This window comes from Gasterosteus aculeatus, chromosome 11 (assembly GCF_964276395.1).
Source record: "Gasterosteus aculeatus chromosome 11, fGasAcu3.hap1.1, whole genome shotgun sequence".
NCBI classification, from domain to species: Eukaryota; Metazoa; Chordata; class Actinopteri; order Perciformes; family Gasterosteidae; genus Gasterosteus; species Gasterosteus aculeatus.
In genome coordinates this window covers 4,518,487-4,588,092 of record NC_135699.1, presented here as the reverse complement: position 1 = coordinate 4,588,092, position 69,606 = coordinate 4,518,487, and the positions used below count along the sequence as shown (strand labels likewise).

Here is a 69,606-nt window from a genome sequence, read left to right as displayed (position 1 = left end):
ATTGGGATAAAACAACAAATCTGTTGACTATTTTAACATAAGAGTGTTGATTGTGTTGAATTAAAAACATTAAAAGTGCAGCGAGACCCACAACAACGGCTGAGTAACAAAAGAATGAACACCATAACACGAGTTAAGCCAGTAATCACGCTACGGATCACTGCATGTACTCGGGCCAGTCGGCGTGGTGACGATCTGTGTGAAGGAAAGAGGGCAACTGAATTTAGACCAAAGAACGGGCGTCACTACTCGATGTCATTGTGGTGGAGCTCCTCCAGCCGCTGAGGGAATCGGGATGTAAATGATGGAATCGGGCGGCCCGTTTCAATCCTTACGTTTTAGACGGGCCTACAAACGCTTATTTTGGCCACAAATAAAAAGAGAAGAAACGTTTCAAAAGTGACTCCAGAGGCAATAAAGCCTGCAGGGACACGGGAAAGGGCACTATGAGAGATTTAATGAATCTACTGCAACATGCTGCCCGCCCTCACCCACATAAATAAATAAATAATAAATACGCAGCCCCACTATCCCCCACCCCTTTTTTTATTTTTTGTATATAGCGAAGGAATAAAGCCTGTTGCTAGGCAGGCAGTGCGACAGTTGCCATGGCAACGCTTGCAGACATAGCTTGAAGGGGGTTGGGGTTGGGGGGGGGGGGGGGCGGCATGGAGTAGGGTGGGGATAAGGATGGGGTGCAAAAACAGAGAGGGAGTGATGCAGATACAACGTGAATGTGCGCGTGTGTGTCTAGATACGTGGGTGTGTGTTTAGTGTTTATAGGGCAGGGGCAGGGGGGGGGGGGGGGCGCAGGGTCACGGGCCGGCCCTGAAGGAGACGAGCGGAGCCGCTCGTCTCCTCCGGGGAAGGAAAGGAAACAAAGGAGCCGTGACGCGTGGAGCCGCAGCGTCCCGAGTTCGCCCCAATGGAGACGCAGCGTGACGGCATAACATAACATAATCAAATCGGGACTCATGTGTGGGGCTTTGATTGCACTCATCAGAGAAAGAATATATATATATATATATATATAACATAAAAGGAAGGCCACTTGGCATAATTGGTACGGTTGTACTTGAGCAAAGACGAGAACAGATAATTGCCCCATTACCAAAAAAGGGGGAAAAGGTCCTCAACTTCCTTCAAGGACACGAAACAATGCAATTAGATCAACTAATCGCTGCAAATTTAAAGACTGTTGCAAGAAGGAAACAAAGGACACGAGTTTCCCGGAGGATCACACGACTTTCCCGGCCATTAAACGCAAAGCCGGCCCTTCGATGTGGAAGAAGACCGTAAACACGTCGACGGCGGGAGTCATGGTGGGAATCTAAGCAAACTATTGCTGCTAGAAGCCGTCACTGTGCTGCGTGGCTCACGGTACCAACGCGCCCTCTGACCCCGGCGGTGTCAGCGTGACGGACAGACAGCCATTCAGACTGTTGTTCTGCCCTCCAATAACCCAAACACAAAGGGATTCGATCAGAGTGACATAACCCCACGCTGCCTTCCTGCCAACGCCACACGCATTCCTGCCGCTCCCCGGGTTACATAACAAACCCCCCCCCCACCCCCACCCCGCGCTGTGGCTGCAGAGCAGCTTACTCGGCTCAAACAGGGCATCAGACCCAGGAAATGTTCCGCTGCTGTGTGGGCTCACAATGACAGCAGTGTGTGTCGTTTCCTCCTGAAGGCGCATGTCACAGTGAGTTTGCATCGGGGACGAGGAAGCTGCGTATCCCTGATTTTCCCCTTAGAAATAAGGGTGATGTCCTCTATCTGTGTGTATGTCCTCTACAGGGAACCTGATGCTCAGAAACACCACAAACTGTCCAGTTGTGAGGCCGGAGGGCAACCAGGGACACGTGGAGGCCCTTAAAGCAGCACCTGCATGTGCTGCTTGCTTTCCTTAGAACATCTCAGTTACTCAGAAGCTCTCGGAAGACAAAGTCTGCTATCGGCACAAAAGACGAAAATAGTCCTGTTCCCAAAACACCGGCTGAGTTATTTTTATATTCCTGAGCTCACTGCGTGCTCCTGTGTGTGTGTGTGTGTGTGTGTGTGTGTGTGTGTGTGTGTGTGTGTGTGTGTTTCCACTCCTTTTTTTGGTGTGGAGGGGGGTGGGGGGGGGGGCTGGTTGGTAATGGCTAGTAACCTTCTCGTGGGCATCATAGGAGTTTATGGGTGAGCTGGCGTTGAGCCAAGTCTCCCCCCCCCCCCCCCCCCCCCCCCCCCCCCCCCCACGACATCTCCTCCCCTGCAACAGCATTTGGAGGCGAGAGGGAGGGAGCAGGGGGGGGGAACAAAAAACGTGACTAGGCACTCAAAGCGTCCCGTTATGCAACGACTGACCTACTAACATACATTCAGAGTCTCGCGGAGAGGAGGAGAGGGAGGAGGAAATAGAGGGAGGGAGAAAGAGAGGGAGAGGAACTGGAGCTAACGCGACACGAGGAGCGCACCGCAAACAAGCGCCACTGTGTTCCCACCCGCGCGTGTACCTGCGCCGATCCACGCGGCGACCGACAGACAGCGGACCGCTGGGACTGTTTCCTCCGCGGACTCTCCGGAGACTAAAAGGGGGAGAGAAAGGGTGAGCTGGCGTCGCTATTCATGCCGGGAGGAAATTCCTCAGCCAAGTTTTGCACCACGAGTGTTTGTTTTGGTGCTTTCGTGCATTTTGCATTTTACAACGAGGGGCTCTTGGGCGTGCGTGCGCGCGTGAGGGAGGCGGCGGGCGGGGGTCGCGGGTATGGATCGCTAATAGTTCCGGGATTCCTTCACAGGAAAAGAAGGCGCGGTGTTTTTGGCGTAAACGCGCGGATGTGGATGGTTTTTCGAAGGCACGGTAGTAATGAGGCACGGCCAACACATCCGCGCTGTGCATGCGTATTTAATACATACCCCGATTCTATTCAGCACGCGCATATTTAAATAGCTGCCCTGTCATTTCTTTTATGTTCTACTATTCGGGTGCCTTCTCCGCGTCAGCAACGTCCCGCGCTCACTTTTACACGTGGGACCTTTTTGATCCTGGTTTAGGTTAGTAGTTCACGCAGTCATCTGAGGGGAAAAGCTCCCGCGTTGGCAGCGAGGACGCGCTGCTCTCCGTCACGTGTGGCTGCTCTTTGTAAAGGTTAACGCGGCTGTGCAGCTCGGTTAACCCTTGGTTTGCTGTCTGCAATCCGAAGGACAAGTCGCCTGATCCACAGCGCAACGGATGCACTCGTCCTGGATGCTCGTGTCGATATTTTCCTCTTCTTTTTGTCTTTTCATTAACAACCTCGGCTCGGACTTAGAAGGGGGGGGGGGGAAAGGATGCAGCACGCCGTTGCCAGGTGAGGTGCCGATCGCCACATCTGGATCAAATGCGGGTCAGATGTGTGCCGTTTTAATGTGCTCAGGTGACACATACTATATATATAGGAGGGTTTATTTTTAACCGCCTGGCGAAAAAGAAAACCAGCTTCAATTGTGTTTATTTTGGGGGGGGGGAGTGAAATCGCACCACAGATGGATTCGTGACCGAGGATCCGATGGAACATGCGTGAATCTGTCAGACCGAGCAACAAAGAACGCACGCGGGTGGCAACATATTTCTCACAATTTGTTATGAACGATATTTGATGCGTAATCGGCGGAATTAAGCCACGCACGGTGGTCTCAACTCGCACGCCTATTTTAACCTCAATGTGCTCGCACTCCTGCATTGTGTCGGTGACGTGGACGCCGTCCCAATTTAAGACGCATGGACGATTATATACTTCTTTTAAACTGGCACATTGATTTGTTTTACCTCTGGCTTTGAAATAGAGCACAACAATGAATTAATTCCCCCCCACCGGCCTTGTGTCTTCCGCACAGCACGTGGGCACGGGAGACCTTGGGCGCATTGTAAAGTGTGCGCGTGTGCCGCATCCGTCCCTGCGCCCCGCGCCGGGTTCACCGAGGAGGTCCGTGCCGGGTTGCGTAACACCCGATTTAAATCATTTAAACGGATCAAGGTGCAGGGGGGGGGGGGGGGGGTTATGTAATCCGCAGGGAAAGACAATCACGCACACGGAGTCTGTAGCTGTGCGCTTCGACCGTATCCAACCGGGTGAATGTAGGTCACACTAGTCCTGTGTGTGGGGGGGGGTCACAGACCCTGCCTAAATAAACCCTCGCCCCGCTTTAACAAATAAATAAAAGAGGCAGTCATGCAGAAAGAGAAACACTTATCCAGACCTACTCAATAAAGGGAACCAAACACACCCTTTTTAAAATATCTTACAGCCTATTGCGTCACGGAACGTTTGCCCGGGCAACTGTTCTGCGGGCTTCACTCTTTATGCTTCGTGGAACCGTCCGGCTCTACCAAGTGAAACACAGCAGCCTCCTGACTTCCCCCGGGGGGGGGGGGGGGGGGGGGGCTTCTCGTGCCACATGTAAGGCAACCAGCCCGCGGGGTCGGCGTTCCTGCGCTGCGGTTTTTTTGGGGGGGGGGGCATGGCGCAGAGGCGATCCACAGAAACGAGTGGGCTAAAGGCGCACATGTGACTGCTGCGACGCATGGAGCCCCTCGGCTGCTCTTTTATTCATGTCCTCATTCTCCCCATTCTTGGGAGACTGATAGGGATCAAGGATCTAGCCTGGATGGGACTGGCTGGCGCGCTGCCCGATTCCCCCCCACTTCTCTTTTTTTGTAAAGATAAGACCCGGAATTAAAGTAGACTCCACCCATCGACCCCCCTAAAGCCCGCAGCACATGCCACACATTGCATTACCCATGAAAGGGGAAGCATCCCTATTTTATTTTAAGAAGGGGGGGACTCGGTCCACCGTTTCCAGTGCTCATCGCCACATTGAAACTCTTGCGGGGTCCTGCGTTTTTTTGGGGGTTATGCCAGCAGCAAGTCTTTTTTTTTTAACTGAGCCATCATTCCACAAGTGCCACGGAGAGCGACGACGACGACGCGTGACGAGCGCATGATGGATCGGACAGAGTGCACGCAGGTCACGGAACACAGAGCTCTTGAGGAGCGGCACTGTGTGTTCTGGCACTGTGTGTTTTGAAGGGGGGGGGGCGATTCACGCTCATTCACGCGGGAGATGGGGGGGGGGGGGGGGGCGCTTCATTAATCACGGGAGTTCATTCATGTGCCACATTTTGCGTAAGTGCCCGGTCTCGTCTGTCAGGTCTTCTTCTCCAGTGTTGTTTTCCTCGCCACCAATGGAAGAGAGAGAGAGTCGATGTGATTGGCTGCCCTTTCTGCCCCCTTTTTTTGTTGTTGCTATGGGTGACCCATCCCTTCTATTGATGCAATAGCAACATTGTCGCCACTGCCCCCCTCCACCCCCCACCCCTATCCAGCTGTAATACAATCTCTTCGGCGTCCTTCTCTTTGTTTTCACTCTCCTTCATTGATTCTCCGTCTTTGTCTCGGCCTTGCATGCTCTCCCTTCCCGTCTGTATTAAGACAATTCTCGAGTTCTCAGCGCCTCTTTGTCCCTTTTTGTCTTCTTTTTTTTCGTTATCTTTCCCTGGTCTCACCTCTGCTGACCCCCATGTTCCGGCGGGCCACGCAGCTCCGACTCGTCTGTACAGAGAGCAGACGGTCCCCGGTTTCTGGATCAGCAGGACACGATGCGGAAAAATAAAAATAAAATAATCTAATCCAAGTTGTCGAAGCGTTAAAACGGTTTTATTCCAAGAACGCGCTCGTACATCGCTACTCATTGCCAGGACACACCTGCAGTTACGTAATGGTGGAAGGCAGAGTACAACCAGTGCAAACGCTGTGCCAGATTACGGGATTCTGGATTCAGATGGTGTAACGGCGCTCGTGCACGTAGTTGTTGAGTTTTTGTCTGGATTTGCCATTCGGCATTTAAAAAAAGATCCTTCCATTCGAGTTTAGTAATGAGCGTAATGCCCCGATAATCCCCACATGGTTCTGGTTCTTATCCGACTCGTTACGGAAGCTTTCCGTGGTTATGAGACCTCAGAGCACCTCTCGTGTTCTACCCCCGAAATGTTAACGGGCCCTTTCATTCCCGCCCCCCGCCCCCCCGTGCCTCGCCTCTGCTTTCTTTCCAGGAGGTCCTTGACCTACATTCGTCGGTGCCCAACCTCCCAGCTGCTCCCAGCCCCTCCGAACCCCCCCTCCTCGTCCTTGACCTGCGGCGGCTCGCTGCCTTTGTCCCCCCCTTATCTGCTCACTCCGCATCATTGATTCGGCATTGCGAGTTGTTGTGGCGAGGAATGCCGCCACATTCCTCTGAGGACAAACGTATCGGGTGGTGGAGGGAGGTGGGCGCTTGAGTAGTGGGTCAGGGAAAAAAGCCCCCTTATGGAAGTAGTTTTTCCTTTTGTGTGTGAAATGTATCCAGGGAACCCTGGCAGCGTGTGACTCACCCTCTGAGCCCGAATAGTCCTCAGGCAAACAAAGAGAGCTGATCCCCCAACGGCGGAGTTCTGTGGTCTCAGCGTGTGTCAGACTGATGCAATTGCTGCGGCGTTACGTTATCATTAACTTCACGCGTGGACTCGCCTCTTTGGGATTTGTTTTGCTGCCTCAGAGAGAGTTCAGTTCTTTCCTACAGGTTTCGAACGTTGCACTAGAAGCCGGAGGATCAAACGGTATCATCCAACGAACTCAACGCTCTCACAAAAGTCAACATTTACACGCCGGGGTAAATGTCAGGGGTCATGGGCCGCAGACAGAGCGGATCAATAGGTCAGAAGGTCAGACGGGAAGGACGTTCATTGGTTGCCAGGGGCGACGCCGGCAAGGTTAAAGCCAAAACGGAAAACAAAAGCTGTTGGGGCGGAGGAATAGGTCTTTGATATCTGTAGCCTGAAATACCAACAACACAGAGAGGAAATTAAAAAAAAATAACTTTTGAGTGCATCATTTTAAGTCTGCTATGGAAATGCATACCGGTGCTCCAGAAGTCCGCATGGAGTAACGTGTGTTTTCCTCTTTTTTTTTGTTTTTCTTCTCTGCAGCCTTTCATCTGGCAGTCAACCGAACAGAGACAGACGGGCGGAGCAAGAACGAGGTTCCCCAAGAGGCTGACACTCTGAGGTAGACGGGCTGACCTACTTCCTGCCGTTCACGTCGGGATCCAGGACGCCGGCTCAGCTCTGACAAACCAACTGCTGCAAAGCTAGAGGGGAAAAAATACATTTGTAAAGTCTGATCTGAGTTGGTCGAGGAGTGGAGTCTAGACACTGAACCACAAAACCCCTTCATTTGAATCAATGAGGGCTACTAATGCTGAACTCCAGCTTTCCTACTTCTTTTCGGCTACTTTGGACACTTAGTGTTAAACTTTGTGAGAGCGCCGCCTCCGTTTGACCTGTGACCAGGTTCGTTCCTCAAAAAAAAAGCTTTTCAAACTGGCTCCCACGAGACAAAAATGGAAAATCTAGCCTCAGCCCTCAAAACGTTAAACAAAAGCTCAGAGAACAGCAACTGCGGCGAGACCTTCAGCAGCTATGAGGAGTCTCTTCCTTCTGCCGAAGGGAGTCCGAGTCGCATGGGCCGCCTCGCCAAGCCCAAACCTGGCATGAGCTGCAGGCGGAAGCGCGAGTTCATTTCGGACGAGAAGAAAGACGCCAGCTATTGGGAGAAACGCCGCAAGAACAACGAGGCGGCCAAGCGTTCCCGGGAGAAACGCCGTCTCAACGACATGGTGCTGGAGAACCGCGTCATGGCCCTGAATGACGAGAACGTGAGGCTCAAGACGGAGCTGCTGCAGCTGAAGCTGCGCTTCGGCCTCATAACCACTGCCTCCTACATCGAGAAGAGCCAGCAAATGAGCGGCAGCGGCAACGCGGAAAACGGGGGCTCGTCCTCCTCCTCCTCGGCCCCGTACTACTCCAGCGGTTACTCCAGCGGCTCCCAGGTGATGATGAACTCTGACTCTTCAGAAACGGAGCAGTCCGGACGTGGCGAGGGCCACAGGCAGATGGTGAAGTACTCCCCGCACGGCTCCCTGTCAGACATGTCCGACGGCTCCTCCAGGGACAGCCCCGAGCCGCTGCCGTTTGAGATCAAACAGGAAGGAGATCGGCTGGAGATGGACATTGCCAACGGCAACACCACCACCCAGATCATGTTCAACGTCCACCGTGGTCTGGCCTCCGAGCCCGCTCACCACCAGATCCAGCAGCACTCTCAGGAGCTGGAGGCCGCATATCACACCCATCAGCAGCAGCAGCAGCACCACCACCACCATCAACAACAACAACAGGAACAACCCCATCAGGAGCCGGGGAACACCATCAACACAGTCAGCCAGCCTGCCCCCCACCCACCTGCTGCCCAGAGGAGCGTCATTCTGTACGGCTCCAGCAGCGCATCCTATCCTGTGGACGCCCTGATGAGGCACCAGGACGCCGATGTGCCGGCAGCCCAGAAGCATGGCGCCGACGGCCAGCCGTGTGCCAGTTGGCTGCCCCAGTTCATGACGGAGAGCGCCACGGAGACACTGGCTGAGGTGACGGAGCAGCTGGAGAGGAAGACGTTGCACTCCCCCGCGTATGAGCCGTCAGACGGCCGGGATGAGTCCGGAGAGAGAAAGGGGCACAGGGTTTGCCAACCCGCCCAGCAGCCGCAGCACCACCAGCAAGAGAGACATTCGTCTGCAGAGGTCCTCCACAGACAGGTGAAGGGGGTCGACCACCCCCACCTGTATCACTCTCATCAGCAGCCCCACCATTCGTACCTCAGTGCCCAAGATGAGGAGCCCCCAGTGCTCACCTACGAGGGCGGGCACGGGGGCGGGGCTTACTACCGAGGCCCGTCGCACCCCAAGGACACGTCATCCAGCTCCGACAAAGACGCGTCTACGGACGACGAAGAGTTCCCACCCTCCTCTTCCTCAGGCACGGTCGACTACCACGGCCAACTTGTCAGCAGCCTGCACCCTCCGGCCTCGCCTCCGCCCCCCACCTCCCAGGCCCCGGGCCGGGATCCCCAGGTGGAGGTGAAGGGCACGGCGCTGCCCCACAAATTGCGGCTCAAGCACCGAGCCATGAGCAGCGGAGGCAACTGCGAGGGCCGAGAATCCCCGACGACCCCGCCGCCTGCCACGCCGCCCCCCCTGCCCCAGCACCCCTACCTGTCCCTCATGTCGCTGCAGAACATTACGCAAGAGAGCCCGGTCAGAGGCTTCAGGCAGGCAGCCTCAGCGGAAGGGGGCAGGACAGAGAGTGGGAAAAAGGAGATGGGGGGGCGACGGAACAAGAGGCGAGATTAGGCTACAAGTGCTGCAGTAAATGCCCTGAACTACCCCGCCATCATGCCTTTGCCCCATAACCCAACACCCCCTCCCCCGAGCCCCTGGGACTGCTCTATTTCCTTATGCCCAACGTCCCCAAAAAAGGCTGGACGTCTTGTGGGGCTGTATCATATTTGTATATATTGTACAGATTGTCATTTCTTACATCCTCTACATACTTACAGAAGCACTTTTTTTTATGCGATGAGAGGAGGAATGGAACGGCGTTCCTAAAAAAACAGCAGAGCATATGGACGTTTTGATCACAAACAAGAATGCAGGACGAGGAAAAGTTCTGAGCTTTATCAGTACTACAAATTTGGTGAATATGTAATTGTAAACAAAGCATACACATGTGTGGCTATCTGCCTTAATCTAATGCAAATGTACACTGGGGACATTCCCTCGACCAAAGAGACACTGACACTACAAACATCGAGTTCCATACCTCTTCCCAGACCCTACCTCTACCGACCCACACTCCCCAGCCATCTCCATCATTTCACTCAATTTTGCAGTCACCTTTATTTTTTTGAAGCACTTGGTTTGTATATTACTGTGATTTATGAATATGTGTATTATAAATATATATTTTACCAACAATTTTGAATACAAATTCAACAAAAACGTGAGACCTGCAATGGTTAAAAAAAAGAAGTTCTTTTTTAAATAAAAGCGACCATCCCATTATGAATCACAATTGACGTACCTTTGTCCGCTGTTTGCTACGGGACTCATTAGAATTGTTAAAAAGCGCCTCTTACTTGATTGTTCTGCCTTGCATTGCCAGTTTTTTAATGCCCTGTTTACACGGAAACGGTCCGGTTCGGCGCGACAGCAGCACTGAAACGGACAACGCGTTTCCTGATGCGAGGGCCTCGGTAAAATGTTCGGACTGCTTAACCTTTAACCAGCCTTTACACATTTGGTGGAACTCACCAGCTGCAGGCTGCAAGCCTCTACTTTTTTTGAGCTTTATCGACCATATCTTGTTGTTGTTGCCCTTCCCTGGCCCAGTGTATTTATTTCCTCTTTCCCACACGACCATCGCTGTCAAAAAGGCCTCAGGAACATAGACGGAGAACATGTACAGACCTTTTTATGACTCATCCCGCGGCCGCGAGCTTGTAATGGCGGTGTAGGGTGCTTCGGGCGGGAGGGGGGCTGCTGCACATAGATTTGATTTGTTTTTTTGCATTTCGACCAAGCATGAGCCCAGAGGTTCCCATTGGCTCCCAGATGGAGGGGTTGTTGGGAAACTAAAGCTAATAAAAAACCAAAATGATCTAATTCCACCAATTTGTGCCAGGGCTGAAAATCCGACATTCAATTTGTGAATAAAAGGGCCTCCCTCGTGCCGCCATTAATCATTTCAGGCGGCCTTCATCCCTTCGTGGTGGTGGTTCTGCTGCCAGACGGCGATGAATCGCCTGCACAGAATCCCATTTTAGCAAAGGTCTATGTACCATTTGGCTTTTTGATGATTGTGTATAAATGTAAAGTGTCCCCCCCTCCCTCTTGAACTACACTGTAATGTTTATTTCATTGGTTTTATATTTTTTTTTGTCAAGGTGTGTTTCGTTTTCTCTACACTGTCTTTCTCTCCAATTGACTGTGATGACATGTAATTGCCCCATTCCCCCACCACCTTTTATCAGTGTGTATTAATCAGTACCGTTTGTGGTTTTGCAAAAAGACGAGGAGGGAAGAAAAAGAAAAAAAGTGGGTGAAGATAGTGTGGTCTTTAGAGATGGGTGGTGGTTAGTCATTACCATCGCTCGCTTTTGACATGAATATGTATGTAAAGACACTAATGTTCATTGTGGAAGATGGGAGCATTTCAAGATCGAAAATAAAACAATGTTGACGCTATCAACATATCATGAAAATGTCCCTGTCATTCTCGGTTCTTTCAGTGTGGTTTAACACAACAACACCTGATGGGATCCGACGAGCGTTCCCCGTGACCTAATGAGCAGCTCGCAAACCAACGCTGGTATCGAGCAGCCATCTGTCAGAAAACAGCGACTGCGATGGCGGTCTGCGGGCGCCGCTTAGGACCTGGCATCGACTCATCGCGCTCCATCGCCATCATGCAGGAACCGCCAGTTAGGTAACACGTTACTGATCCGTCACTGACGTAAGAGAATGAATCACCGTCGGTAACCAGACAGAATAAATTAGAGCCATGATGCTTTACAGCCGTCCTTGGCTGTAATCTGCGTTTTTTATAATCCTTGAGGACAATTAGAAAGATTATTTAACAGTATTCCGTATCATAAAGGACGTGCCCTGTTCCCGTAAGCGTACCTCAAGGCAAAACTGGTTTCCATTGTGTAGAGATGGCGCTCATGCAGAGCTTACCGTTCCCCACGGGACACTATTTTTTTGTGTTTTTTTTGGCATTAAAGACTAATCCGCAACAAGAGGAGCTTCGCAATGACACACTTTCGCCAGCAGACTCCCTTGGCGAGCAAGTCTGATGTAACACTGGCCTACTTCTACCAGCAGACGGGAGCCGCAGCGCGTGGCGAGAACAGAAATTGAGGTACACTGACATTGAGTGTATTCTCTGAAATTGGATAAAAGGGTCAAACATGATCCCACTGAGCAGTGAGACGCTGGCCTACATAGACAAGAGGACGTGCCCCCCCCCCCCGGCCCAAAGAGAGCGGCACAAACCGCACATAAAAAGACCCAACTAAGAGTAAGTCAAACATCCCACCCAGCGTTTGCCCAAAGACCTCCATGCCAATGTTGACCGTTGGTGCTTCGACAAAAGTGGTTAAAGGGAAATAAAAGAACAAAAGGAAGAGTCTGGTGCATTTATTCATTCGTTAAAATCAGAAAAATCAATATGAAGTCAATATCTGGTCTCATGTGTGTGGACAAAATATCAATATATTTGCTTTTAAAAAGGTATTAAAGTCCAGACTCACAGGCCCTACGATGCCATATTATTACAGACTATATACAGCACGCATGGGGATGATTAGACACCTGAGATCAATAGTCAATAATCTCACCCTCTTGACACATTGTATGTAATTGTACTGGATTTATTCCACAAATGGCCCCTAAAAAAGGGATTGATGAATGAGCACGCACACACAGATGGTCTGTTGATCCATTTGACCAACAGCGGGGTCATACATAACGAGATTAAGAGCAAAGGGAGGAGAGTGGGTGAGGTGGGGGGGGGGGGGTAACCCGGTGCACTAACTTGATCTGAGCTTGCAAACAAAGCACCTTTTTGAGGCTGACGCATCAATGCCCTTCACAATGTTCACACACACACACACACACACCGATGCACGTTCCCATACTGAACACTTTTTACCCAATCCATTTTGGAGTTACTTGGTAAACATGAACTTCCTCCGAGTAGTTTTGCCGCGTCCCCGGTTTTCCCTGATCGACTTGAGCGGCTCCCGCTGTGCGTAAACAGGTCAGGAGCAAAGTAGGTCAGTGTGCGCGAGGAGAGGGGGAGACGCGGGGGGGGGGGGGGGGGGGGGGGCAGCACGTGGGAGGGCTGGATTGACGGAAAGGTTGCGGCTCCATTTGTGTCACTCTGGTTCGTCTCTTGGCAAACAAGAGCGGAAAACAGACAGGGCTCTTCTGTTACCTGGAACCCCCATCCCAGCCGAGGGGGGGGGGGGGGGGCAGTCATTGAAGGATGAGGGACGAGTAAGTACGGTACTGCAGAGACCTGGTTTGTGTCCAAGACGACACACTACCAACCCCCAACAAGTATTTTGGGGAAGCTTCCAGGAGGCCTGCAGAGCCCAAGGGAGGGCGGGGTGAGGGGGGGGGGGCTGAGGTCAGGCTTATGTTGGGTTCAGGTCGGGACCACACACACCTGCTGAGAAGTGCAGGCTGTCGGGCATTACGGTCCAACCGTGCGCGTGTGGCCACGGCGCACACCGGAGGCCGCGTTGTTCCACCTGTGCGCTGCAGGCCGTCATTACCAGATCTCCTGCGGATTGGCGTGACAGAAACAGAAAAAAAAAAAAAGACACTGCATTCTTGGAAAAGTAAACCAGGACTCAAAGCCATTCAAAGAGCGACAAGAATATGAAGGAGCGCAGATTAAAAACCACTCTTGCGTAACCAGCTTGTGGCTTGGCAAACATCTACAGGAAGAGCGAGCGCTGTTTGATAGAACACGTGCGGGAAGCCAGAGGCTGGCGGATAAATACGGCGCAATGTAGTGACAAATCATTTGTTGAAAAAAACAGTAAAAATCAGTGTTATCTCAAAGGGTAACGAGGGGGGCGGGGGCGCGGGGGGCACACTGAATTCTCCACGCAGTTGTTCACATACATTCAAACTGGTTGGAAGCGGCTGCTGGGGTAAATAGAGCTGGGCAGGGAGTGGCCTGGTCCTGATTTAGCTTCGGGCCACTGCAGCCCCCACTGCTTTCACTGCGTTCACCGACTTTCTAGGTCGTGCACACGCACACGCAGAACCTGTTGACCTGCAGCCTCCACCGTATCCACGCCTCTAAAGTGCGACTTGACTTTAAGAGATTCAGAGGAATGTCAGACATTGAAAAACAAGTTAGCCTCAAACTTTGGTGAAATTCCATTGACGTGAGTCTGTGTGTGTGTGTGTGTCCTGGTGTAACCCTGTGTTAGAAGAAAATGGAGCAGCTTAAGAAAAGAACAACTTGTGGGTTCAATCTCAACCTCTGATCTGCTGATCACTAAATCACATTTCAGCATCCTTGTGCTGGTACCCGGTGGGTTCAAACGGCATCTCAATAACCTGTAGGCACTTGCACCTGCAGCGCAGCGGGACACACCGACACTTTGACATGTAAGCAGAAGAAAGCAAAGCACAGGCTAAATTACACACCTCGGTTATTTATCAGAACATTTATTCTGTTGTTTATATTTGACGCCTGGAAGGAGAGCCTGGAAGACGTTCAAATCAGGCCTTAAATTGTAAAATAATTATCCTGCAATTATGCACGATCATCAAGCTGGCCGATACGTCGTCGTACAGAGATGTCCAGTGGCGCCGCGGCTCATGAAACCCGCCCCCCCCCGTTCGGATTGGATGAGCACAAAAGAAAAAGAGGGACACCATATCAATTTGGAAGACCACTGATCACATTTCTTCGCCGCACACACTTATTGCTAGTCATTGATGATTAGAGCTGCAAAGGGGCGGAATATTTCCGGAAGTTCCAGCAGAACTGGGGGGCCCCTCCTCCCCCAGTTGAATGGAAAGGGAAACCCGAGCTTGTTGGGAACATTGTCTGCCAGAAACGTAAACCTAAACCTGTAGATTACTTGGTAAACTGAAGCAATGTTCATTTTAATACAGAGTTTATTTGTATGCAGAAGGTAAACTTTTCACTGCAGTGAGAGTACGATGTGTGTGTCCACAGTTGGGCGACATATAAAGTAAAAATTGATTACAGCAAATTAAAGGCTAAGTAATAAAAACATAATCCCGAACTATATTTTAAAGATGTACCGAATGCAGCACATGCTGTTTCTCTATTGTAAACCAGATTGTCTTTTCTCTCAAGCCGATGTTGACGTAGACCTGATTTAGGATTCAGGGAACAACATTAAAACCAGAAGCTTGATTCATCTACATTTAGCAGTGGAGTTTAGGGAATACACTATTTTATTCAACGTTCATGTTTGCGGTTCTATAAAGTTAAAGTTCCACTGCTCTACTAATAAAGTTCTACGGACAAATGGAGTAAAATAAAGTAGAATTGTTTCCATGCAAAACAAAATATACTTTTGTCATATGACAAAAATACAGTTAAATTGCCCCAAAAAATGCCAAATGTATCCCCATTAATTCCTGTATATTACCATGGAAAGTTTCCAACTTTCCCATTGATGATCCATATTGGCAGATACAGATCCTTTGTTGTCTCCAACTTCCCAGATCCGTCCAAAAAAAAAGGAATCATCCCAACCACTCTGAACTGAACAACACTCTAAATGTTGTACTTGTATACAGCAATCAATAGTGTTATTGGAGAAATATAAGATTGGATTTGTAAGGATTAAAAACCTAATCTGGTCAGTAATGATGTTATAAGCCGTTTAGAGGTATCGTAAACAGCTCATTGTTTCCTTTCACATGTCTTTTCATGGTTGCTGTGAAAGGTTTTTCACCATCAGTACATTTTGATGTATGAACACAGGACATTATTTACATTTGCCCGTTAACAGTCAGCGTAGCTGCATTTCCGATTGCTGGTAAAACTGTATTTCAAACGGTTGACGTTAAACTGTTGCAATCAATCCTTGGTTCACGGATCTACAGTCCTCCGTTACACCACGAGGGCCCTCGTATGTTCCCATTCATGCAATTTCAAGCCCTTGTAGCCGCTTACACCTCACCGATGACACCTGGCAAATTGCTGAGTACTCAAGGCTTCCAGTGGGACACCAGCACTCGGCCCGGATCTCCTTCAGGCTGGTCTGCAGCGGCCTCGCTTGTGTCGGCGGACTGAATGAACGGGTCGAGAGTAGCGGCAGAATGAAAATGTTGTTTTGAGAAAGTGTGAGTCTCGGCAACCACAAGAGGTCCTTGAGCGTGCGGCCCTAAATATTATGCCGTCTGCTGCAGCACAATGCCAGATTAGCCGTGGACGGACAGAGGCGTCCACTCTCTCACACACACACACACACACACACACACACGCTGCTCAGCCTCCCTTTGCCAAACAGGGAGTTAAGTCACAGCCGTGATGTAAGGGGCGACAAAAATACCACAAATGCAGTTGTTTGTGAGTTCATTGCAGCAGCAGCAGCAGGCCCCCCCCCCCCCTTCTCGCGACACCGGACGCCGCTGTGCGGCGAGAGTGGGTTTCCCGGGTGGAGACGAGACCTTGTACACCAGAGGTTTTGAAAGAGGGGAGTCATGTGAACCGCCATCTCGGGAACCGTCCATCTCAAACGCGTCATCTCAAACAGGCCAAAACAATAAATCAAAGCGTGAAGAAACATCTCTGCCAGCAGCATTTCAACATCGTTGATTACGCAACCGCAACGCCTGCAAGCGCAGTCAGGCATCTAGTGACAAAAGGGAATTATGTGATTACTACACAAGGATGTGCATGCAAGGCCTCCATTTTTGGGTTTGCCAATAGGGAACAAAGAGAGATTAAGTAACAAGTAAATGTGTGACGATAAGCTGTAATAATTATTGCAAAATTTAGGGAGGGAAAATGGTCTCTCCTAAATTTTGGCTTGAAGCCGATGAAGCGTTTTATGACTCCTGTAAAGAACCCGTTTGCTGGTCATAATGTCGCGGAAACACGCCGAGCCACCTGATAAAAATGTGTATGTTAATGTTTTCTAGAGAAAGTTCCAAACCGCGAACACGCGACGCTTGGGTTCTGTTAAACTCTCCCAACTTCTGTTGCCGTGGTGGCGGAGGTGTTGTATACTATGAAAGCACTGCTTCTTCTTCCCTTATTCTGGCAGTCCAAAAAAAAAAAAAAAAAAGATTTCCCAGGACAACAGTGCGTCTGTCGGTTGGAGGAGCGCGGGGGGGGGGGGGGGGGGGGTTATTACACAACACCAGGCAACCGGCTGCCTGCAGCGACGGCTCGGGTAGCACACGCTGGCCGCGTTACTGCGGAACGGAGTGTGGAATGTTTGTTTGGATTTCAGAGGGCTCAGTCCGGGGGCCCGGTGCAGTACGAAGGTGTGTGTGTGTGTGTGTGTGTGTGTGTGTGTTGTGGTAACCCAGGGGGAGTGAGGCCAGATTCGGGCGTAAAATAAGAAACTCAGACAGCAAATGCAAACAAAAAGGGTCCTTTTAATGGCAAAGGTCAAAAACTACGGCTCTTCCAACCGGCTTCCAAACTGAAATATGTGGCGTCTCCTCCTACGTGGCGCCCGCTTCCTTGTCCTGTTAGGAGCAGAGTAGAGTAGAGTAGAGTAGAGTAGAGTAGTGAGTCCTGGGGGTTACCTCCTCTCCGACGACTGGCCCCGTCCGGTCTCTTCTCCTCTCCTTATCTAGGGTCTGCTCTGATTACCAGATAGGCCGCAGGTGTGACCAGTGCCACGTTCCCAGTGGCTGGAGCACCTGCACAGGATAATAAATCCCCCTTATCACCTCCCCCAACCGGAGCTTGGGGCTCCGCCCCAAGTGCTTTGTTCCTCCCCCTGGTTTGCCACACACCCCCTCCACCAGCTCCAGGTTGGGGCTAGGAGCGTCAACGAGATAGCATTCCTCCCTCCGGGACAAGGCGTCTGCGTTTCCATGTGCTTTTCCCGACCTGTGCTCAACAGAAAAATTAAAGTTTTGCAGTTCGAGGAACCACCGTGTAACTCGTGCATTAGTGTCTTTGGCTGTAGACATCCATCTCAGTGGTGCGTGATCCGTTACCAGGGTGAATTTTCTGCCCAGGAGGTAATACCGCAGCTTTGTCAGGGCCCATTTTATTGCCAAACATTCTTTCTCCAACGTTGAATAATTGATCTCATGCTTTAGCAACTTACGGCTGATATAGGTCACTGGGTGTTCTTCTCCTCCTCTGACCTGGGACAGCACGGCTCCAAGCCCTGATCCAGAGGCATCTGTATGGACGATGAATGTGTCCTCAAAATTAGGGGTGCTTAAAATTGGCTCGGTGCACAGGGCCCTCCGAAGGGTTGTAAAGGCTGCCTCAGCTTCGGTGCTCCAGAGGACCTGGTGTGGGTGGCTGTTTTTCGTCATCTCGTGTAAAGGGGCTGCAATAGTAGCAAAGTGGGGTATAAAGCACTGATAATAGCCGACCAGGCCGAGGAACGTTTTTACTTGCCGCTTCGTGGCTGGCTTAGGCCAGGTGGCAATGGCCTCCACTTTCCGGGATTGGGGTCTCACACTGCCTCTCCCAATGGTGTAGCCGAGGTATTCCGCCTCCTCCAGGCCAAGGTGGCACTTTTTTGGGTTGGCGGTCAGGCCAGCTCTCCGTAGGCTTCCCAGGACAGCTTTCAGGTGGCCTACATGGGTGGTCCAGTCGGGGCTGTGTATGACCACATCATCTAGGTAGGCCGCTGCATACTCCCGATGAGGTCGGAGCACCTGGTCCATCATTCTTTGGAACGTAGCTGGCGCTCCGTGGACTCCGAAGGGCAGGACTCTATAGTGGTACAGGCCTTCTGGGGTAGCAAACGCTGTCTTCTCTTTGGCGGTTTCTGTGAGGGGAACCTGCCAGTAACCTTTAGTGAGGTCGAGCGTGGACACAAACCGGGCTGGGCCTAATCGCTCTATTAACTCATCAACCCTCGGCATGGGGTAAGCGTCAAATTTTGAGATTTCGTTCAATTTTCTAAAATCATTGCAGAATCTCTCGCTGCCGTCGGGTTTTGGAGTCAACACAATCGGGCTGGACCATGCACTGTGTGACTCCTCAATAACGCCCATCTCCAACATCCTTCTCACCTCTTCTTTGATGGTCTCCCTTTTTGCCTCTGGTATGCGGTAGGGTCGGAGCCTCACCTTTTTCCCAGGTTCGGTGATGATGTCGTGGTTAATCACCGTGGTCCTTCCCGGCATGTCTGAAAAAACATCTTTGAACTGCCCAGTTAGTTCCACCATGTCTTGCCGGTGGGTCGGACTCAGATGGGGGCCCAGAGGTACCTGTGAGGGGACACGATCTTGGGTTTCGGTGGTTAGTGCGGCCATCGGAACACTGTCAGGGGCGTGCCATTTCTTCAACAGATTAATGTGATATATTTGGCAGATTTTCCTCCTTCCCGGTTGTCTCACCTTATAATTCACCTCCCCCACCCTTTCGATCACCTCATAGGGTCCATGCCACTTTGCCAGGAATTTGCATTCCACCGTTGGAATCAGGACCAAGACAAACTCTCCCGGCTGGAACTCCCGTAGCTGAGCTCTACGGTTATAGATTCTGGCTTGGGCGTGTTGGGCTTGTTGCATATGCTCCCGCACCAGGGGCCATACCTTAGCCATCCTGTCCTGCATCTGGTCGACATACTCTATGGCGGAGCGATGGGCTGATGGCTGTTGCTCCCATGCTTCTTTGGCCAGGTCCAGCATGCCCCTGGGTCTCCGTCCATACAGCAGCTCAAATGGTGAGAACCCTGTGGACGCCTGGGGCACTTCGCGGATTGAGAACAAGACAAAGGGGATTAGTTGGTCCCAGTTTTTCCCCTCCACGTCAATAGCCTTCCTTAGCATTTGTTTTAAGGTTTTATTGAAACGTTCTACCAGGCCGTCCGTCTGTGGGTGGTAGACAGAGGTTCGTATTTGGCTCACCTTCAGCAGTTTACACATCTCCTTCATCACCCGAGACATGAAACAGGTTCCCTGGTCAGTAAGGACTTCCTTTGCAATCCCAACTCTACTAAAGAGAAGGAATAATTCTCTCGCCACCGCTTTAGCACTTGCGGTGCGTAACGGGACCGCCTCTGGGTACCGGGTGGCATAATCCATGATAACCAGGATAAACCGGTGCCCCCTACTGGACTTCGGCAAGGGGCCTACTATATCCATGGCTACCCTCTGGAATGGGATGTCGATTATTGGTAGTGGTATTAGTGGATTCTGGTAGTTTACCTTCGGCGCCGTCTTCTGGCATTGTGGGCAGATTTGGCAATAATCCTGGACCGCCTTCTTCACCCCCGGCCAGTAGAAGCGCTCCCGGACTCGGTCGTAGGTTTTCTCCACCCCCAAATGAGCTCCCAACAGGTGGGAGTGGGCTAGGTACAACACTTTGTTAATATAGCGCTTGGGGACTAGCAACTGTTCCACCACCCGTTCCTCCAGCTTTGCCACCCTATACAAGAGGCCATTCTTGATTGAAAAGTGTGGAAAGGTGCTAGCACTTACCCCCGCCACCGGTTCTCCCTCGACCACAGCCAGGTTCTGTCGCGCTTGTTCCAGGTTAGGGTCCTCCCACTGGGCCGTCCCAAACTGCCCGGGCCTGGTGGAAGATGCCTCTTCTGCCGGTGGGAACTCCGAAAAAACCTCGTTCGAAGACCCTTCAGTTAGTCGGGGATCCCTCCTTGTCGGGGCCTCCGCTGGGGCCGGGGCCTCCGCTGGGGCCGGGGCCTCCGCTGGGGCCGGGGCCTCCTCCTCTGTCCCTTCTGCAGATGACGTGGTTGGGCTAGATGGGGCTGCACAGGCATGTGCCACCTTGACTTTCTGGTCCCTACCAGGTTTCTTGGTGGGACAGTTTCTTCGGTGGCCAGCAGTCCTGCATGCCCACAAACGCCAGAATATCGGGCAGTCCCGCCCAATCAGCACTGGTACCGGCAGATTTTCCACTAAGCCCGCAACAACCTCAAATGTGCCCCTGGTGGTCTGGACCTTAATGTGGGTCGTGGGATACTCACGTGAATCCCCGTGGACACAGGAGACTGGGATGGGGGGTCCCCTGGGGCCAGAGGTCAACCCGGGCCGTAGGAGGGTGACCGCACTGCCGGAGTCGAGTAGGGCTTCAGCATCCTGGGTCCCTATTCTGACCGGCAGCTTTGGGGCCCTTGCGCCCTCATGAGCCCAGCACGTGGTAAGATAGCTGTCGGCCTTCCGTGGGGAGTCGGAGGAGCCCGCCGTAGGCATCAGAATGTCTTCTCCCGGACAATTCCACGCTATATGGCCCTCTTGTCCACAGGCAAAGCATTTTCGCCGGTCCGGATTCACAAAGGGGCGGCGCTGGCGGGATGGCTGGGGCGGACCCCCTTGGGGCCTCGGGCTTGGGCCCAGTGCCTCCGTGTCGCTCTTCCTCAGCCTCTGCCTGTCTCTCCTGGGGTCCGATTGGCTGGGTGGCCTACCGCTTTGCATCAACTGTACCGTGACCTGGTGATTCTCCAACAGCGTCACTAGGGCATCTACTGTCTCTGGGCAGCTTTGAGAAGCGTGTCGTTTGGCACCCCCGGGTAAGGCTCTGATACAGCGATCCATGGCAACTCTGTCAATCGCTGGAGGCCCCTCCCCCGAGGTTAACCAACTGCGTGTCAATCGCATCAGCGTTGCAATTTGCGGCCGCACTGGGGCAGCAGCGTCATACTCCCAGGCGTGGAACTGTTGGGCCCTCGTCTGCAGGTTGTGTCCATAATGGGCCAAAATCGCAGCTTTCAATGCCCCATACTGGTTTACGTCAGCGGGGGAAAGGTCCCGGCAGGCTTTTTGAGCTTCGCCAATTAAAAAAGGGGCTAGAATTCCTGCCCATTGTGCTCTAGGCCAACGTTCCCTCTCTGCAGTCCTTTCAAAAACCTCTAGGTAGGCCTCAATGTCATCCTCACCGGTCTGCTTGGTGAGAACTTTACTGGGTTCCGTAGGCCCCTCTGGCTTTACCAGATGCCGTCCAAGAGTAGTGATGGCGTCCTGTAAGGCTTGAAGACTCTGGGCCTGCTGGGTTTGGGTCTGGATGAGCTGTGTCAGTGCATTCTCCATGGTTCTCCGTGTCTCTCTCGGAGTACCTATTTTAGCCTGAATCTTTAGCGACAGACCGTCACGCCCGCATTCTCCACCAAAATGTGGTAACCCAGGGGGAGTGAGGCCAGATTCGGGCGTAAAATAAGAAACTCAGACAGCAAATGCAAACAAAAAGGGTCCTTTTAATGGCAAAGGTCAAAAACTACGGCTCTTCCAACCGGCTTCCAAACTGAAATATGTGGCGTCTCCTCCTACGTGGCGCCCGCTTCCTTGTCCTGTTAGGAGCAGAGTAGAGTAGAGTAGAGTAGAGTAGAGTAGTGAGTCCTGGGGGTTACCTCCTCTCCGACGACTGGCCCCGTCCGGTCTCTTCTCCTCTCCTTATCTAGGGTCTGCTCTGATTACCAGATAGGCCGCAGGTGTGACCAGTGCCACGTTCCCAGTGGCTGGAGCACCTGCACAGGATAATAAATCCCCCTTATCACCTCCCCCAACCGGAGCTTGGGGCTCCGCCCCAAGTGCTTTGTTCCTCCCCCTGGTTTGCCACAGTGTGTTTATGAGGGGAGGGTTCACTCGCGGCACATTGCCCTCACTTACCACTATTCTTTTGTTTTCAATTCCTCATCCGTGGTTAAAATTGAGGTCAGCAGTCACATGTGTGACGCATCGCAGCCGGAGGATAAAAGAAAATGACCTTTAACGAATATTTGTGTGACGGCCTGTAAGTGGAGCCTCAAACTCAAAAAGCTTCACCGGCTATCGGTTTGCTTTTTGAGGCCACGTCCTCGTCACTGACAACAACAATGTTTTCCTTTTTTTCCTCTACAAAGAGCACAGAAATGGCAGTTGGCCATGTGTTATGCTCACTGTTGACTTTGGACAGGCTCCAGTCTCAGTGACCTTGTGGAAATTCACATTCGCAAGTGTTGCTGGTGTGTGTGTGTGTGTGTGTGTGTGTTGGCGTGGAATAAAGCCAGATGTGATGGGAGTGGCAGGAACAAGGAAACAAAGAGCAGCACACTAGGTGCAATGTGTGTCGCCCTGACCTTCGTTAAAGGAGCGTATGAGGATCCGCTTCAAACTGCCACTTCTTTCATGGCGGGAGGTGCAGGAACAAAAGCAAAAGGAGCTGCACGCCCTCATTGCTTTTCCTACAACGGCCTTGTTCCAAATGTGAGCTTGTTGAGGTTACACTTTATGCACATTTTCCTTGGTCAGCGTCCCATGTGGAACGGGTTGGCTCTGCATTGCACCAATATCCAGCGTCTAGACCTCGTCATTCCGTGTGAGCTCACCCCCCCCCCCCCCCCCCCCCCCCCACCCCGAGGTGGGAACGTATCCTCGGAGCTCGCGGCCGGATTCTGGCGGGCGGAGGCAGAAAGTGACAGTTTCGTAATCAAAGCTAGTTTGATTATGAAAGTGTTAAAGTATGAAAAAACACATTTTCTGGAAATCATTGGCGTCGCTGATTCCTTGTGGTTATAATGAAAGGTTTAAGGGAGCTAATGAGCTGCTGAGACAAACGGGCTGTCACTCGGCCTTCATTCACGCATGGGAGCCCACAACATTGCAAGCTTGTTTTTCCTCATCTCACATCCACCTCCGTTAAATCGCCCGTCTCTTGATTCGCTGATCTAAACATTTTTTTTAAAAATCAGTCTGGTGTAATCGCACATCTTTTGATGCCTCTCGGCCATATTGTGAATAGAGACTAGTTATTAGTCAATCAGCCACACACACACACACACACACACACACACACACACACACACACACACACACACACACACACACACACACACACACACACACACACACACACACCCGGAAGCCGCGGTTGCGCGACCAAAAAATGGGTCAGGCCCGCCCACTGTCTTCAGCCTGGCCCCGCCCTGCTCCAACCCTCCAACCCAATAACTTGACAGGCAGCGAGACCTCGGGTGAACCCGCGGCTCCTCGGCCAAGCAGCTGAGGCCGTGGGGCTGTGGGGTCACGGGGTCACAGGAGTGGGAAGCTCCTGTAAAAAGGAGTGCATGCCCTAAAAAAAATCAAGTTTTGGCACTCCTAATAAGGCTTGGTCACTTGGCAAACCCCCCTTAGCCCCCCAACTCCTCCTCCTCCTCCTCCTCCTCCTCCCGGACTCGTGAGAAAACCTCCCCTGTGCTCCAAGAATCCTGACCATATACAGAGATCACAGGCCGACGCACTAAACCGTCACTTGTCCCAGCTGGCTCCGATTCCACTTCAACGGCCGAAGTGCTGAGCTGACGCAACTGAGTGGAGCCCCCTCAGCAGCGACCGCCCCCCCTGTTAACGCAGCGAAGCCTTCCATAGAGGAAACGGGAGCCCCCTTTTATGGAGACAGAAACAAGAGTGCTATTTAATGCCTGCTACAGGAGCGAGAAGAGTAGATATTTATTTTCTCCTCAGACTGGAATGCAAGCAGTTTGCCTGCCTGCCCCCCCCGTCTCACCCCCCCCCCGGGCAGCAGCTGACTGCAGCGGTGTGGGCGGGTGATTACAGCTTTCCATTAGAAATGTGCTGTTCGGGGCAGCGTGTCACACGCTGGGAGGTGGGGGGGAGGGGGGGCACTTTGCAGCCCTGCAAGCTAAAAAGTGAAATCATCATCACCCGGAATCCGATCTCAGCGCTTAATCACAAACTTCCTGGACGAGGAGGCTCGGTATGTCACACGGAAAGTCCCGTGACGAATAGGAAGCTCGGCAACTTACCTGGAATCCCGGAAGGACTAAACCACCGGAACAGTTCTGTTTTCACCAGTCGCTGCTACGTCAGCTCTACCCGCTGCCCCTCCCGTCATGACACCTCGGCAGGACTTTCGTTTCACATTAATTGTGGTCAAACGATTACGTCGAGAACGTTTTCTTTCATTCCGCACTAATTTGCTGCTTTTACACGATATATTAAATCACATACTCGTTTAGCTTGTTGTGGTGCCGGTGTTTCATCGTTGTTATGAGGTTATGACCGTGACCTCAATCAAAGTAGCTCCGACCGCTGCGCGCTCGGTGATCAGGTGTAATAATAAATCCTGCTGCCTGTCGAAGAGCAACGTCGGTCGTGCGCTCGCACGACCGTACGTGAAAAACTCCGTAACCGTAACGAAATGTGATACCCGGCCTACCGCCCAGCGCTGACTTTACTGAGTGGCCTCCTGCGAGTTCTCACTGTCTCATCACCCGTCCGGTTATTTCAGGCCGTCTGAAACAAACGCGTTGTATTTATAACACAAAGGCTGCGAGTTCAAACAGAAAGCGGCGCAGCAACACGAAGACCATGAATCCCATGTTGGGAGCAGTGGCCGAGGGTCCCTCAGCGACGTAGCCAAAATATATGCAATAATATCATATAATACGAAGCATGAAGCGGGGAAGCGTTCGGTGACATGGTGCACGTCCAGGGACAAAAACAGAACATTTTGTATGGGACTGAAAACACATAATAATAAGCAATCTAATCCTCAGCGGCCTTCGCTGGCGACCAAATGCGAGGAGTCAAAAGCCGCGTTGTTTACGCTCGCGAAGGCCCACCGGAGCGCTGCGTCTTATTCCATCCACACGCGCACACTTTGACCTCCATCGACACACAACGTCGGCTCCTGGCATCTGTCGCCTGCTCTCAATCACACACACACACACACACACACACTGAAGCTGGTACGTCATCAGGTTTGATCCCGTTCGTCACGTAGCCGGTGGACGACGGGCCTTGGGTCGGCAGGACGGCGGGCGGACCTTCCGGAGAGCCCCGTGTCAGATTGCTTTGGGGGTCGGGTGTCAGAAAGAAAAAAGAAGAAAAGACATTTCCTGACGAGGTCGGGAGGTCAAAGCCGCACCGGACGAACATCTCTGGGAGGACACGCTGACTGAATTCTTGCCCATGAGAACTGAAAAACACACACAGACAAACTGTAGTTTTAAGAGGAGTGTATTACGAATGCAAACAGCGTGCGTTCTGCTTCCAGTGGAGCAACTTCGGCCTGGAGGCCGCGATCTCTCCGGCCCGGCACCCTCTGGTTGAGATGATGTAAGAGTTCAACGAGTCCTCAAGCGACATCTCATCCAAAATGTGCTCCTGATTTCATACAGATCTGCAGCAGCGCTCGTCGGCTTCCACTCGTTGTGCGCTTTTCAGGATAAACTTTTGTGTTCTCGCCGTACGTGGATCACGTATGTAATCTTCTCGTGGGATATCCATGAATCTGAGGTACAGCTACGCGTGAGAAGAGAGTCTGTGTGGATACGTATCAGCCATGTTGGAAGGTTGGGTTGCAGTCGGGTTACACCATCAGAGAGGAGCAGTTCAAACACATTTTAAAGCCTCAATTTCTTTTCTTTTGCCATGAATGTGTGTGCTCCAAATTACCAATCCAGGTCTTAAACCTCTTGGGGCACCATGTAATTTCAGTCTGTAACAAAGGACCAACCTGGCAACAGGTCAACGTTGGTAAAAGAGCCGTCATGAGGAAAAATGAACGTCTTAAAGTAGGAATTCTTGGCCGGGATCCATGCGAGCACACGTTGGGACCGCGTCCTGCTTACTGACGTCTTTCAGGAACTGTTCTGCCGCCTCGCAGCGGACATGAAGGGCCGGGCCGCCAAGCCTGAATTCCTCTCAGGCCTCCGCGTGGATCCGGTTTGATAGACAAAGACGGGCCTTGTGTCCCAGTCCGTGTCTCTGTAGCTCACCATCACTCTCTATGTCACATGCTCGTCTTCTATCCGTCTCTCTCACGTCCCTTCCTGGTCTGAAAAAAAAAAAACTCGATCCCCTCCGTAACAACCGGTCATTGTTTACACAGACATGTGCGGGCCCGGGAGCGCCGGCTGCAGCCACTGTTTTGTAACAGGAAGGAAAGAGAAAAGAGCTTCTTGCGAAATGAGTTAAATGTCATGTTTGGTCATTGGGTTTTCTGTGGATCTGTTATGCAAGCAGATTTCATTGGTGAAATACAGTATGTAAAAATAAAGGGGAAAAGTCATAAGGCTTAAGTTTGAATCCATTTCAATGGATTATAGTCATGGGTAAATAAGACTTTTGTAATACATTAATATGTGATGAACATGAAATACAACCATCATGGGTTTTTATTACTGACCACCAATTGAATGAAACACACCACATATTTAAATCGCTACATGTATTTGGCAAAAACATAAATTTACAAATTAACAAAAGATTAATTGATTTCTTAACAGCTAATACAACCCTTTTTCACATTGTGTTGCTTTTTGCCGACACTGTGGCGGTATTTTCCAGCAACAAACTGCCTCCACAGAACCTTTTCCTGCAGCAGCTACTGACATTCAGACACCATTTTTCATAATCTTGAAAGATTAACTCCATTATTTATGACTACGGTTCTCAATCTCTCCGAGCATCCTGGACGTGAACTATACGGACAAATATTTGCTGGAATATCGTCTACGTATCACTAAACATAAAAGATTCAGTCTCCCCGATGTTCGCCCCCCTTTGACGTTAGATGCCGGCTTCGTGACCTTAGTTTCCCTCAGAGAAGTCAAGGTGTCGGTTCAGTTGTTTAGACCTCCGCTAATCATCCTCTTCCTCCCCGACGATGAAATTAAGCGAGAGAGTCAGAGAAAAGGGAGCCCACCTGTCCTCGATCCGCCTCGCTCCTAATCTCTGATGAGGAAAGCGTCTGCACCAAGGTCTGGCTAATATCTTTGCAGGCAAATACTACGTTATAATGTGTAAATATATATATCATCTTTGTTGCAACACACAGGACCTTGGTGAACAGACGCAAGCCCTTGTTTTTCGTGGATAAGAAATAAAGTGGACGCAAGGACTTTTGCGATAAATGAGTGAAAACAGTTTTTGTTCATATCAGACAACAATTATATGTAAAGGTAACGTTTTACGTGGGTTTTTTATGCCCCAACAGGACTTTATTTATGAAGTACAGTGTCATGAAGGTATTTTCCACCTTCCTGGTTCCTTATTTTTATTTTGCATATTTGTCACACATGTTTCAGATCAAACAAATGTTAATATTGGACCAATTATGCATCAGTCTGGAACGGGTTACAAAGACATTTCTAAGAGTTTGGGACCTCTGGAGAATGGAGAAGACCTGGAAGAGTGGTGGACCTTCTCAGGACGGGTCTACCAAAATTACAACAAGAGTGCACTGACGACTTCGAACTTCACCAGCCTCAGTTAAGGTCAGAGGTCATGACTCAACAAAAAAGACGGGGGGAACACGGCATCCATGGGAGGGTTCCAAGGAGAAAAGCCACTGCTGTCCAAGAAGAACACAAAGGTCTCGTCTCCATTTGCCAAAAAAACATCGATGATCCTCGCGACGGTGAAATGAGAACCGTCGGCAAATGCAAGAAACACGCAAACGTGTGTGAAAGTGTGTAAAACTAGACTGTTGTAAAAGAAATGCCAATACTTTCTCTCATAAATAACACAAACACCCGTTTGATCGATCTGCAGCGTAAAACAAACAGAAATACAAATTAACACATTTTCAAAAAGAAAAGTGAAATATGTTCTGCGATAATATTGTCATGTTATACAATTCATCCTCAAAACACAGCTGTTGCTTGGCAGATGGAATCAAATGGACGGTAATAAAATGCCATGATGCCATCACAATGCGTAATGACGCGTAATGGCTGATCTTGCGCTCTTAGAAGACGTGGCACATGGAAGGATTGGCGCTGTAGTGCAGCGCCCCATCGGCCTGTTCAAGTGCGGATGGCGCTGCCTCGACTGCACTGGAGGGAGGTTGTTGTTTACTCCTGATAAGGTGAGTGTGTTGTGTGCTGTGCTACATAATGTGGCACAGCTTCCAAACGTGCCTCGACCCCCCTGACGCCGATGTTGGCCCAGACCCCCGATCCCCAATCATTGCCGCCTGTCTCCCATCAGGAGGGGACAGGTCTGGTGTCCCCTTTCCCACCCGGGGCAGACACACTTTGGCGATGGCGCGATAAACGCTTTTTTGCATCCACTTTGACGTCAGACCATTTTTTCTTTATTTCGGCCGGTCCGAGGTTGTGAGGCTGCAGCGTTGCTGTGGTGCCTTTTTGTCATTAGTGATGCCCACACTGTGCCCTCCATAAAGCTTTTCACTTCTCCTTTCCACCTCGCCAATGATCATTTCCGCTTCACACTGAGTGAAGTTACATTTCTTCATTGTTCTCTCAGTGTTTGCCATGATTTCGCAATCGATGAATATTCATTTGTGGGCGTTCCACAGACCATATATGGGCAGCTATGGGCGTGACATGAAGCCGCGCTGCATTTAGAAGTGATTGTGATTTATTAAGGGAAAACTGCGTGCGCACGGTTTTATAAGTCTGAATATTTCTGTGCGTACGCACGTCCTATGTTTCATCCGTACGCCACTTCTGGCACAAATCTTACGCAAGGTTTTATAAATGAGGCCCCTGGACCACGAGACACTAGAATTTGTTTGAGGATCGGAAACATTTACAAATGACAGATTTGAAAAAAAAAAAAATAACATACCAGGAAAGGAGGCACAAAGTCACAAAAATAAAAAATGGCAACAGCGGAAGTGCTGAATTTGAGGCACACAGCCGACGCCACGGGCGTCTAACAGCACTCAACTTCCAACAGTGACGAAAAGCACTGCGCGTGACTTCACTGCGCCGCTGGCAAGCCGCCAATCAACACGTCACATGAAATCGGAGGAAAACAGATAATCAAAACTAATTGCACTCAGTCGTGCGTCGTATTCAGTGGAACTATGTAAATGGCCACATTTCAACACAGAATCTTGGTTTCTCTTTCAACTTGCGTTTTACTGATTGACGTGTTGTCCAAAACAAATACGCACACACAAGAATACACACCAACACCACAATATTTTGTGATTCCTATAACATTTTTTTTCAAGTGTCCTTGCCAGACATCCAATGGCACTATAAGCGCATTCTGCGTGTTAATCACCATTGATTATAGATCATAGCTACGCTCAGACATACATAATGTTAGCAGGACAGCACAGCGTACTTTGTGCCACTTGTTACAATGACCTTGTGTTATTTTGAGACTATTGTACTTCCAGTTTAGTTTTATTGGTGTGATTGCTGGTAACTTGGTACATACGACTACGGGAGCTGCTAATAATACCGACAACTCGGTCTTGTACCTACACGCCTTCATTTTATAAACCAAAAGATACAATATGGACAAAAATATTCAAGTGTTTAATAGTTTTTGACACACACACACACACACACACACACACAGTACTTGTTAGTCCCCTGTGCTTCTGGGAACGGCCCAGTAAGTGTGCGCGTGCTCGCTGCGGGCCATGTGATGTGCGTTGCTGGTTAAGTAGGTCAGTCAGTAAGTCAGGGGGGGCAGGCAGAGCACAAACACGGGATAACTCCATTACCTCATACAGCGGATTAGTGTCAGCGGGCCTTTTCCATCTGTCTCCAGCCGTCCTGCTTCAAGAAGGAGAGCGACGAGGAGTCCGCTTCCTGCACCTCCCCCCACCTCCTCAAACACAGACACACAGACGTACAAGTACCTGTGAGCAATGCCCAGAAACACAACCAAGAGATGGGAGGGGACGACAGACACACGTGCAGGAACCTGGTGAACTCAGTTACAGGTCACGGAGGTCAATGGAATGATAAATGTTACTGGTTTAAACCCTCGCGCCTCACTTTACAAAACGGAAATCTTTCAACCAACTTCAGTCCTGATCCTAATTTCCAGACGTTCAACCCCTTAAATTACACGGTTCATTGTTTAAATGGACAAATTATCAAATTACTTTCTGTGTATTAAATTCTAGATGTTTTTTTGAATAAAATATCTACGGACAACAACACAGATTAAGCTGCAGAGCTGCACATTAGAGCAGCAATACCACGGGTGGAGAGCAGGAACACAGCAGGTAGCAAAGTGCAGTTGGTAAAAAGTTTTGTAACCACCGTCCTACGCATACTCTGCTTTATTGGACTCTTAATGCACAGTAATTTACCAAATAAACAGACTTTATTGCAGAAGACCTGACAGTAGAGATTGAAACTCTACACTTTTACAATGTTTACTGAGGGAACAAACCAAATGCTTAATACTTAAACGGTAATAATAATAATTTATTATTATAGTATACTATATAATAAAGTGATGGATTAATAAATTGAGAATCACGATAACTGGAATTTGCCACCTTGGATTCATTGATGGATCATTGATTACAACCAGTCAACGCAAATCTACTTCTTAATGGTTTCTTATAACTGATCTTCAGGGCATTAGAAAATAATTGATTTACCTTCCATAAAACCCTTAGATTTATACATGACATCACTATAAGCCTTTGTAAAGGGTGCCTTGTTGGAAAGCATTGCAGATGCATAATCACTGTTATGTGCTCTGCCAAAGTCTGCTGGTGAAACCATTATGGTGATGGTGAAACTGAATCCCACCCAAACAATGACGGATCATTCTATCAAAGAAGTGTCCATCTTTCTAACCACGCGCCTGGAACAAACCGCTATGGCGACGTTAGCTGCAGGCGTCTGTGCGGGCACCGTGTCGTCGGGGAAACGCTGGGACGCCCTCAGAGACACAAAGTCACTGCAGTCGCACCAAAAGCTGCACATAAAGGACGGACAGCGAAGAGGCAGTTCTGTGCTACGGACAGCGTTTACACTAAGGGGCCTCCCTGCTGCTCCATCCGTCTTCCACTTACCCAAACACCTGGAGGGAGGGGAGGAGGGAGGGAGGGAGGGGGGCGACCAGCCGGCCCCATGTGAGGGGTTGCTTGCATGCAGTCAACACGATCACCGTAACTGGGGCAAGTCTGCCGGCTGTGTAATGCGCGCACACACACACACACACACACACACACACATCTACGGTTACATGCCGTGTTAAATGTGCCACCTTAAGATCCGCCATAGTTTGTCTGCCTCGCCTGCACAGTGGGAGGAGTTTCCAATGCAACAGGTAGTTTGGACGTAAGAGGGTCCCGCTCACGATGATCGACCGCACACACCAAGTGAACTGTAGAAGGCCCGGCACGTAAAGCACGTCTCACACGGCGACGCCGATGACGCATAGCAGGGCGGACAAGTCCAAACGCTGTGCTGCCGAGTGACAGGCGTCTCCTGCCGAGGGGCACACAGCCGCTACGGGGATGCTCTTTGTTAATGGGGGAGGAGGAGGGCACTTAGTTGCTGTTTATGAACCTTTGATGTTCGCAGGCTTGAATTTGATTCAAGGCGGTCGTCATTCGCCTCCTTTTTCTCAGAAGCTCTAAGCCCTTCAAAAAAGAGCCAACCCGAATTCGTGGCAGGAGGCTGAACAGGCCGCTCTTTATTAATAGCAGCCGCGGTATGAGCGCTTTAGACGTGTTTACGTTGAACTGAGCAAGACTGTGGCTCAACCGAGGCCTCGAGTAGTCTCATGATTGAGGGGAGGGGAGGAGGGTGGGGAAGAGGGGGGGGGGGTGTCAGCTCGTGTCCTGCCTGTTCACGGTTGTTCTTTCCATGAGAAACTAGGTTATCGACAGGTACTTAAACCGGGTAATAATGGCAGCCGTTGTCCGTGGAGTGACAGGCGGAGCAGAGGAACTGGGCGGGTTCTTTGCTGAAAGGGCTACAAAGCTGTGAGAGACAGAAGGGGGGGGGGCAGAGAGCATGTTGCCGGTGACTGAAACACGTCAACGGGTGACTCACGCTGGAGGAGGCTAAAGTCTCCATTCACACACACACACACACACACACACACTCGCTCTAACCATCACCCATAAAGGCAACGCATATGACGGGCCGTGCGTCTAAAAACAGACGGGCCGCGATGCTGAAGAAAAGCAGAGAGAACGGGACAGTGATTAAGCTCTCCTCCAAAGGAGTGAGGAAACAATGGCGTTTGTCTGGATTGGGGACGCACCTCAGAGACGAGTGAAACCGGTCGCCTCGGAAAACTGGATAAACATGTACTGCCAAGTACCGTTACTAGCAAATACATGACCTCTAGTCTCCTTGATTCATTGCTTCCGTATATTATAATGAACAAATCAAACAAACAAAGGGAGAGAAAGCCACTGCACGAGGTGCCGTTTGTGACACACTGTACTTTTAATATGCTGACAAGAAATAAAACGTCAGGCAGACATTTTTGGGGAATACTGTAAAAAAGGTATGCAAGGCCTCAGCCGCTGGACGGCTCTGAATCCTGGACCTTCTTGCTGTGAGGCCACAGCGCTAACCACCGCGCCACGCGCCGCCCCTCAGCCAGATGCAGCCAGATGCCGAATCTCAGATCACAGTTCATAAGGGCGGGCGAGGCGTTGCGATCCCATGAGTAACGAGAACACGCAGAGAGAAGCAGCAGCATCTCATTAGAAGTGATGTAAATGTAGAAGTAGCGTGACTACAATCTCAGAATAGAGCAACATAAATGCCCCCGGCTCGAGACGGGAGATAAATGCCAACGCTATTCTTCCGGTGGGCCTTACATTTGTTTCAGCGGGTTCCAAAACATCTGCAGGTCTGGTTTAAACGGGCGTGGAAGAGCATGAACGTCTGCATCGCTTTGGGGGGGGGGGGGGGGGGGGTCGTATTTAGCCCGTCATGCATTATGCATGAGTCTGTGCGCATATGGCACACACAATCTGCACCCTGCCAAGAACATCAAGGGGTGTCATGGTGATTCAATGTTTGTGTACATAATGTGGTGTGATTCTCTGTGTGTGTGTGTGTTCTCTTCTGAGAGCGGGGAACAAGGTTTATCAACAGTGTGCAGAGTCTGTAACAGCGTTTACAGCCACTGGAACAATGAAAAACCCTCACTGACACACACACGCACACACGATGTCGCACGTACACGTAAGCTGCCAACACATGCTGTCCTTTCTCGGACTCGCAGCTGTAAAGCAAGCCGAATGCCTTTCTTCCCAGAGAAGGGGGGGGGGGGGGGGGGGGGTCAGATATCAGAGGAAGCTGTTGCCTAACATCCACGTGTGCGATCGGCGTTGTTACGAAACAACCACCACATTACAACAGAGGTGTGTTAAAAAGGTGAAGACAAGTCCTCTGCTTACACAAGTCCGGACGTCAGACCGGTGGCAGAATAAACAAAAACAATCAAAAGGGCCGTGACCTCCCGTAGAAGAGCGAATGCCACGTGACGCGTCCTCACGCCCCGTTGATGCTACATTTAGGAAAGCAAGCGTCCCCCGACTTCCTAAAACCCTCTCGGAGGTTCAAAAGAGGTGAAGGCCGTCCGTTATATTGACGACCAAACTCCTCGTCTCATCAATCCTCTTTAGAGGCTCCGCACCGATTTCCTGGGCAGATCCAGATAAGGCCTTGAACGTCTCGCTCAAGGCTACAGGGGGAGGCAGTGATACCATGTGCACTTCCGTGGCTATGCGCAGTGCGCACACGCTCACACACACACACACACACACACACACACACACACACACACACACACACACACACAATCAAACTCATGGCCGGACATCACAGGCATACATAATACATAAGAAAGTATGAGACGAGGGGCAGTGTCCCATTTCTCCTTGAGAACTGCTGACCTGAGCACCCGCCCCATCTCGCTCACACACACACAGCAAGTTACAACCTAATGATTTCAAACCCACATCCATGTGCTGAGTGTGCACGCACTGCAGCAAAGTGCGCAGAGTGGGTCGGTGGGTCGGTAGCGCTGCAGACTCTCTGTGGGTCTGTGGATCCTCTCATCAGGTGAGCAGCGGTTGGATTTCTTCCATGAAAATGTGATTAAAGGTGTCTATTTGTAAATGACACCGGTGAATAAATCAAACCCGAAGCAAAGCTGACGTCACAGACGCGTCGGGCCGGATGGGGGCCCGAGGGTCTCGGCGTGGTTGGGTGTTCGCATTGACGCAAGCAGCTGGCAGCGCGCGCCATCACTGGTAACGTGCTACCGCTCCCACGTGGCGTCCCCACGCCGATGCAGGTAGGCGTCGAGTCAGCGCACCTGCGGCCGAGCGGGCGGATCTCTGACGCCATCTTGTGGCGACATTCACCCTCACTTTCTATATATTTTAGGCGCTTTACTTTACAATGAGCTGCGTTCGCTTAGTTAGAGGCGGCTGGGGGGGGTCCTACCGTCCGTGTCCTCGGGACATCGTTGGGTCTTCCCAGGCGAGGAGAGTGTTTATTCGGCCGCCTATGGAAACTGTTTAGGCCACAAACCGCCGTCTACAGCAGGGCCGGGTTCATGCAGGCCCGAGCCCCCTCACCTGTAAAAGCTAAACGGAACGGAGCCTATTTATAGACGCGTGACCATCGGACCAATGAGCGAACAGTTTGCTCGCGCGCGGCGTTCGTTCACAATATTAAGTCTGGCGGAGGCACATTGCGTCACATTTAATGCACCAGTGGCAACTGGCCAAAAGAGGGCTCCTTCAGCCCTTCTGTTTTCCATTTAAAAAAAAGAAGATAATATTACATTTTTTTAAATGTCAATATTTGTGTTTTTAAAATATGGAATGCCCAGTTGTGTTTGTAAAATATGATACCAGTGCAAAATATATGCCTTTCCTGCGTGCAATTAGGGCAACCATGTACAATGTGCTGAAACACCACAAGTTTCTTTGCACATAAGATACGTGGAAAAAGTAAAACAAGCAATGTATGCATTTAGAAAGAGTTCTTTTTTAAAATAATTAATAATAATAATAATATTGAACAAATAGTCATTTGACATTTTGTTGATAGTTTGATATTTTCACTGCATGTATAAATCCACGTGTAAATTCATGTAAACCAACGTCAAATTGATTCAGTGTGTTTATGTGGGTTAGGGTTTGACGAAGTGACAAAGCCTGAAAAGAATTCAGCCCAAGAGAGAAGGTCACGTCCAAGTTGGGTCCTCATTGGATTGGACACAGACATATCTGGTGATATTACATACATTATTTTTATTAAAAAATAAATAAATTAGCAGTGTCCAAAAACGTAGTTTGTTGACTGAGGGCAACAGTATGCCATAGAGGTTCCATATAAGTCCCATGACTTTAGCTGTCTAAGACTTCAACAGCAGGATCGAGGCCCTGATGCAAGACGCGCGACGGCCAGCAGGGATCATTGACGACACGTGGAACAGAAAACAAAACCTTGATATATAATATCAATAGTCTGATTGAAACAGGATTTCTACACAAGATAACAGATTATTTACTCATAATAGATTCGACCCTCCAAGAACAGGGTAGACTCGCTAAAAATATAGTAAGGAGCTGGAGGAAGTTCGCTTTTGTATTCTAAATAATATATATCCTTGTTATTCAAATGTGTAGATTGTTGGTGACGTATTTATTATTTGTGTTCTCTTGAATGGTTAAGTACGGTGGTTTCACATCTTAATATCTTCAGACTACTAGTTTTTTTTCAATTCATAAAAAAACAAATGTAAAGCTGTTTATTAATCAAATAGACATGAAATATCAAATACAACTTAGCAAATCCATTAAAAAAAAAAAGTTGAAAGATGCCGTGAAGTGATCAAAAAATCCAGAAAAAGCATCTAAATGAATCTTAATTTTCCAACTATATTACCAGTTTTTTTTTAACAATATCTTCAATGCATTTTATTTTAAATTGTATTTCATCATTTAATAATTTCAGGTCTGTTACAAATTGTGTTGGCATTTGGGAGAAAAAAATAAATAACATGAGCTCTCATATGACAAAAAACCCAATGTCAACATAACATAACATAACATACAGAAAAAAACTTCTTGTCACAACACTGATGCTAACATAATTTGATATTGCACGATGGAAACGCTTAACCTCTGACAGGCTACATTGAGCTTCATGGCAGAAACCAGTCAAATAGGACGGAAAAGGTTATTAAACCATTTATTTCACTTTGTTTTACAACTGTGACAGTTAATTCCTTGATCATAAGTTTGATTAAGAGCAATAAAAGACCGTTTTTAACACTTTCAACGCCCCAGATCTGCATGAGCTAATTAGGAAGAGGAGGTCAATGTGACGTCTGTTTCTTTACGCTGCGCCTTTCAGCGAGGCTCCGTGACAGCGTCCGTTTGACGTGCACCTCTTCCTCTTTGCAAGCGCCGGCTGTCTGAACGTGATCCTATCTGCCGTCTCAGCAGAGAGTCAGTTCACGTCATTGAAATGATCACATCTAAACTTTAAAATTACATCCAGGAGTTACAAGTCTAAACCATATTTGTTTAATACAATTTCAGTAATAAAACATAAACAACAAGCATTCTTGCAATTTTAAATATGTCATTAACATTTAAAATATCCTCAGAATATAAGGCTTCTCTAAAATGATTTTACCACCACTGATCAGTTGAATCAAATGAAGGTGCAGTCCAAATGAACCACAGTATATATTATTATTATTTTTTCTAGACTCTGTTCACCCCTTATTGTTGTGCTATCTAGAGACATCTGAACATCCCGTCTCGTCCATCAAAAGTCTCTGCTGCTGCTGCCGCCGCCATGGTAACGCCGACACAGGAATGCCACCCGTCCAGTCGGGGCTGCTCGCCTCACACGAGGATCACGCCGTTGGCAGCGTCCCCTCCCACTTCCAAGATGGCACGCTTCACCTCCAGAGTGGCTGGCAGTCAGGCCCAGGAGTTCATTACCGTTGGCGTTTTTTTTTATTTTTAACACACAGGTTATTATTGGCGCCCAGCTGCATCGGCAGACATTTCTCAGCGTTCATGTTAGGTCACCGAAGCAGACACGCGTTGACATCTAGCAGCGCTATGCACTTAAAGGCATTTGGGAACATATTTCTGGGGGAGGGGGGCGGAGGGGGATCACGCAATGGGTTGACTTTTTTTAGGATTCCTACCAGGTCATGCCAATGGTCTGATCCAGATGTTTCTCCAAGCATCCATTTTCTGTTGAGGTGAACTTTCTTCTTAAAGTGCATTTGCGTTATCTTACCATAAAAAACATCACATTTTTACCTCTTCGGTATCCCAATGAACAAAGATGAACCATCTTGGAGAAGGCTCTTTTCTTCCATAAAAGGGACCATTAAAACAAAGACCATTCTTCAAGGAGAGTCCCATCAGCTCAGTTCATCTTCCAGGATCGGTAGCCTAGAGGTGCTACTTTGCGTACCGCCCCAGACTGGACGTGGCCCTCAGCGGTTTCTTCTGGCCTTTATGGAACTTCCGCAAAACAAAGTCAAAGTTGGCCAGCGTGGACATGGCATAGAACACGTTGGCTTTGTCGGGTATGAGCAACTCTGGAAACAGAAAAGGAGAAATGGTGAGTTTTTCCAAACTTAAAGGGATTCTTCTGATCGTGCAGTGATTGTGACCCACTGACCTCGTTCCGTAGAGATGACCTGAGTCAGAGTGAAGTCCTGCCAGTTCATGTGCTCAAGGTGATGCTTCTCCAGCGCTCTTACGATCACCTGCGCAGTTTTGTCCTGACTGGTCAACTATAAGAGACAAAGAATAACAATAAAGAGCCATTAAAAACAGACGGCAGTGACATTTTTGCTTGTGAAAGTCAGTCTCAACATGTTCCATAGTCAAAGTATTTTGCAATTTGCATGTTAACTACTCAGTTATTTTTTTATATATTTGATACATTTTAATATATATTTTGAAAAGTCAGTGGCAGACCTATTGCAAGTCTTTTCAGGAAAAGTACATATAGAAGTCTAAAGTAAACATGAAATTAAAAATAAGATAAAATCTTGATCTATGAATATAAAAACAACAAAAAGTGTTGAAGACCCTATGTTTTGAAATCCATACAACTCACCAGGATGCTTTTGTACATGTTGCCGTTGTTGTGGCCCAGGTCCACGCTTACCCGGACGATGCAGGAGTCAGCCACCTGACGGTTGTACACGGGCAGCGAGGTCATGGACGCCGAGCGCTTGTGGTGGGAGGAGGCGGAGGCGGAGGCGGAGGAGGAAGAGGAGGAGGAAGAGCTGGAAGTATTGGGGGAGTCTGGGGAGGAGGCGGCGGAGCAGGAGGGGGACGATGCCGAGAAGGACGAGGGGGAGCAGAAGGCTTCGGACACATTGTTGCAAGAGCTGTGGAAGCACTGCAGAGAAGACGGGGGGGACGGGGAAGGGAGGAGGTGAGACAGCGTGAGACAACCCCTCATCCACCACCAAATGCTTCTTTTACTTCTAGGAAAAAGAGAAGAATAAACAAGTCCCTGTGAAGAGTAAATAATAGGACGTTGTGCCGAACACGAACGCCCTTTAGGACGAAGGCACCGTGTGAGCTCATCCGAGGACACGAGTGTAGACAGCAAACAAAGAGGCGGTTTACCTGCACGCTGATGGAGCAGGCCGCGTTAAGGGAGGACAGATCCTCCGTCTCGGATCCGCTGGATCCAGAGGACGAAACGCTGATCTCGTCCGCACAGACTTTTTTAGGTCCATCGCTCACCGTCAGAAGACTGAGGACAAAAAAAGTTCTGCGTGAGCTTTCGTCAGGGACAGAACTCATTTTGTGACGAGGATAACAGCGTTTGATACGCAATCATATCATCGACGTCTTGTGTATTCACACTGCACACAACAAGCTACACTCGGAACAATGTATTCCCTCCATGTTGTGGCAATGCAAATGTGTCGCTTGTGTGTGTGTGTGTGTGTGTGTGTGTGTGTGTGTGTGTGTGTTGTGGGGGTGGGTTTGAATATGAAAATGCAACTACAGCACTGCACTCACGAGGAGAGCTTCTTTGAGAGAGCGCGGTGGCTCCAGGGAGTCGGAGAACACAAGTCCAAGGGAGGCTCCAGCTGTTTGGACAGTTCGTAGCTGGAAGACAAACGGAGTTGATTTTTTTGCATAATAATAACTGTGGCAATGATTATTGTATCAATGACTTTTTGGGATATGTTTGAGATATATCTGTATATATATATAAAAAAGAATCTTTTTAAGGTGAACATTAGCGAGATATACATATATACGCACATATACGTCAACACAACTTTAACCCTAATGTGCACTTTCCAAAGATTATTTTCACACACATCTCAAACATTTATAGTGTTTACAGACTAGTTGTGGTCACTGTCCAACTGTTTTATCAAAGTAATTATTTATAATTTCATATAATTATTTATATAATTTCAAATTTGCCTTCATGATGAGTCATTCTTGCAAGTATTAGTAGTAGATTTACCTGATTTATGACTATATTTATATGTATATATATACATATATATATATATATATATACACACACACGGCTCCGACAAATGAAGAATTTTTACGACGCACGCTTGCCAGTTATTGGGCTTGCTGAAGCCTTTTTTCAGCTCGCCATCGGGTCGCCGGCACGTCGTGTGGAGGTGGAAATGAAAAACGTCTCACCTCTCCTGGTCGCTGAGCAGCTTGTGTCCCCGCAGCCAGGCAGCGATTCCGGGGCTGTGGGGCAGGTTGTACTGGGAGCAGCAGGCCTGAAGCACACTGATCTGTGACAGAACCTCAAACTCCTGTAGAGAGAGAGAGATGAACAGCGTTAAAAGATGTCCTGACCTCCGACACCTGGTTCACATGGCCTGTAGCCAGAAGGATGTAGCAAAGCAAAGATGTACGAAAGCGTTTCTGAACGACAAACATAATCGTCCAAAAAGGTCTTCAGCTTTCAGCATGTGATATGGCCGAGAACGATGAGCCTCTCTTACTTTGGCGATGTAAATATACTGCACCATCACATGGTGCTAACGGAACGTTACTTGGACACATTTGTACTTTTTTGAATACTATGGAAAAAAGTGGAATGCAGGAAAGATGACGCAAAGAGGAACCACTTACCTTCCTCCTCTTCTCAAAGTTTATGAGGCCGCCCTGTAAAACGAGACACATTGATTTATCGGATTTATCAATGATTGATTGGATCAGAAAAATGAATAAAGGCTACAGTAGCACTTTTTTATCCAACAACCGCCTAATTTAGTATTTATAGGCAGTAGGGTTAGGGTTAGTAAATGGTTACACACTATTACACATTGCTGTGTTGCTTAAGGTAGACAAAGAACATTTATTTTATGTTTACAACCCATGTGAATCATCCATAACTGGTAAATTCGGTTTTATCTCATTACAATTATAATGCAATATCAATATTACATGAAATTTATGGATCGTTTGTGGGGGTCACAAACACAAACAAGACACTGAAAGCTAAATCAAGCTAGCTGGCTACTAAACAAGTCGGTAACTGAACGATGGGTTGAAGATGTCCTCAACTAAACTTCGGTAGCTTAGCGGAGCTCAATAGCTGACATCTCCCCTTTTCAATTTATCATATTTGTTGCATATATATAATGCAATGTATAAAGTAATCGTAGGAAAACAGACAGACAGCTAGCAAAATACTGTGTATTTTCAAATACTTCTTACAGATCCTGAAAAGGGGGTTGAAAGTACAATTGCGGTCATATTTGCTGAACCATTATCATAGTGAAGCCAAGGTTACGTGACGTACCCGCACTGTGTCGGGGTGCGCGGTGTCCAGCATGTTGAAGACGGACAGATATGTCCCCAGGTATGGAACCACCCCGCTGCAGGTGCTCTGCAGAGACATGCGAGCCCATTAGGGTCACAGCAGAAGTTTCCTCTGCGCTGCGTCTGGTTATTTGTGTTTCATGAATCCAGTCATATGCTCTTTCTCTTTTTTTTGAATGTCATTCACTCACGAGAAGTCCCGGTTGCCTGCCATGTGGGCTCATGTTGCAGCCCAGGAGAATGTGTGTATAAAATTTCCCGCGGTATATTATTACTGTCCTATAATCCTGGTGATGTGGGGACCATCTGAGACTTGTTCAACACACGGCGAGGGCTAAAGATAGGTTTGTGTGTCTGCCATGCCAGAGACACTCCGCCCTCACTTAGGGAATAATGCCCCCCAGGGGCTTAAACAGTAGCACGATAAGGAATATTTCATATGTCTTTTTTAAACGAAACCTTGCCTCGAGTTGAAAATTAAAAACTTTGTCAAATACTTCTGCCGTGAAACAGCACATTCGTAATAGTGACAGATAAGGAAGGATGCTTCTCATATGAGGCACCAGACATCGCCCACTTTTCTCCTCATGAGGGACGGCTTACCATCTGTCTTTGGATCGGACACCGCTTGGATGTCTTTGGCGAGGTTTTATCCACGTTTGCTTGGCCCCCGTCCTGTAGAAGTAGGTCAGACAGAGCTATATTCAGTTACGGTCCATATGACTAAACTAAGAATCAAACATTTGCATGTATGCACAGGGGCCTGTAAGAGGTGGGCTTTACATTAAGTTTACTGTCAATCTGTAAACTGGCTTATGAAGCAAGTTCTTCACTATAGGAGATATTACACATTAACTTGGATATCCTGTTTAATCGTTATCTCAGGAATGGGCGGGAGGCCACAACCAAGCCTTCTCTCACGCCTTTGTTAGTAATACCTTTCAAAAAACAGCAATTAGGCTTTAAGTAAATGTGTGGGTTGTTTTCAACATGAGAAAAAGCCTACCCCTCCCAAAAAACATCTGAATATAACCTCATAGAAAAGTGAAATGGAGGATAAGTCAACAAGGTCTGTAGAATGATTTCCCAGGGAATGAAATTCTTATCGATGGTTCTTGTAAAATAGTAAACACCAGTGAATCTTGCGCGGCTGTTATGTGCGGAGAATACAGGTCGATATATTGACTTAAAGCCCTTTCACTGAAACTAGAAACAAGTGGCCACTGACACAATCACCTAACGGAGGCTTCATAAAAGAAAGGAGGGAACATGGTACGCTTGAGGCCCTGGCTTCTCATCATCACTGTCAAACATTTCTATAAATAAATAACAAACTGTGTGAGAAAAGAAAACATCCAGGTGCTTAAGAGAAAAATGTATTAGCATAACATATCATTTTAATATAGAAAACATTAAATGTTATGTGACATTTATACAATAAATAAATGTACAATTCCCTGCTGTGTTACCTTCCAAAAAATGGATGTTACTAATTCTAAAGTTATTTTTTAAAATTATGTGAAATAGGTTTTCCTATTATAATCCAATTACTCGACTTTATAGCTGGATAATATTTGATTGCAACTGAAATGCAATTATCAGTTGAGGACGCCTCTTCAGGTAGATTAGCTAGCTAAGTAGCTAAACTTGAAGGGAATCTTAGACAATTAGAAGCATCCTCCTATCATAATCAAAATCAAGTCAAATCATTTAAGCGTAGCAGATCATTTTTTGCTTGTTGTAGGTTGGGTTGTTTGCAACTATATTAGCTTACTTTACTTTTTAGCTGGCTAACATTGGCTTGCTAATCGACAGGTTATTGTGGATAAAGTGCCAAAAACAAGTAGGTTAGCAAGCGTAGTAGGTAAGTAGCATAACTTTAAGAGCAACTCTAATTGCTCAGATCTTTATTGAAGCATCCTGCAGTCAAAATGAAACTACCTTAATAAAACTAATAATAGCAAATAATAGCTTGTTTAGCTAACATTACCGTTGTTGTGGATGGAGTGTTGGCGAGTAAGTTAGCTTCCTCTGCTTTATAAATTAACTAATTACTACCAAAAAGCATTAGAGCGTTGCTGTGTAGTAAATAAGCAGTATAGTCCATATAATTCACAAGTATATACAATTATAAATGATGAATTGGTATGAATATCAATATTTTGAGAACAGTTCTGAACTAGACGCCTTGATTTTATTACAGCTTATTTTTTGACTCACTTATGTGAAATTCATAAATTCATTCATTTATGGCCACATAGGTGGCCATAAATAACCCAATTACAAAGGGGTTATTCATGCCCATGTGAGCACAGTGACTGTTAGCACTGGAGTACCCTAGTCAGTTTTCCTTCTCACCTCCACCAGGAGCTCTCTGTTGGTCAGAACACAGTTCTCATCGGGGAAGGTTTGCCAGAGGTTATCAAACACGGCTATGCTATCCCTACAACAAGAGCAGAGGCAATATGTAGTAAATATGTAGCAGCTTAGTGAAGAAACAGGTACTTTAATAATCAACTATTATACAGCAGTGGTTGGTCCTCGGCCAGCTGTTTACACCACAAAGAGAACAACATGAAGTTATGCTTCGGTTACGCTTGACATTATAATGGCTTACTACGTGTCCATCACCCAATGTCAGCAAAACTTGCTCAGCAAAACTTGCTTAGCAACTTCAAATTGCCCTTGATGAGGGTTCAAAGTCTGCATTGAAAGCAAGAATATGAACGTAACCATAGAGACGGACAAAAGTTGCCTGTGAAATGGCCGTTATTCAACCCTACCTGCTGACAGCAGCCCAGGTCTTCCTCAGCCTGTAAACTGCGTTAGACTGAAGGGCCGACAGGATCGCCTTGAGAGAGGAGAAGTTCTTCAACCGACGACAATCCTGCAGAGGAAGCAACTTGCATTCAGAGGATTCACTTCAAATCCAATAATAATAGTACTCTTGCTTTGTGTTTATCATCATTCTCCTTCTATAAAGGATTCAGACTGACCTGGGCTACACAGATCCACTTCTCTATGATGCGAGCCCTGTGAGCGGGTGTAGTGGGAGGCCGGCGGGAGGAGGTGGGGCTGGAGGTTGCGTCTGCCGGCTGGCAGAGAAGGGACATGGTGACCTGCTTGGTGACGTCGTTGAATTGTGTAACGGTGGCTCGTATGGTTGGCGACATGTTTTCCTTCTTGTCTCTTTTTGACCACACACAGCCCAGACACTGGTATGGCATCACTTTGACAAACAGAGCCTAAAACGGCATGAAACCCAGTTAGCTGCCTTAAATCATCCATGTTAAACAATAGACATTTTGAACAATAGATTCTACCACGTACAGAGTCCTTTCGGGTAAGCTGTTCAGCAATGGCTAATGCAGGGAAATCCAAGATGCCTCCTGGATCATGAGAGACTTCCAATCCTGAATCCTCATCATCAGTAACCTCCTCATCTTGCTCCATGTCTTGCTGTGCAGGACGGACATTTTTCTCAACTTCTGCTGATAAAACACAGATCAAGAAAAGGATTAGGCTGTTTTTTTGCAGAACAACTTGACACAATGGCACGTTGGCCTCATAAGTAGGGTCACCTTCTATCTGTAACCTCTTGAGCAGTTCCTCAGCTTGCCCAGCCAAGGAGCTAAAGTTGGGCTGACTGCGCATATTGTTGTAAACTGCGGAGCTGATCCTAAGGTGGTCCAACAGCAGCCTGAGTGCCGGGTGCAAAGGAGGATCCCTGAAGTCCTCACAGTAGTCATCCAACCATGTCTGGACAAAGGCCAACAGAGGGCTGAGGAGGCAGCAGAAGAATTATTACAGTGTAACTTTTCAAACAAATCTGTAATCCCAGAGTGACATATTCATAATAATAACAATATCAAATGGATATGGGCTCAAGGGTACTCTTAACTCAAATGGCCTCTACATACCTCGTGTAGGATTTACTGTTGTCCAGATCGGAGACAATGTTGTCTCTATTTGGAGAAGAAGAAAAAAATGTTTTAAAGAATTATTGGAGTCATCGTGAGCCTGATCCCAATACATGCAAACCACAGTCTAAAACTGCTGTGTGCATAATTATTGTTGTTGAAAGCCGCAGAATAATGACTACCTGCAAGGTGCTTATTACAACTTCAAAGCAGGCAAGAGATGGTTGCCTTGTCAGGGAAACAATGTATAAAAAGATCCAGATGCATGTGCAACAAACCCAAGTCATTTTCCCAGACTCGAGCACAACGGGGAAGGCTGTTCACCACGTTTGAAAAGGAGTCTGAACTCTCTGAGCAGGGAACAAAATCAGAGAAGGAGGCTAAGCTATGCTAAACTGCTAGCATTTGGTAGTGAGTAAAAGATGAATGGTAGAGCAACTGACAAAGAGTGATGGTAAATTCCAAATTTTAATGAGGGATAATTGACATGAAATGTCTCATCTGGCTATTAAAGCCATAATAAGACATTTTGGGAAATACGCATATTCGCTTCCTTTAAGGGTATTAAACCCCTAACCCCAAAACAATGGATACTCCGCTGCATACAATTGCTATCAACCTCTTTATCTCACTCTCGGCAAGTGTATTTTCCACAAAGACCAAAAGGGTAATGGTACCTCTGGAACAGGAGCTCTATAAGCTTCGAGGTACCGGTGAAGGTTCTGTACGTGGAAAGGAAGATCCTGCTGTAGTCCTGCTCCTGAGTGCCGGGGCCGAGGAGGTGGTTTACCAGGAGCTCAAGGGTAGCCGCCTTCAGACGCCGCACCTTGCAGGTTCGGTACTGCACGAAGGCGCAGCACGCACTCTCCTCACTGGGGTCGGGGGAGGAAGGGACGGGCTCCCGGAGCAGGGTGACCCCATATACCGCGCCGTCCTCAAACTCCTCTCCCCACTCCTGCACTGGGTTCTGGGAATGGCAGAGGTGAGAAATAAAGGTGTGCGGCTGTCAATCAATGCCCTGTTTGTGTCCTAAAATGATACATATATATCATATATATATCATACATATATATTTATACCTGGGATTGTTATCGGTCAAAACAGTCGGGTCAAAGGTTGTGCCGTAAGACGTTGGAGAAACAGCGAGGTAAGCCAACACAAACAAGTGACATGTTATCCCACTGAGACACACTAAGCCCATGTGAGCTATAATGATTAACCACCATCCAGGGCCTACAACGACTGCCCCTAAAACATTTTAGTGTCTGATGAATCCATAATAATCATCAGATACAAATTACCCTGCTACACGGAGATTTTCCCCGAAGTATACAGAACTACTGAAAGGTTCCATGGAATGGAACGCCCAAGCGAAAATACCTCGACAAAAGCAAGTGTCAGCAAGTTCCTTTCGACGTCAATTGTCCTCTAATTAAAAAAGGGAGCCTCGGAGGATTGTATAGGGTGCAGGAACAGAAAGTGTCGCGCCATTCTTTCAGACAAACTGTGTTTGATCCCAGCGAGAGCTGTCAATCAGTGTTGGAGCAGTGGCTCCTCCAGAATGCTGAGCAGCACTTAACACGAGAGGGGAGGGGTGGCCAGGGGGTCACCAAGTGCCTCGTTCAGGCGCCCGGATTATAGGATGTATACCGCCCCGACAGCTGTGACACATAGTTTGTGGAGACTGAACACCAGCTGCATCATTATGTGTCACTGCTGACAAAGCAAGCAAGGAAACACAATTGAAACGTGTCTCTTTCAAATGTGTTTGTCTTGACCTTTGATCAAAACAAAATTAAAGGGGAACTAGATATGGACTCAAGCTTAAAAAGATGTCTATAGGTGCCATTTTTACCATCATTAAATCAATTTTGAGAATTGTAGTCCCCCCCCTCCCCTGCCCCCACATTTGTAAGGTAGGAAGCCATTTTTTGAGTTCAATATCTTCCAACATGTTTCTCCTCCAGTAGAGGTTGGTAGGGGCACAGACAAAATGCTGCACAACGTATGTGTGAGTGATTGAAACGCACAAGCAGACGTAATACTTAATCCTTTCTGACCCATTTCAGGGGCACTTGAAATATTGTAAATAAGTCAAGGTCATATTTCTTGCCATGTCGAAACAGCGATTCGGACTGATTCCTAGAAACATGAATACGTCTGTGAAAGCGGTTGTTACATGCCTCAAAATACTGAACCCTGGAGAACCTTTTCCTTGTTTTTCATGTGTGTAAAAATGGTGATAGTCCGAGTGACAAAATTGCAATTCTCTAAATTCTGCCGAAAATATTTTTGTATTTTCCCATCTCAAACAGCACATACGGTTTGAAAATAAATGTACGACGCAAAGAAAAAAACGTATCTGATTTGATTGTCTCTCAGCCTGCCTGGACCACGTCTTTAAAACCTTTAAATCCCAAAGCGCTTAAAAGAGGTTACCCCGATGACATCACCGTGACATCATCTGGGCTGTATTTCCTCACTGGTGTTTTCACAACAACTAATCGAAACTAAATGAGTGAAATCAGTTTGGGTGCCTTTAAATGCTGTATGCGTCATAACATAATAATACCTGGAGTCAATGACGCGCTCACATGACTCCAGTAATTAACATCCAAATAATTCACAGAAAATATACATAACCTGGAGTGAAACAAGTGGATGTGAACCATATATATTTTGAGCTGTTACATCTGAATTATTCCATAAGATTAAACACCTCCTGGGCAATATGTGCAAGCTGTTAATACTGAGAAGGAGATGAGAGAAGCTCCTTGCACTAACAACGGTTATGTAAAGTCTGTCATCCTGATGTGAGGATTGAGTCCTCACACGTAAATGATTCAATTACTTTGAGCAAGGAGAAAAGTGTCTGCCGGTGCCGACCGGTATCACACAAGAGCTTGTTTGTTAGCAACACAGATGTGTAACTGTGCATTGTGTCTAGCGATGGCGGTACCAAGCGCTACTGGTAGCCAACTCTAAAATCTGAAAACATACCAAAGGAGATGTGGTTTGCCTCTGCAGCATTCATGACAGCAAATATTATTGCAAACCTGAGAATTGAACTGAGGATATTTGTGTTGTTGATGTGCACCAGATTACTTCAAGTTTGTCTTAATGTAATGATCATGCATGAGAGGAGCAAACTGAGGTTAGACCTTCAGCAGCTGGAGGGCAACCAGCTGATTCCCACTCAAATTGAATTGAATGATATTAGAAATTGAAAATGGGTATTTAAACATGAAGAGTAGGATTCAACGGTCAGACTTCATATATTAAATCACAAAATTTGCCTCTATTCCATTACAGAGAGACGACTTCCATGAACACCTGATGAACACCTGAGCAGCCACGATTGGCTCTAAAGAAATCTCTCCTATTTAACTGTTTTCATTTCTTGATCACTTTATTCACATCTGGCATTTGTCTCACCATTGTCAGCTCCCATTTTCCCATCTCGTCCGGTCGCTCAAGGTGCGCTGCTTTCCATCTCGGCACGAAGAGTTGGACTGAAAAAAAATAAACTCCTTCACCTCGAAAAACAGTTTATGGCTGCATCTTGAAATCACAAAAGCCGTTTTGGGGTGTCCTGGAATAAACTACATTCTGTATTCCGATCCTAAAAGAAGACGTTTGCTGCAAAGAGATCGCTACATTGTCACGCGCGCATAGAAAAGTGCGGCGCTGGATCCCACGAGACGCGTCCTGTGTCCCAGGTGTGAACTCCTCCGACAGGTTTGCGCTCCTTCCTGCTGGCCGAGGACACGCCGAGTGAAACCCACCAGGCTTCATGTCGGGAGGCGGATCTCCGCTGCGGGAGGCGCCAGAGGAGGCGTCAGAGGGGGCGTCAGAGGGGGCGTGATAGGAGGCGTCAGAGGGGGCGTGATAGGAGGCGTCAGAGGAGGCATCAGAGGGGGCGTGATAGGAGGCATCAGAGGGGGCGTGATAGGAGGCGTGAGGAATGAATATTGTATCTAACAATACAATATAAATATATATGTATATGTGTGTACAACAGCGACATTGTACAAGCGATGAAAGTGCAGACATGGCTATAGTGCAGTGAGACTGTAAAAAGCCACCGCAAGTGTGACAATATACTGTAGTTTGATTTAGCAACTTAAGTCTTAAGTCTAAGATAAGTCTTTTTTTTAGAAGCTGAAAAATTCAGGGTATTTTTAAGTATTAAGTGGCGTAGGAAAAAAGGATTTTCATGCATCTAAACAAACATTTAAAAAAAAACTTGAGACAAACCAGCAGTGCAAAAATGCTGTCTCATTTCCGGGCTTTTCAGACTCATTCCTGAAGCACCGTGTTTTGTGTCAGGTGTCAAAGCTGCTGGGAATGTACAGAGTAGGATGAGATGATTCTACCCTCATATTTGCATGTTATAAGAATAGAGCAAGCAGCAGCCATTTATCTTAGCTTAGCATAAAGCACGGAGGCAGTTAGTGACATTTGAGAGGTAGGCTCTTTGCAAACCACTCGTTTCTCTATTTAAACATATTATTACAAAACAGATATGTTTATCACCATCACCTCCACAGGTGTGTTGACACTAGATGTCTCTTTCATAGCTGAAGAGTCCATTCACAGAATGGAAAATCCTGCTTGTCGGTACATGTCCTGAACTGGTGAACTGAGCATGGTGAAACTTTCCTTCTTCAGTGGGTGAAGAAATCCTGCACGTTAAAGCTCAAACATACATGCTCTTGCAAAAAGAGAAACACATTGAGTTTTTAAATTGGCCCAGAGGACGTGTGACTGCTTTCCTAAAGTGGTTTTGTGTGAAGGCATCCGCTGAAAGTGTGAATGCTCCAAGAAAGTGAAAACAAGTTTGATCTATGAAAAACGGCTGCTCTTTCCTGAGCGGGGCAACGTCACGGCTCCCCACACGAATGCAACAAGGACATTGCCAACATTTTACTTGAAGGCTAATTCAATAGAACATAGATGTCCTCGGCTCGCCAGGGAACTGCTGGACCACTCGGCCACACGTGGGTCCACCGACACAAATGCGCCGACACAAATGACGTAAGTTCATTTTCATTTTCACCTGAAATCTTTAGTTTCCGTCATTCGGTCAGTAACAGTAGGCGTGAACGTGAACCGTCTGATGTCATTTGGAGTGGTTCATCCCCTCGAGTGCGTGTCTTTGTTGACAGTCAGCTCTGACACCACCGGCTAATATGTCATCTGAATAGAGACGTATCAAATAAATTCTGTTCAGTTCTATTGAAGGTCATTTCCCGAGGAGTTTTATATTGTGGTATTATGAAGCTTTTACAGCTTAGAGAAGAGACAATAGTCTTTTTTTCAGATCGGTGTCACGTTGTCAGCGGAGTTGAGGGAGAACCATTACAGATTGGCAAACGTCTCGGTGAGGCTTTCTTCAGCACTGCTAAGAGCTAAATGCAAACTGGATCAATGACAATCCCAACATGCACGGGTTTTGTTCACCGTATTCACAGCTCTTCGTTCAACACGTTAGCATGCTAACATTAGCCAATTACCAATAAAACACAAAGCATAACAAGGCCAGTTCACATTTACGGTGTGAAAGAGAGACGGATTAAATGAAGACTGGGAATCAGAGGGGAGGAAGAGCACAGCTCAGGTGTGGCTAATACGATGGAGGACACTAATTGGCTGCCAGGAAGTAAGACGGGGGTTTGGTCTACCCAGCACCACGGCGGGTCAGGAGGAACTTTTCACTGCCGGTTACACATAACTGTGGCTGATGGGTGTGCCATTAATTTCGCAGGTCTTTGGCCGCGATCCAAAGCTGAGCATTGCTATTCATGGCGGCTGACCCTCAGGGGAACATGAATCTACCAAATTGTATGGGATTTAATTGAATAGCTTCTGTTTTGATAAGTCAAAGCTGAAAAATATTATTAACATGAATGATGCATCCAACATGTGTTCTGTTTGACCTGTCAATAAATGTGGTGGGTGCCGTGGGGCTGCAGCACTGGACATTCTTGGGAGTCAGGTAGAGAGGGAGACCCATCGTTATGCTGCGCTTAGCGTCCTGTTTACCTGGCGTAAGACTTTTATACAATAGTTCAATGTAACAAAAATAAAAAAGCATCATGGTGACGCCTGCGGAATCTCAGGGGATCACCAAGGTCAGTTGTATTCATCCTTTGTGGACCATAAATCTCAACATTTGATTGTTGAGGTATTGTGATGGTTGACCACTCAACTCCCAAAGGCTTTGCTGCTGGCTTAGCTAAAGAAATATGCTCCACAGTATTCAAATCTGCAGGCATTTAACTGTATGACCCAATCCTAACCCGTGCATGCCGTCTACTACAAGCTGAAATGGTGGAACGAGCTCTCTGAAGACACCAGGACCGCAGAGAGTCTTCACATCTTCCACCGCAAACTAAAGACACACCTCTTCAGACTCTACCGCCACTAAAGACAAACTAATTCTAGCACTTAAATTGTACTTATAACGCCACTTATCTTTAGCAAATTGTAGATTGGCTTATTTGAGCAAATTGCACTTTCTTGTTTCTTGCTCTTCTAACTTTGTATCCCTATGGTTGAATGCACTTATTGTAAGTCACTTTGGATAAAAGTAATGTAATGTAGTGTAATGTAAACTTTGACGATTGGGCCAAATAGTGTATTATTTCTCTCACGTGAGAAAGTGTGGTCAATGAGGTCTCTCCACAGAGGAATACAACCTACAAAATGTGCAACAATTTGGAGACTTTAGTCTCTTTAGGAATTCAAAGACTTCAGTTGAGGACTGACGCACCGTGGTTACAGAAGTGGCGAGGAATGCAAACAGACTGTTTTTTTCATCAACACGGAGATAGAGACAAATGCCTTTTGAAACTCTGAGAGTTCATGAGACTCATGACAGTGGCTCGCCTTCAGGGCAAAACATGACCATGTGTTCTCCAATCCCGCGTTCATGCCAATGGGCAAAGCGCTTAACCCCCAACTACTCAACACGGACTGTGTGAATGTGATCAGGGCGTCGCTTTTATGAAAAGTGGTTAAATGTGACTCAGACCAAACCAACCTTGCTCTATCATAAAAATGCTGGAAATGTAAACACACCGAGGTATCACCAAAAGGCGGTTTCACACTATTATGCAGGACTCCCAGGGCCACAGTGGGCACATATCAAGTGCATAGCAGGCCACTATCAAGAACTCCGCCACGCCTGCTTAATGACTCAGACCCTCACACTGGAGACAAAGAAACCTTGTTAACAACTTGGCTCCTCTGACACAAAGCCACAGAGAAAACCACATCTTTGGTACTCGGCCGGCGAATAATGGCTCGGCCTGACTGCAAGCTGCAAGCCTTTACTGCGTCAATGGGAAGTTTGGGTGCGAAAGGTTAAAAAAGTGGCTGCTCAATGAACTTGACCTTGGGGGGGGGAGGGGGGGGACCTCTACTTTCTTTCCCATACACAAATAAAGTGAGTTCTACCACATGGAAAAATAATAGTAATTAAAATAATTTTTTTATTGTGTCAATAGAGTCAATAGTGGTTTTGGTAAATGCATCAATTCAGCGGCCTACTGTTGGGTTTTGGTACGTCGCAGAGGGTTGAACTGGTGCACGACACAAACGGCATATTACATGTCACTGTCATTACACATTTGGTGTCACCCATTCGGTAGTTTATAATCTCCAACTGACATGGCGTCAGTGAGCGCGCATAAACACATGGACTTCCTCTGCTGCTGTGAAGACGTTGCATAGGTTACACACTCCACCTCATGGGCTATAGCAGAACAGCAGCTTTACAGCTGCGTTACGCGTGTCATAGGTCACAGCTCGGGAATCATCGTAAGTGTCATTTTTATATCTCGAAAGGTGCCTTTTGCTTTGTTGTTGTTTTTTATTGGAAAGCACTTTGTACCTTTGCTTTGAGAGGCGCTGTACAAATAAAGTTGTGCTCACCCAAAGTGTGTACCTGTGTAAAAAAATGGAATGTGTTAAAAATAATTGTTTTAATAAAATAATCAGGCCGGTCACTTTTTGTTAAGACTAGTGCTGGGTAACGATTACAATGGGTGCTTTTTAACAGCGATATTCCCTTTAGCAGTTCAAATATTTATTGTAGATCTTCGCTTAAAAATGTAATAATATAAAACCAAAGCTATTTGCCACTGCCAGCGCATTCATGTTCATTCAATTACTTTGTAGAAGTAATTGTAAATAGCTCCACGTTATTTATCTTACTTACATGACGGCATTTTATTTCCGTCTTTACACAGCAGCTCGTTCACAACAGTTTAAGATTTCTTAATTCAGGTCAAAAAGTTTGAGCTCAATCCCTTTTGTGGTAGCCATATTATTCTCTTTTTCTGTGTGGAATATTTTGTAAAATCAATGAAAAGATGTTAAAAAAAAATATCACAGTCAAGATTCAGTGGAGTTATACTGACTTCCTGTCTGACTGTGCTCCAAAAAGAGGATCCTGTGGCAACGTGGAGAAGCCCATATGGAGGAATGAAATGAAAACCAAGCAGACAGAGTTTAGGGCTTTTGGTAGGAAAATGCATAATGTATTCTAAAAAGGAAGCGATACAATTACATAAAAAAAAAAAGTTTATTTCAAATTATCAGAAACAATTTAACTCCACAGTTCTCTCCTTAGGCTAACGGATAAAACGCAATAGTAGATTTAAATGACCACTATGCACGAGTGGCAGTGAAGTGGCTTTGGTAACATGGTTGGATATGTATTAAAATACAAAGATTACAGTTATAAAAGTGCAAAGATATATTGAATAACTTTAGCAGGTTGCATGAGCTAATCCTAATGTAACAAAATATTTCATAAAACATGCTAAAATTAAAGCAAATAAAAATACAATTAAATGTTTTCTTAAATTTACAACTACTATCAAAACGGAGATTTAGAGGCCCGCTGGTGACTGATGGCGGTCGCTTTGCGTCCGGCCTCACGGAGGAGAGGCTCTAGCTAGCCGGCTTGTTCTTCTTGTTCAGGACTTTGCGGAGGCTCTCGGGCATTAAGTAGGGCCTCTCCGCACTCCCATCGTTCCTTTCTAGATCCTCCACTGGAACCAAAATCAAGAGGAGGTTTAGTACCAGAGGTTGTTAGAGCCACAGAGACCAGCACAAGAAAAACATAATTACCAAATCCATGTTTGATTCTCATTTAAATGAGCACAAATCTTTGATTAATAGTTTAAGACAATCACCACGTGCGTTAATCCATTTAAAGAGTTTTAATTACTTAGTTGCCTTTGCCTCCGATGCCATTTAACAAACTTTACTGCCAAATACACAATCCTTTGTAAAGACGCACTGAATGAAAAGCTACATGTGCTGGAAAAACATACAACACGCGAGACGGCAAAGCAGCGAGCCTCGAGAAAATCACCAATATTCATTGCAACAGAAAAAGGGGTTGAACAGAATTGAAAGTGCATTGATGGTGCCGAACTTCATACCGATTATCACGTGGTTTCCAATTGGATACACTAAAACAATCAGATGACCTCTAAAAAAGGTACAAACAGACCTGTGTCAACCCTGTAAATCAGGCACATGAACGGCTTCAAGTTTCATTTCCCAAGGCAGGGAAAAATGAATGTACTTAGAAATATTAGGTGAAATGTCACCATTCATACAGTTGTTTACAACGTTTTACCACCCAACATACTGTTAATATTATATGCGTCATAATATCTTCCAGTTATCTTGATCTGAGCAGTTCAAGTTTCAGACAAACTCTACAGAAATTAGGCTTTATTGCCAGCATTGATACAAGCTGGTATTTTTAATTAGTTTTAACAATCGGAAGAGGACATCTTATTTGTTTTGTGAACATTCTATCTAGAATAAGGACTATGAATACTATAATAATGAAGAGTTAGCTTAGTTTCTGATGTAGCATCCAGGAAATACTACACTAATAGTAGTGTCACAAACAGCCTTTTTCTTGTTACTCAGTCAGATTTGGCGCTACAGATTGAGTCGATTTGTAGCGGGTAACTACTACAGGCTATACGCTAGTTAGCACAACATGCTAAACAGAGCTCAATCCCTTCCATAAACCGTTGATCTGACTGGGATTATAACCTCCATCAAGGAGTTTACATTTTGGGTTTGTTTTGATCAGTTTGTCAATTTACAGCAGGATTACAGGAAAAACCAATAACACTGATTTCCATGCAACTTGGTGGAATGGCCGAGGAAGACGCCATCAAATTACAGCGGAGCTAAGCGCTAAGCGATAAGTAGGTCAGCATTGTCAGAAGAACCCTTAGAGTTAATTTCTTAAGTTCAACACAAAAACACTTCTTTCCAAACTCCTGAAGCAACTTTTGCACCGTTTGTGTCGACTGTCAAGGTTGCTTAGCAAGGATTGGACGATCGAGGGAGGACTTTAGCAAAGGGTCAATTATGAAATCATCATGTTTTTCATGTTTCCTTGTGCGGAAACGAAAAGGTGAAAGAAAAAAAATGTACAACTCAACTGTGACGAAGGGAAACGCTGAATCTCAGTGTTAAAAAAGGCACGTTGTTGCGTCACTGCACTCCAATCTGACCCTGTGATGAGTGCGTTAAGTGTGAGGCCTTCTTACTACCCTGATCTGTTACTAGAAACAGCTACAAAAAGTGCTGCAGGGTGCAGGTTTGCGATGCCTGATGTGTATTCCCACAGCAATCGTCTTCTCTAAGCCGCCTCCTCCTCCTCCAGAGCCCGCTGCTTCAGGTCGCCGTCGTCCTGTAGGCGAGCTGAAGACGGAGACGGATCCTCGGCCGCCTTTTTCCACAGAATCTCGCGGAGGGTTGAAGACATGTAATAAGGCTTTGCAGCTGAACCGTCATTGCGCTCCAGGTCTTCACCTTATTGTGTGCGTGTGTATTTGTCCGTGTTAATGGATGGAACAGAAAATTAGTATTGAAATCAAGGTAAAAATAAGGTAAAAATGTTTAGCGGAGCCAGTAGGGAAGAGAAAGGGATGTTGAGGGAATTGCAGAGAGTGGAAAGAAAAAGGAGACAAAAAAGAGAAAGTCAAATAGCAAGCAAGCAACAGGCAAGTTAACAGAGGAACACCAAGCAGCCCAAACCTTCAGATTAATATACTGGTTATTTTTTCTGGTACACCGTATTCATGCATCGACAGCCCAACACCAAAAGCAGTGGGAGATTTGAAGAAGTGAGGAAAGTTTTCTGCTGGTAACCAACAAGTTTTCCATTTTATAAATCGGAGGCATTTTCTGTTTTCTCTTAATGTCGATGTCACTCACGTGGCGTCTGTGCCAACCTGGATAATCTAGAATAGAGACATTTAGGCACGGTTACTTACAGAAGCACAGGAAGAGGGTGTCCACGCACATGGCGTACACGCTGAAGAATCCGTGGGCAATGAGGTAGGAGCCAACGACTACAGTCTGGTGGGAACAAGAAGAGCCACAAGTCACACATGGATCGGGATCAAAAAGAAAGCAAGGGGAGCAGAATTACACGCCAATCCTGTTATGTTCACTACCGTGCCCCCTTGCAGGGAGGGCAGCCCACTCACCAGGATGGGTACCCAGTAGTAGTTGAGATGCGGGGCTGTATTCTCAAAGGCCTTCACTCTCCCGGAGAAGAAGAAGAAGGCAAAGATCCCTGTGGAAGAGAGGACCAGAAGAACCCATTGACCTCCACTGTATTTTGTCTATATTCAAGCCACAGTCTGTAAACAACACAAAGATCAACATTTGCATAATTTACATAACTGATGAAAGTCTATGGAAAATCCATTCAGACGCATTGTGTTTGTATTGTGCTTTTATTCTATTGAGATGTATAATAACACTTCTTATTTCCAATTAGCAAATGTAAATAAGCTCATTATGACAACATGCGTAATTTATGAGTTGTATTTTGCATTGACGTCTGTGGAAGCCCATTTCAGCCCCCCTTTGGTTGTGATGCATGCCCTTTTCTCTAAACTAAAATACTGCGTTTACCCAATGAATTATACAAGAATGAAGAAATAAAAACTGACTCACCCACAAGCCCAACAATGAGCAATTTGCCCAAAAACAAGAGGAAATCCGTCACTTTGTCCAAGACGGCCACCCTGAGGGAGGAAAGAGGATCGCTTACTTTCAAAAAGGGACACTTCCATTTAATGAAATCAAATGCTTCCAAACAAAACAAAAAAAAGACAACTCCCAAACCCCGTGGAAACTCACCTGATCATGTTCCTCATGAGGAGGAGGAAGGCATCTCTGGCAGAGGTGCAAAAGCTTTTGCCGTAGATCGCCACCTGGAGGCCGAGTGCACTCATTACACTCAGATAACACGTGTGAGGGTCTATATTGAAGGGACGAGTGCAGCGACCTCAACCACCCACCATGATGTAGGCGTTCCTGTTTAGGAACTTGATGATTTTCTCCAGACACCAGAAGCAGCACTTCAAGCAGCACAACAGGAACTTGGTGAACTTATTCTGGGCTCCTGCGAGTGGGACGGAGATTGAAAGGTTAAGTGATATTTTAAGAGATATTTTTGTGGATATATATTTTGTGGATTCAGGTCTGAACGCCATTCAACACGTGGACCTTGAGCAGCGCCAGACCTTTGAGCTTGTGGTCCAGATACTCCAGCAGAACCCTGATGATCTGAACGATTGAGAGGATGAGGGATCCGAACGCCAGAGTTCCCGTGTGATACCTTTAACAGGACACAAGGTAGCGTTATACTACAAACGCCAGGTGTGCGGTTGTGCTGAAATCTCCTCCACACACACACACACGCAAACCTGAGAGATCTCCCCAGGGAAGAAAAGACTGGGAAGGCAGGCATGTCGTCCGGCTTGACCGTGGCCCAGTAGTACGAGGCGAAGGCCCCGGCCAGGGTCATTTGTCCCAGGGCCGTGACGAAGTTGGCGCACCAGAAGAAGAGGAAGACGTTGTAGAACTGCAGGCCGATCAGGTATTTGTGGTAGGGGGTCTCTCCGCCGTAGAAGGCGAAAAGGCACTGAGAGTCGGGGCACTGCGCTTTTTCGATACTGGTGGAGTAGTTCTGGGAATAGATGCAGGTTATGGAGAGACCTCGTAGGCACACTGAGGAGCCATGAGATTTCTAATAAACGCGACAGAGAAACCCTTCACTCGATAAGAGAACAGGTCTGAGGCGATGCCAAGATAAAAAGGGAAAATCCAATGGGAAGAATAGTGGTTCAAAAAGGTCAATATGCAGATAACCTATCAACAGTTATGTTGAACAGCAGTACATTTAAAAAAAAATAAAGACAAGCTTTCTGCAGGATCAAACATAAATATGTAATCAGATTAAGAGGTGATAAAACTTACTGCTGGGTCGCAGGTTGTTCTCGAGTGGTCGCATGCGGTCTCATTAAAAACTTTGTAGATGGGTTCATTGGAGGTAGACAAGAAGCTGATTTGGTTCTATTAAGGACAACAACCGAAACAAATCAGGTGCAAACATACGGATCTGCCAGTTAACACAACTATACTTCTCTAGGCAACAACGTATCGTCCATATCGTTGCTAAACCCTCTGAGTCGCATACGTCGTATGCATCAAAGTTCAGGTTCAGGATACACGGCGGTAACGGCCCAGTAGGCGATGACCATGGCCAGGAGGACGAACGTGAACAGAGGGTAGAAAAGGGAACTCATCACATGAGCGACGGCTCTGTGAACACAACATCACATCCAATTGAACACAATGTACATATTTGTATAGTATGATTACCTCATCAGCTGCGTCTGGCTTTCATCAATGCGAGTTAATGAAGCTACATGTCCCATCCGGCCAGGTCTGACCTGCTGGCTTCTTTGATGAGAGCGATGGCGATGAGGATCCTCTTCCTGAGGAAGATGAGCAAGAGGATGATGATGACCTCCACGATGGCCAGGATGATCACTAGAAAAGGAGAGTAGAGGGAGGGGGGAAGAATTCAGGTGGTGTCTCTCTAATTTCCCGGCAATGAGTCAGGATCTCTGGACGAGTGGAGTACGCACTGAAGGCCAGCCAGGTCTGTCGGATCTGCAGGTAGACCGCAAAGTCCGTCTGGAAGCCCAGGTCCTGGAGGGTCACATTGGCGCCCGCCTCTCCCTTCAGGGCGGCGTACTCCATGTAGCAGTGGAAGATACCTGAGGAGCAAGCACACCATTTAGAAAAAAGAGACTGGAAGCAGCTTGCAACAAGGCACGCAATATAGAAATGGAATTTAAAAAATCAGGAGTAAGCCTGACGGACTGCACGGCGGGTTAAGAAGGGAAGTTTTCCCCTTCCACAACTTTTTGGCAGTTACCATGGTAACCTGCAGTAACCTGATGCCATTTCCTTTCACCAGTTCACAGCAACCGTTGCCCCAGTCAGCAGCAGCACACTTACTTCTGGTCTGGAACTCCTGATCCATTTCTCCAAACTGGGGGTGTGCAGATTGCGACATGGACTACAGAGACTGGACTACAGAGACTGTGGAGAAGTACTTCCCACCAGCCCACTTCAAAACATCCCAAAATCCAGACAGTGCAGTGTTAAAAAAAAACAACTCACAATAGCCAGGAAGAGGATTTCTCTTTAAGAGGATGAATCACTTTTTCGGATTTGAAAAACAACTTAAAACCACAGCGACTCTCTTCGCTTATTCACACTGCAATTTTCCTGGGAAATATATCTCAGACAGAAATGGGGGCCTCGCTCTTTATTCAACCACTGATGATGTTCCTTTTCCACTCACTAGACATGCGTTTCACTTTGAGATTTGAACCAATATTTTCCTACACTCCAACTGTGAGCTGGATCTGCGCGCGTTGTTTGTTCACAGTAGAAAAGGAGATTAGTCCCAGAGGGCGGGACACCAATTTATCAGCGTGCTGATAAGATACTAACCCATATTAACCCTAACCCACAATGCAATGCACAAAAAAGGAGGAAGAAGCTTGGTGTGATGCTGTAAAAGCTTAGAACTTCCGCGTGTTGACAGAACAATATTAGAAATATCAGGGGGGGCAATCTGCTGCCCCTTTTTTTAAAAAGTCGTAAAAAAGTAATGCATATTGTGGTTTTTAATACCAACAGCCAATAAAAGGACACTAGAGAGAAGTAACTGGTAAACAATAAGTACGCCGTATGGGATTGGGACACATTGGGTAACATAATTGCAGTCGAAGAGCTCGATGACTTGTTTCTAGTTTTAAAACCTAAAATGAACACCGCCCTCCCCAAACCCCCCCCCCCCCCTCCCCGACCGTAAGTAAGCACCTTACCGTATCCTACGACCAGTATCACCAGGACGATCATGATCCAAACCATGATCCCCGCCAGGAAGCGCAGCAGGACGATGAAGAGCAGGCTGGTGAGCATCGCGATGACCAGCCCTCTGTGAGGAGGCGACGGCGTCGCGTGAGAATCGATGAGAACGAGCACAGCGGATCAAAGGAGACGCAGCAACGTGGGCGGCTGACTTACATCAGGATCCAGTACCAGGACTGCGTGTAGTCCTCGAAGATTTTCATGACCACCTGGCGAGCCTCGATGACCAAGGTGGCGTTCCTGCGGAGGGATTCCGGGGTGTTTAATTCCCGTCGAGCGCTACAGAGTTCCTCGTAGAGGGTCTGGGAAAAATAAACGCGGCGTGTCCGGTCAAGAGCGACGCACTCACTTGACTCCGTCCATCAGGTCCTTGGCGTCTCTCATGTTTCCGCTGCCGTCGTCGAAGTGAGAGTTGTTTCCCACGGTTACCACCCCTCCTTTCAGGCCCAACGCTGGGAAACACCGGCGGGTGACTGAAGAAAAAGTCGAAGTGGGAAACGAGGCCGGTTGATTTCATTTACCGGAGAAGAAAAAAACAATCAAAAACAAATATTCCTCCCAATACATTTTTTTGGGATCCAACTCACATGGTCTGCTGGGGGTCAGCATGGCGGGACAGAGCCCCAAGCTGAGGATTTGCGGAATACCCTGAAACACAGCAAGCCGACATGAAGGCCAGTGGAACGTAAAGAAAGGAGGCACCGAACAACGGCGCGGCTTTAAGCTCACCATCGTGTTCGTCACGCCTTCCTTGCAGAAGGTCTTGTAGTAGGCAAAGTCATTATTGTTGGTGTAGGCTTTCACCAACGTCATGAACTTTTCGGGGCACTTCTCCACACACATCTGAAAAAGAAAAGAAAAAAAGACCAGGGGGACGCAGCGTTTACTTACAGTACAGTTCGGATGCTGGACTCAAAACTGCGTGGAGGTGAAGAGGAGTAAACAGCAGCAGTGGGAATGGAATCCGTACTACACCCTAATAAGGTTTCCCAAAAAGGACACAGGAGTTCACACCTGCGTGGTGGGACACTGGAACTCCAGCAGCACCATGGGGCTGGCACACTTCATGATGTTGAAGTAGAACAGAAGTGGCTTGTTGCTGTTAACACACATACACAAAAGAAATGGTAAGAGGAAGAAACCGCTGACAGGGGAAAAGTGCAGGAGTCTGTAGATTTCAACGACCAACACTTTATTTCCGTTTTTGGAGTTACAGACCAACATTCTCATTGTCTGCAACGTTTCTCTTTATGAGGAATGTGCACCCATAGACATACGCATAGAATGGTTTCATAGTTGTCTATGTGGGGAGGAAAAGAACATTTAACATTAAGAATATCTTTTTGAGAGTTTGCGATCTCGCCAATGAGACTTTTGAGATGAGATGTTCCAGATCGGTGCCGTGTATCCACACGCGTCTTGTCGGATAGTGATCCGATTTGCTTTAGTGGTGAAAAGAGACCGTTCAGCCAGCCAGGACACTTCGGTTCACGGTCCGGCTCATCGCATCCCGAGGAGAGCGAGATCTGACCTTGCAGTGAAAAAAGGCCGATGCGTCCTACGGTGATCGGTGTGAAGCGGTCGCCACAGAGGGGACGATTTAGGGCAAGTAAGTGCTCTTTAGAAGAGATTTCTAAACCGGGCCCTTTAAGCCGCACAGCGAGGGACATGAAGAAAGTATATTTAGTTGATAGATAGATGGGTGAAGGAAAACTGCTGAGTGGCTTGGATTTGACCGGTTAGGATCATACGTGGATATAAAAACCAGAACCGTAAATAAATAATAATTTCGAGAGAATACAGCTTTTGTTGCCTGTATTTCAAAAGAAAAATGTATTAAACCATTTTGACAGGTTAACATACCTGAAAACATTCTGCACAGCGGACTGAAATCATAATAATACGTTCTGTATTTATTCAGGAATCTCCCCTCTCAATGTTTGAAGCAACCAACTGTATCCGGATTATTTCTGAGCTAAAGCTCCACAATAATGTTTGCCATTCAGCACTTCCTTGGGAATTACTACGAGCAGATCAACTCACGCCAGGGGGGTCCCCGCCTGCCCGCAGAACTGGCCTCGACTGTCGGTGGGGTAGATCACCTTCCTGGGGTCGCCCTGGGACCAGGCTGGGAGCACAGCAGCGCAGGTTACAAACTCGCTTTGCGTTAGAAAACCTTGGGATTCGGGCCTATTTTAGAGGTTTTCTCTTACCCAGTATTCCCACTGCGATGTAGCCCAGTATGGCGATAACGAAGAGGATGCAGCACACGATGTCCGTGCAGCCCCTGGAGAGGACAGAGCAAAGAGTGAGGGGCCGAACAGAAGCTCTGCGTGGATGACAGGAGGTCCGGAGCCTCGCTCACCGGTTCTGGATCGGGCCCTTGAAGTTGGCGTCGTACTTCCTCGGCTCTCCTGCACAGAACAACAGAAGAAGTGGGTGGGTCACGGGGTACTGGGGCAATGGCCCAGTGAGCTCTGTACAACCATGTGTGCAACATTAGATGGCAAAATGAAAAAAGGCTAAGAAACAGTATCCCCCCCCCCCATCCCCCCCCTTTGCCTCCCATTCTTCTGTCAGAGGACGTTCCCCTGCGGGCAGACACGCCTGGCAACGCAACAGATTCCTTTCCGGTGACTAAGCGGAGGCTACAGTCTGCACGGCCGATTGACAGCGACTAAATCAGAGATCTGACAAGATTCAGGTCCAAAGCCAAGGAATGCTGAATCATGCTAACTTTATTTCATTCACAGCAACTCCGTCCAAGGAAACGGCAAAGCAGAAACACACTCGACAGTCCCGTCTGCATTCATTTAGGTAGAAGCATTGATGCAATATTTGTACTATTATTAGGTATCATTGGTATCATTTTGGCATACTTTTAATCGTACATCTATGATGTCAAACTGATGCTCTCTTGCTTCTGATAACTGTTTTCAAAGAATCAGGAAGCTTCTGACTGTTTTTTTAGGAAATTAAACCCCCTCAAAGCACCTCCAGCTAACCCACCCTACCACAGTCCACAGGTCTGTGTACATCTAGAGTCCTTAAAGAGCAGTATGCAGATTGATTATGCATGTGAACCAGAGGATAATGCTGCAGCCAGCATTAATAGGACGAGCTTAGATGGAGGACGGCTCCTGTGTTTCAGAAACATGGTGCCAAGCCGCTGTCAGTTTTTATTTTACCTTTTCAAACTTAAGCTCGACCCGTTTTAATATCGTAGGGGGAGGCGAGCATTGAGACTCGACGAAAGAACGACTCATCCGTGTAACCGTTACAGTGCAGCTGTGGGAGCGAGTGAATGAATCGTGGATTCGTCAGGAGTAAAGCCGCCTCGCTGGAATGATTATCCCGACGGCGCAGTAACATTTGTGCAAAGAGATCAAAGAGCCTCCAGCTCTCACACACCTGTATAACCAGCAGAGCTGCTGACGCGCTCTTCTCCACCCACACACACACACACACACATTCCTTCCCACACTGCGTGTTCACTGATACTGACACACTTTCTCAACACAATCCAGACACGTTGTAAAGTCTGTGAGCAGGACACAGCGGAGGGTTGACCGAGGATCCTCTGTTCATTCGTCGTACAGAATTAAAAGAAAGATGTTGAGAATCAACAGGAAACTAAAAGCACAAAGAGCAGTTACCATTCTTTCCGTAAAACTGGTCTTCTCCTCCATCAGGCATGTTGAGATTCCCTCTCTGGGTCAAGTGTTGAAATGTACAGAGAGGCTCTCAAACGTTCTCCACAGCTCCTGTGTCTGGTTCACCCGCTGCTCGCTGTCTGCCCGCTACAAAAGAAGCCAGATCTCTGGGAGAGCTCAGCTAGTGTGGAGGCATCAAACCAGTCGGACCAGTCCCAGTGAACGGCTGTGAGCAGGCAGCCACACTTCAGCCTGAAACAAATGCACCACCTGTGCATCTGCCTTTATCTCCTCCCACTTCCCCAAATAAAGAAAAGGACTGTTTTTCCACTCAAACGTTCTGTTGTGCCGGTACGCAAACGAAACAGGCACATTTACTATTCAACAGGAAGTGAGTTGGGGAGAGAGAGAGAGGGAGTAGATGAGAAAGCGAGGGTGGAGACTGTGGGGAGTACTTAGATGTTATCAGAAACATGTGTTTGGAGTAAACAAGGACAAACTCCGCCTGCAACATGGCCCCATGTGGGGATTGGTGTAGCTATATAGGAGGCATGATTAAATGCAGGATATTGTATGTATTTTATTGTCTGTTTGTACAGATGTATTGAGGACATTAGTCCAAAAGATAACAGTAACGTTATTTTATTTTCATAGTTTCCATGTGGTGGAGCTGAAACAAAATAGAATAAGTGGTTTCTTCCATCTTGTGGGGACATGGCAGTATTACACCGGGGCCAAATAAGTTTAAACACCAACGTGTTTGTAAGTTTCAGAAACTTTGGATCCCTCTCTGATCTGCACGCCGCAGCACAAGGGGATCCGAGTTTGTTGGATGAATTCAGAATTTTAACAAAGACTCCACAGAAGGACATAATGCTGCAAAATGTTTTTAACAGATGCGGGAAGTTCTGGCGTCATGTTGCTGCGAATGGGAATTCCCAACAGGAGCTCTGGCCTCTGTTCCAATTTCCATAGCCCCCAAAAAAACTTCTTTCAACAAGTGAATCTGAAACAGACGCCCGATAGTTTCTTGGGAATTTGAAACTTTGGAAGGCGATACAAGACACAACAACCGCTCTTCCTTCCAGCTATTGTCCTTCCACTGGTGAATTGTGCCGCGGCCTTTAGGTCGATGTGCAGTTAATCGTGACCCTTCAGGCTGGACGGGCTCACAGATAGTTGGCACAGCGCAGTGAGTGACGCATGGGGAAGTTGTTTTATAGACAGGTTTGAATTCATTATGGGTCATCTTATTTCTTTAGTGGCAGTGAGAAAATATTTGTAATTATTGAACGCTCCCCAGGGGATCTAATCCAATTCAAATGAATCCCCACTGTGCAACCAGACAAACCCTAAAACAAATACAAACTAATTTGTTACAAGAGCTCTGATTAGTCTTTTTGTCATCTTCCTGTTGTGCTCTTTGTTGAGTTCAGCATCGATGTCTCTCGTCATCAGGGAGAACTGCTTTCACAGAAACATCAAAACTGAAACCAAACTTGATGCCCTGCATTGTTTCTTCCTCGGGACAGGAATTTGTTTTGATTTATGTGTCATGTGTTTCCCCAGCTTTACTTTGTTTGGCCCCGCTCTTATCGTCCTGAATCACACAAGAAACTTACTTGCGCTCATTGGAAGTCGCTTTGGATAAAAGCGTCGGCTAAATGATACGTAATGTAATGTAATGTACAAGAAATCCGGGAAGCCTTTCCCATGGAAGACATTTTGACGGTGGCCCCAAGGGAGGGGCCAGACTAACAGCCATTCAAGCGTAGATGTACTTGTGTGGCGCTTCTCTAGTCTTCCAATCACTCAAAGGGCTTTAAAACTTCATGTCATCATTCACACCCATTCATACACTGATGACAGCAGCTACCTTAATACACAGTGACACCTGCCCATCAATACCCAGCATTCACACACTGTAGTCACAGCTACAGGAGCATTAAGTCTCTTGCCCACCGGACACATAGACATGCGGGTTAGCCGGGCGAGGGTGGGACCAAACCGCCAATCTTCTCACCCACACTCCACGTGAATTTTAGCTTCATGAGTCAGCCAGAAAGAGTTGAAGCACCTCGCCCGGAACAGGCGACATTTGTGCTCATCACAAACTGTCAAGGGCGTGAAGCATTTAGGACTGGCGGTAACAGTACAATCACTTCTCTTTTTGGGATTTCTGAGAACTAAAAGAAACAGAAGTAATATGCAAATAACTGGAGGTAAATTTGTTTAATTTCACTTCATCGCAAAGGGTTGTCATTTCAAAGCCCGACCACACAGAAGGAAGACTCCTCAAGGTTACTGCTGCTGCCCTCCGTGCCCGTCTCCCACATCGCTCTAATTACAGAGTAGAGGCAAAGCCATAGTTTCACACACACACACACACACACACACACACTCACATCTTTTTTACACCCACGGTTAAAACGTTGGCACGTCGGCACATCAGTCTCCTTACAATTAGGAGCCAAGCTAAAAAAAGTTCCCGTGTTTGCAGAAAAGGGGGCGTGACAGTTGGTGCTGCCATGCAAACCTGTGACATGAGTAGCCTCTGTCCCTGTTTCTACCAAACTCAACGCGATGTGGCCAATTATATTTGTAAACTATGACATCTGCGCAAAAACATATGCTTTTCCTGCTTGTCCGGGCCTGTCACGCGCTCGTCCCGTCTTCATGCGCGTTCTGCTTATAGGCAAGGGGGAATTTCACGATTGCCCACAGAAGGCGGGTCTAAGAAGCATTTTAGCCAATTGCTGATTAAATAAAAAAAATGTGTGACGTACAATTAAGCCAATCGACATCCTTAAATAGACTCAGCCTCGGGCAACATTAACTGCAGTAATGATGCCTTAATTGTTTTGCGTTAAATCAACCTAGGATGCTTGCGGAAGCTGATTTGATTGTCCTACCTAGAACATTCTCCCCCAGCTACCACTCAACCCGCCGTATATTTTCCTCAGACACAGATGACATTTAGCCTGCATATGAATTACACAGGAGCTCCCCTACTTTCAGACACAAGTGGCAAACAGGAAGCCATTTTATCGAGTGCACGTACCCTCCGACACTTGATTCCTCAGATACAAATAAAGCACTGTCCTGACTACAGAAAGGACACTTCAATGGACATGAGAGCTGGTAAAATGTGTTGCTGAACAATGAACAAAGCCAGCAGCATCAGCCGAGATCAAACTAACTGAGGGGTGAGGTCAGCCCACTGAGGTGGTCTCAATTTGAAATCCTAACCACTCTGCTCTTGTATCTCCTCCTCTCCACCAAACTCCTTCTCCCGGCCCTTAATGACCAGTCTCGCAGTGCCCAGAACACGCCTTTGGCCTTTCAGGCAGAGCCTCGTGATCCGGATGCACAAGCTGTGACGAGGATGACGAAGAGTGTTGAAGTGGAAGCGGGCCTATACAGCGATGGAGGAGATAATTCTGTTTGAAGGGTACAGGAACTGAAATGAAAAGTGAATCAGGACTAAATCTCCAACACACAAGCTCTAACAAACCGCTCCAACGGGAAAGAGAGACCAGAGGAGCTCATGCCTCTTGTTTCAAAACCGTGCTAAATATGGCTCATAATTACTAATCTGCCTCATGGGCCTGTCATTGAGGTTGCTTTTTTCGTCTCGGCCCTGAAATTACTCCAACATGTGAAACGAGCGGGGCGTGCCGAATGCTCCGGAGGTTTAGGTTAGAGTCCCCGTGTCCCTCTTTTTTAGAACTTTCCCCTCTATAGCCTCCAGACGCACTGATAAATATTAATGCGCGTTGCACTGAAGGTTTCTGGAGGCTGCGGCCTCAAGCCTCGGGCCGCTCCCTCGGAGGGTTTGCAGCAGAGTTACGAGCGTCTTCTCCGTCAGGTCCAAACGCAACCGTGGCGTCTCTCCTCCGTCCGCATCCCTGATTGGGTGGGGTTGTGCCTCGTGGGCAGGGGTTGGCAATGTGAGTCCATGAGCCCCGGTGTGGCGGGCAGAGCGGAGAAGAAGGAGGGAAAAGAAGTTAAAGCCACATCGTGAAGGCCGTGAACGGACAGAAGAGGGGCCTCCTGTTGTCGCCATCCCGACTTGTTATAGCATCCATGCTCAACGTGAATCGCCACATCTGTTATTGTTCCATTCAGTTACACAAAGCAACAACAATACTAGAGCAGCCTTTTACAGTGCGTCCCTACGTGGAGCACAATTATAAGAGATATTTATTATAAGAGGTTTAACGGGGGTTACTGTGTTTTGAACCACAGCGATGTGCTCCGATTAGCAGAGGATTCCAACATGGCACTGACAGACCTCCACCACATGCCTCACACCTCATGAGCTCTATGCAGCCCAGGCTGAGGAATGTGGCAGCAGAGGAACCGCAGAGGAACCGGGACCTCCGCTCGATCCCTGCACACACTACCGGGGGAGTCTTTTCAAAACAACACGCATGCATTATGCATTGTAGAAAACACATGTGTGTACATTCAAAAGTAAGGCAACGTGCGAGTTGGCAAGCAGGTTTGAAGAAGTTCAAGCGGGACGTTATTAGCAGCCAAGTGCAGCACGAAAGCACGTCCTGCACTTAAATACCGGAGAGTACTTGCGGTGCCACAGACAGAAGCGCCGCTATCGCCACACGCCAGAAATAAAGCCAGTAACATTCTTCAGGCTCGTTGGATGACGTCCAACTCGCCGAGCGAAACACTGAATCAAAGCATGCCTTGGTTGGACTATAAATAGTTACCATATTTATGTTTCTCCTCCAGTTCCATGATAACGGAATGTTATTTTTATTGTTAAAGTGTCACTAACTACAGCATATTTCCAGTCCAGAGGACACCTGGCGGCGCCTTTTGACACTTTGAGCACTCCGGTAGAAATCCGCTCCGAAATCTTCACCGTCCTGCTAACATTTAAAGAGGGATTCCTCAAGAGAGGAGAGCAGGCCAATGGCAACGCAGCACGCTGTGATTGACAAGGAAGCTCCGCCAATCGTTGCGTGAAGGCGGGCGTTTACGTTCCTGGACTAATGTAGGCGTAACTACCCAATGAGCTGCTATAAACGTCTAACACGCACCATAACCAAACAATGAGAAATATTCTATTCTATATAATATAGCGAGGTCTGTACAGTAGCAGTTTTATGGGGAAAATGTATCTACAATAGCCAAAAGTGCATTGGTATAGCATTACTTATATTTCAAGACAACATTAATTATAAAAGCAATCTATTCATTCATAATTCAGCCTTCATGCCTAACGTTGCCTGGTATGACTGTGCGCTCTGTGGGTCAGGACTGCTGCTGTAGTCGGCTGCAGAGGAGAAGAAAATCCAAATAGTAAAATTGGAAATATCGCAAAGCAAAAATATAAAAACTACATAGCAAAACTCGAAATGTGGCTTAAGTGATACTACAGAGTTATTATGAGCAAAAGAACAGATACTTTCAGAGGATTATATTAAAGTAATGTAGATTGTGCTGTATTCGGGGAAAATTCACCACCATTACTTCATTTTGTACAGTTTACTCACAGAGAGTAGCATTATATTGACAGTAGTATTCTTCTGCCTCTTACGCCCCAACTTTACTG

At 47.4% G+C, this 69,606-nt stretch overlaps 4 protein-coding genes across 17 annotated transcripts; 1 reads left to right on the top strand and 3 right to left on the bottom strand.

The window, feature by feature from the left end:
- The first annotated feature begins 2,284 nt into the window (after positions 1-2,284).
- On the top strand, positions 2,285-11,159 carry LOC120827943 (uncharacterized). Of its 4 annotated transcripts, none has more exons than XM_040191176.2 (2): positions 2,285-2,593; positions 6,992-11,159. In XM_040191176.2, exon 2 carries the CDS (start codon positions 7,405-7,407, stop codon positions 9,247-9,249), a length of 1,845 nt encoding a protein of 614 aa, XP_040047110.2. In that variant the 5' UTR covers positions 2,285-2,593; positions 6,992-7,404; the 3' UTR covers positions 9,250-11,159. The 4 variants fall into 4 exon arrangements, with proteins under 4 accessions (XP_040047110.2, XP_077940654.1, XP_040047111.2 ...); XM_078084528.1 differs by lacking the exon at positions 2,285-2,593 and adding an exon at positions 2,745-3,042; XM_040191177.2 differs by lacking the exon at positions 2,285-2,593 and adding an exon at positions 2,745-3,338.
- Positions 11,160-16,988: 5,829 nt separating this feature from the next.
- LOC120821593 (uncharacterized) lies at positions 16,989-22,193 on the bottom strand. Of its 5 annotated transcripts, none has more exons than XM_078084527.1 (2): positions 17,757-22,193; positions 16,989-17,163 (listed from the first exon to the last, which is right to left on the bottom strand). In XM_078084527.1, the coding sequence occupies exons 1-2, from the start codon at positions 21,658-21,660 to the stop codon at positions 17,084-17,086; spliced, it is 3,984 nt and encodes a 1,327-aa protein (XP_077940653.1). In that variant the 5' UTR covers positions 21,661-22,193; the 3' UTR covers positions 16,989-17,083. The 5 variants fall into 5 exon arrangements, with proteins under 5 accessions (XP_077940653.1, XP_040036274.2, XP_040036275.2 ...); XM_040180340.2 differs by lacking the exon at positions 16,989-17,163 and having other exon boundaries at positions 17,216-18,447; positions 18,682-22,193; XM_040180341.2 differs by lacking the exon at positions 16,989-17,163 and having other exon boundaries at positions 17,216-18,447; positions 18,739-22,193.
- A 14,334-nt stretch (positions 22,194-36,527) lies between these two features.
- On the bottom strand, positions 36,528-48,865 carry rgl3b (ral guanine nucleotide dissociation stimulator-like 3b). Of its 4 annotated transcripts, none has more exons than XM_040191453.2 (17): positions 48,514-48,865; positions 45,756-46,045; positions 45,079-45,123; positions 44,740-44,939; positions 44,489-44,646; positions 44,155-44,403; positions 43,942-44,045; positions 43,517-43,601; positions 41,762-41,833; positions 41,139-41,225; positions 40,466-40,498; positions 40,022-40,143; positions 39,371-39,460; positions 38,969-39,098; positions 38,448-38,735; positions 38,004-38,118; positions 36,528-37,920 (listed from the first exon to the last, which is right to left on the bottom strand). In XM_040191453.2, the coding sequence occupies exons 1-17, from the start codon at positions 48,535-48,537 to the stop codon at positions 37,781-37,783; spliced, it is 2,232 nt and encodes a 743-aa protein (XP_040047387.2). In that variant the 5' UTR covers positions 48,538-48,865; the 3' UTR covers positions 36,528-37,780. The 4 variants fall into 4 exon arrangements, with proteins under 4 accessions (XP_040047387.2, XP_077940651.1, XP_040047386.2 ...); XM_078084525.1 differs by having other exon boundaries at positions 38,499-38,735; XM_040191452.2 differs by having other exon boundaries at positions 44,489-44,649; positions 48,514-48,855.
- A 4,784-nt stretch (positions 48,866-53,649) lies between these two features.
- LOC120828183 (choline transporter-like protein 2) lies at positions 53,650-68,944 on the bottom strand. Of its 4 annotated transcripts, none has more exons than XM_078084521.1 (22): positions 68,759-68,944; positions 62,741-62,789; positions 62,589-62,662; positions 62,419-62,503; positions 61,390-61,474; positions 61,105-61,218; positions 60,963-61,023; positions 60,725-60,848; positions 60,532-60,615; positions 60,330-60,442; positions 59,076-59,207; positions 58,878-58,977; positions 58,654-58,746; positions 58,402-58,486; positions 57,849-58,111; positions 57,666-57,760; positions 57,441-57,544; positions 57,280-57,353; positions 57,094-57,164; positions 56,619-56,707; positions 56,403-56,487; positions 53,650-55,938 (listed from the first exon to the last, which is right to left on the bottom strand). In XM_078084521.1, exons 1-22 carry the CDS (start codon positions 68,784-68,786, stop codon positions 55,766-55,768), a joined length of 2,181 nt encoding a protein of 726 aa, XP_077940647.1. In that variant the 5' UTR covers positions 68,787-68,944; the 3' UTR covers positions 53,650-55,765. The 4 variants fall into 4 exon arrangements, with proteins under 4 accessions (XP_077940647.1, XP_040047525.2, XP_077940646.1 ...); XM_040191591.2 differs by having other exon boundaries at positions 53,650-54,140; XM_078084520.1 differs by lacking the exon at positions 68,759-68,944 and adding an exon at positions 64,032-64,481.
- Positions 68,945-69,606: the final 662 nt, after the last annotated feature.

Bases quoted from the DNA above. Each gene is read 5' to 3' on its own strand.
- LOC120827943 (XM_040191176.2), top strand. From the start codon at position 7,405: ATGGAAAATCTAGCCTCAGCCCTCAAAACGTTAAACAAAAGCTCAGAG.
- rgl3b (XM_040191452.2), bottom strand. From the start codon at position 48,537: ATGGGAAAATGGGAGCTGACAATG. The intron at 41,834-43,516 runs GTGAGAAGGAAA...CTACTTCTACAG, and splicing joins ACAGAGAGCTCCTGGTGGAG to GACGGGGGCCAAGCAAACGT. The intron at 39,461-40,021 runs GTGAGACGTTTT...TTTGTCTTCCAG, and splicing joins CTGCTCAGCGACCAGGAGAG to CTACGAACTGTCCAAACAGC.
- LOC120821593 (XM_040180340.2), bottom strand. From the start codon at position 21,660: ATGGAGAATGCACTGACACAGCTCATCCAGACCCAAACCCAGCAGGCC. The intron at 18,448-18,681 runs GTGAGAAGGATG...GGTTACTGGCAG, and splicing joins GGGAGACCATCAAAGAAGAG to GTTCCCCTCACAGAAACCGC.
- LOC120828183 (XM_078084520.1), bottom strand. From the start codon at position 64,071: ATGCCTGATGGAGGAGAAGACCAGTTTTACGGAAAGAATG. The intron at 56,708-57,093 runs GTGAGTCAGTTT...TCTCTTCCACAG, and splicing joins GCTCATTGTTGGGCTTGTGG to GGATCTTTGCCTTCTTCTTC. The intron at 55,939-56,402 runs GTAAGTAACCGT...GCACACAATAAG, and splicing joins CACCCTCTTCCTGTGCTTCT to GTGAAGACCTGGAGCGCAAT.